The 67,638-nt window shown below is 51.0% G+C and overlaps 5 protein-coding genes across 12 annotated transcripts; 4 read left to right on the top strand and 1 right to left on the bottom strand.

Annotated features, from left to right (window-relative positions):
* The first annotated feature begins 13,744 nt into the window (after positions 1 to 13,744).
* LOC119252127 (hereditary hemochromatosis protein homolog) lies at positions 13,745 to 24,226 on the top strand. Of its 4 annotated transcripts, none has more exons than XM_037519352.2 (7): positions 13,745 to 13,853; positions 19,679 to 19,939; positions 21,580 to 21,846; positions 22,846 to 22,968; positions 23,351 to 23,383; positions 23,635 to 23,667; positions 23,864 to 24,226. In XM_037519352.2, the coding sequence occupies exons 1-6, from the start codon at positions 13,757 to 13,759 to the stop codon at positions 23,643 to 23,645; spliced, it is 792 nt and encodes a 263-aa protein (XP_037375249.1). In that variant the 5' UTR covers positions 13,745 to 13,756; the 3' UTR covers positions 23,646 to 23,667; positions 23,864 to 24,226. The 4 variants fall into 4 exon arrangements, with proteins under 4 accessions (XP_037375249.1, XP_037375250.1, XP_054554549.1 ...); XM_037519354.2 differs by lacking the exon at positions 13,745 to 13,853 and adding an exon at positions 13,936 to 14,148; XM_037519353.2 differs by lacking the exon at positions 23,635 to 23,667.
* A 3,189-nt stretch (positions 24,227 to 27,415) lies between these two features.
* On the top strand, positions 27,416 to 33,304 carry POU5F1 (POU class 5 homeobox 1). The gene is made up of 5 exons (XM_037519351.2): positions 27,416 to 27,895; positions 31,611 to 31,731; positions 32,050 to 32,180; positions 32,503 to 32,661; positions 32,795 to 33,304. The coding sequence occupies exons 1-5, from the start codon at positions 27,491 to 27,493 to the stop codon at positions 33,059 to 33,061; spliced, it is 1,083 nt and encodes a 360-aa protein (XP_037375248.1). The 5' UTR covers positions 27,416 to 27,490; the 3' UTR covers positions 33,062 to 33,304.
* An 861-nt stretch (positions 33,305 to 34,165) lies between these two features.
* Positions 34,166 to 38,177, bottom strand: TCF19 (transcription factor 19). Of its 2 annotated transcripts, none has more exons than XM_037519350.2 (4): positions 38,054 to 38,176; positions 37,098 to 37,654; positions 35,537 to 36,089; positions 34,166 to 34,930 (listed from the first exon to the last, which is right to left on the bottom strand). In XM_037519350.2, the coding sequence occupies exons 2-4, from the start codon at positions 37,333 to 37,335 to the stop codon at positions 34,921 to 34,923; spliced, it is 801 nt and encodes a 266-aa protein (XP_037375247.1). In that variant the 5' UTR covers positions 37,336 to 37,654; positions 38,054 to 38,176; the 3' UTR covers positions 34,166 to 34,920. The 2 variants fall into 2 exon arrangements, with proteins under 2 accessions (XP_037375247.1, XP_037375246.1); XM_037519349.1 differs by lacking the exon at positions 34,166 to 34,930 and adding an exon at positions 34,937 to 35,285 and having other exon boundaries at positions 38,054 to 38,177.
* On the top strand, positions 37,812 to 52,679 carry CCHCR1 (coiled-coil alpha-helical rod protein 1). Of its 4 annotated transcripts, none has more exons than XM_037519346.2 (18): positions 37,812 to 38,005; positions 40,212 to 40,278; positions 40,357 to 40,570; positions 42,533 to 42,836; positions 44,755 to 44,918; positions 45,037 to 45,172; positions 45,351 to 45,461; positions 46,112 to 46,261; positions 46,777 to 46,887; positions 46,969 to 47,075; positions 49,375 to 49,487; positions 49,637 to 49,688; positions 49,848 to 49,984; positions 50,098 to 50,286; positions 50,377 to 50,478; positions 51,417 to 51,568; positions 51,688 to 51,859; positions 52,380 to 52,679. In XM_037519346.2, the coding sequence occupies exons 2-18, from the start codon at positions 40,263 to 40,265 to the stop codon at positions 52,490 to 52,492; spliced, it is 2,343 nt and encodes a 780-aa protein (XP_037375243.1). In that variant the 5' UTR covers positions 37,812 to 38,005; positions 40,212 to 40,262; the 3' UTR covers positions 52,493 to 52,679. The 4 variants fall into 4 exon arrangements, with proteins under 4 accessions (XP_037375243.1, XP_054554548.1, XP_037375244.1 ...); XM_037519347.2 differs by lacking the exon at positions 37,812 to 38,005 and adding an exon at positions 38,596 to 38,612; XM_054698572.1 differs by lacking the exon at positions 37,812 to 38,005 and adding an exon at positions 38,940 to 39,358.
* A 2,598-nt stretch (positions 52,680 to 55,277) lies between these two features.
* On the top strand, positions 55,278 to 56,624 carry PSORS1C2 (psoriasis susceptibility 1 candidate 2). The gene is made up of 2 exons (XM_037520816.2): positions 55,278 to 55,332; positions 55,964 to 56,624. The coding sequence occupies exons 1-2, from the start codon at positions 55,278 to 55,280 to the stop codon at positions 56,317 to 56,319; spliced, it is 411 nt and encodes a 136-aa protein (XP_037376713.1). The 3' UTR covers positions 56,320 to 56,624.
* Positions 56,625 to 67,638: the final 11,014 nt, after the last annotated feature.

The following is a 67,638-nucleotide window of genomic DNA, read 5'->3' as shown; positions in this document are numbered from 1 at the left end:
TTAACCCCTTGAGCCACCAGGGAGGCCAAGAGTCTTAAGATATTTTAAGGCAATAAAATCCATGGCTGGGTAAACACTAAAGTCTCCATTTCTGCAAATGATTCAGATTTCCAACTTGCCTAGCTTCACCCTAGTCTTTCCATTTTGAAAGTGAGTGTCATTTCCTACTGTCTCTAGGTGTCATTCCTCCACCTGTCTCCTTCCAGGTCCCCTGCCAGGGAGGAGAGACAGGGTGCAAGCCAGGCAGTGGGAACAAGACCTGTCTCTTTCCATCCTCATTTTCCTCCTAGCTCACCTGCCTGCCCTGCAGTACAGCCTCCCCTGGGCACTCAGCTCCCCCCAGTTCCCAGTGGCCAGTCCAAGGCAGCTGCACATGTGGGGGCAGGGAACATGATCCCTCCACCTTTATGGAGATGCCGCTGCTACAGGCTCCAGCTTTCTGCTTCTATACTGTCTAGAATTGTCTGAGATTGAGCAGGTTTACCCTCCCCCTATTGGAAGAAATGAATTCTTCTTTATCATCTGTGTTGTAGGAGTCGGCTGACCAATAAAGGCAACACTAAGAAAAACATCCACTTATAGATTACTGATTATCATCTACTTGTGCCTCCACCACTCCTGACAGAGTGGGGTGCATTCTTTCAGAGTCACACCCTGAGAGGCAGTCCCTGGGATTCTGAGCTCCTGCCCTGGATTCTCTAAAAATGTTGGCCTTCACACTTAAAGGACACTCAACCTCTGGGAAACCCTCTGGGTAAAATCTCCACACCAGGGTGCAAACCACAGGGCCACTCACACCCAGCACAGCAGGGGACTGAGGTGAGAACCAGCTTGTCCCTCTAGCTGTGGGTGACAGTCGGGCTGGTCAGTGAGCCCTACGAATGGCCCTCGCATTCCCGAGCTACCTGTGGCTCTTCTTCGAAGACCCTGAACCTGCCAAGATTATACTGGGATCTGGGGTTGATGGACCCATCTCTCCTCACCCTCCAGATGGGCTGGGCCTGAGTCAGGCATTGATGCCAAAGGATGTGAACACATGTGAAGTGGGCACGCTCTAGGCTTTGTGGGCTGTACATGGATGTACATGGAGATCATCCACGCTGACAAAAATGTCACCGAAATCTCATGAAAGAGACAGCACTGGAGCTACATTTTGAGGTAAAAGTAGTTGCCAGTGGGCACCCAGGATAAGAGAATATGGCCAGAATCCAAGAAGTGAATTTCTCTGCCTGTACCAGGCCAGGGTTCAGACTAAGTTGACTGAGAAGCCAGGTGCCTCTTAACAAAAAGTGTGGCCCAGCATCTGACTATTCAGAATCACAGATGCTATATGCCCATTAGAGAGAGACTGAGAGACAGAGAGAGGGAGAGAGTCCACTGATTTGCAAAGCAAAATTCTGCTGAAGGGATTGTGAAAATGCAGAGTCCTGGGCCCCACCCTGGAGTTTCTCACTCAGTAGGGCGGGACTGGGGTCTGGAAATTATATTTCTAATACGTTCCCTGGTTGTGGCCTCTTTTCCACGCAGGGCCTCTGCACCTGTGTACACATGGCCTCTCTATACATCTGTGTGTGTGTGAAAGAATTGGATAAGGCAGCCCTGCATGCCTGCCCTGAGGCAATGGCCCACATCACAGGTGGCTGGGGACACCTTGGTAGCTGTTGACTGTGTGATCCGGGTTCAAGATGGTCTGGGAGTAGCTTGAAAATTAGACCATGTGTCTGCACAGGAAGTGCTCCCTGTATAGGTGGTCAACATGTCCTCCCTGTTCCCAATAAAGTTGATCACCCTTTGTTTCCCCTGGACCCTGTTTCTCCTGCCATTATCACAGTATCAATCATGTTTGTATGTTACTGCTAATAAAAAGCAAGGGGGCTGGGCCTCCCCGGTGGCGCAGCGGTTGAGCGCTGGGTTGCGACGCTGCCCGCGGCCTCTGCGGTGCTGGTTCGATCCCCGGCTGCTCCCCGGCCACCTGAGGAGGGTCCCACATGGCGCACAGACCTCTCCTGCCGCCCGCTGCTCCCCTCACCAGTGACTTCGGTCCTTCTGCCTGCTCTGCTCCCCGCTCTGGCTCTGGCTCTGGTGAATTCTCTCACCCTCCCGTGCTTCTGACTGTACCCAGTGCATGTATAAACAAAACAAACAAACAAACAAATAAATAAATAAAACATGCCTCTATTTAAAAAAAAAAAAAAAAAAGCAAGGGGGCTGCTCTCTAAGCAGCAGAGTCTTGGCTTGCAAACCTGCTCCATGACTTGTCCCTCAAACATGTTTTTGGAGCGTCCTAACATCCTCCTGACCACAGACCTGGTGGTGCCAGTGCAGCATTTGAGACTCACCACCCTGAGTCTGCCTGGCTTGGTTTCTAATATCAGCAAAGGGCTGCAAGGGAGAAAGATGGCCAGAAAAAGCAGACCACACCTGGCCCTTCTCAGAACCCCACTCCACAATGAGCCAGTGTTTGATTTCCTTGGGGGTCCCATGAATGGCAGCGATCCAAGCAGGGGCCAGGGGTGAAATCAGGCAGAGCCTTCCGCAGCTCCTGGGCGGCCTGCAGGTCCACGGGCTGCTCCTACACTTTCAGATGCTCCCTACCCATCTACATGGACCTCTGGGCCTTGTTCTACTGCATCTTGGCTTTTGGGCCAATGATGTGGCCTGCAGAACTCTGGGTCTGTGTCTCATCCAAAGATGGGGCAACATAGTCTGACAAGCACGAGCAAACACAGGAATAAAACAATAGGCACATACCAGGGCCCTAAATTTTGGTAAATGGCTTCATTCAAATGCCCCCATACCAGACCTACCAAAGTGATTAATTTTCTATTGTTAGGACCTGTGTCCACCTGGACACTAGAGGGCGCTCTCAGCTCCTGCAAACATTAGGCTCCTTTCTAATCCCTCCTCCCCACCCCCCAACCCCCCCACCCCCGCCCCCGCCACTGCAAAAATACCTTGGATGTTGGGCTTTCCAGTTACACCAGATTTGGCTGATTTCCTTCACCAAACAAATTGGCAATTGTTCATTTATCATGTCTCATGTTACATTTTTAAAAAAGATTTATTTATTTATGCATACAAGAACTGGGGTACAGGCCATAGGTGTGGGGGGATTGGATTTGGATTCACCATACACAGAGTGGGGAACAGAACAGTCAGGGGCTGACTGAAACACACTGCTGAGGGGAGAAGTGGGCCAGACAGGAGACATCTGTTGTGCCATGTGGGTAGCTCCCTGACTGGCTGGGGATCAAATGAGCTGCAGAGGCTGTGAATAGGTTCACAGTGCTGTGCTTAACTCCTTGAGCCACCAGGTCGGCCCAGTGCAACATATAAATTATTTGTCTTGGGGCAGCTATTTTTCCAACTGTGAAGATATGTACTGAGGAACTAGCCCTGTTCAGAGGAGACAATCTTAAATCCCGGCACTAAATGAAAAGACAGCCTGGAAGAGGCTACAGAGCATGTAGCCCAGGTGGGGCCCAAACCCCACGGACATTTCGAGCAAAAGGAGATTAAGAAGGAGCAGTCAGTGTGGTAGGAAGAAAACCAGAGCTGTAGTTTGTCACCAAAGCTTTAAAGGGGCAAAGGAGTTAAGGAAATTATCACCTCCATCGGCATCAGGTACCATCACATGGTCAAAACAGGTATAATCCCACTCCTGTATGTACACCCTGAAAGAGTTCACAGGGGGGACCCCAGTACACGCACTGCAGCAATGTCTGTGACAGAAACAACCTAAAGTTCTCTGAAGAGAAGAGACAATTATAGCGCATCCTACACTGGATATTGTTATGCAATGAAAAACAATGAACTGGGCCTCCCCTGGTGGCACAGGTGGTTGAGCACCGTGCTGTGAAGCTGTCTGCAGCCTCTGCAGCACTGATTCAATCCTGGCCGGCCAGCGAGGGTTCCACATGGCACAGCAGACCTCTCCTCTCTGGCCCGCTGCTCCCCTCAGCAGTCTGCCTGTTCTGTTCCCCGCTCTGTCTCTGCTGAATACTCTCACTCTCCTGTGCATCTGGCCTGTGGCCCTGTTCTTGTATAAATAAATAAATAAATCTTTAAAAAAAGAAAAAAAGAAAAACAATGAGCTGTTTGTATAAACAAGGAATCATCTCATACATGCCTGGAAAAGCAAGGTGCAGAATTGTTAGGGGGAAAAGAATGTCCTAAAGCTATTTCTATACAAGCTTTGTGGACTCCACCCCCCACTCCAAATCCCATCACCACCAAAGGGAAGGTGGCTGGGACCTGAGGGTGGGGTTAAGCAGCCAGGTTGGTATAAAGCCAGACACGTGGGCTTTGGAGGGGTCCCCCCATTTTGGCTCTCCACCAGCTCGCAGCATCCAGCCAGCTCTGAGAGTGCCTTTGGGTTTCCAGGTCGGCGGATCGGGTAGGACGCACTAAAGACTCTATTTCCCTATTTTCTCCCTGAGTTGTACATTTTCCTTATTTCCTTTTCCCTTGTAAAGAAACCTTTTATTAACCTTTTGTGTGTGCCTGCAGTGGAGTATTAATAAGTCCCTTTTAAGCACGCGGGTGAGGACCCACAGCCAGGCAACCCGTTTTATATTGGGGCTGCTCTATAACAGAATGACATGTTGATTACGTGCTTTTCATTGCATGGTGTGTACTATGGTACTGCTTTACATATCTGTGGGATGGATTCCGTTTGTATATTTTATCCAAGTGTATAATGCTGGGTTTTCATAACAGGATATACACATTTTGTAAATCTGTACTTTTTTCAAATATTGAATGACTTATTTTCAAATTTTTAGATTTTTAAATTGAGGGCTTCCCTGGTGGCACAAGGGGTTAAGAGTTATCACTATGAAGTGATCCACAGCCACTGCAGCACAAGTTCCATCCCCGGCCAGGGAGGTGACCCACATGGTGCAGCAGACCTCTCCTGTCTCGCCTGCTTGCTCCCCTCAGAAGTGCATTTCAGTAGATTTGCTGTTCTGCTCCTCACTCACTCAGTCTCTGGTGAATCCTCTCACGCCCCACATCTCAGGCCTGCACCTCACCTCTTGTATGCATAAATAAATAAATCTTAAAAAAAAGATTTTAAATTGAAGAAAAGCATGTAGTGGTTTTATATATGAATATTACATATAAACCTATTAAAATACATAACTGCAGTACAAAGAGGGTCTCCCCTGGTGGCGCAGTGGTTGAGCACTGGGCTGCGAGGCTGCCCGAAGCTTCTGCAGCGCCAGTTTGTTCCCGGCCGCCGGCGAGGGTCCCACAAAAAAAAAACAAAAAAAAACTGCAGTACAAAGAAAAATAATCTTTACACTTTGAAGTCCCTCCCATAGGGGAAACTTAGAAAAGTATACAGGGAGGCACAAAATTCTAGACCCCTCCCCAGCAGTCCCTACCTGTCCAAGTGTTGGCCGAAACACAAACATCAGAACAGAATCTGAGCACGGTCTGGGGCCTGCTCTGTCCCCTATGCGCAGCAAACACTATCACATGTGCCAAGTATCACTCCTGGTGCTGCTCCATCGAGTTCTCTGTTCAGTTTTCCTTTCTTCCAGTAGATCTACTTCTAGTGAAATGTGTAAAGGAAATCCAAGGGACTGAGCAAAATGAATAAGAGGAGAGAACAGGGTGGCATGTGGGGAAGCTGCTGAAAGGTGGAGAGAAATGACACAGACGTTTCCGTCTCCGGTGATGACACAGAGCATGTTAGTGACCTTGACCAGGACAGACTGACAGCTCTTTGTCAGAATCTTTGTCATACGTTTATCTGACAAAGGATTTCTATCCAGAGTACATACACACCTCCCATGACTTCATAATAAGAAGAATGTAACATACAGCAAAGAATAAGAAAAGATTTAGATAGACATTTTACAAAGGAAGATATATGAATGATCAACGTGTATATGAAAAAATTCTCAGCATTATCACATGGGGGCTGAGTGGGCAATGCAAGGTAGAACCACAGTGAGAAGTCACTGCACACCCATTAGAATGGCTAAAAGTGAAAAGATGAGTTAAAATCAGGTTGGCAAGGGCGTGAAACAAGCTGAATCTCATCCATCCCCCTAACCATACAAAACACTCACTTTGGGGGCCTCCCCGGTGGCGCAGCAGTTGAGTGCTGGGTTGCGAAGCTGCCCACGGCCTCCACCAGAGGAGGGTCCCACATGGCGCGCAGACCTCTCCTGCCGCCCGCTGCTCCCCTCAGCAGTGTGCTTCGGTCCTTCTGCCTGCTCTGCTCCCCGCTCTGGCTCTGGTGAATTCTCTCACCCTCCCCCGCTTCTGACTGTACCCAGTGCTTATACAAATAAATAAATAAATATCAAAAAAAAAAAAAAAAAAAAAGAAAGAAAGAAATACACTCTGAGAGGAACAGTGGGGAAGACAAGAGGTATGCTGGGCCATGTGGGTCAGATCCGTGGCCAGGGATCAAACCAGTGCTGCAGTAGCTGCGGATTCCTTAGCAGCGTACTTCTATAAAATCTGCCTGTTCTGCTCCCCATTCTGTCACTGGGGAACCCTTCACCCCCATCCCCACACCTCTGGCCTACACCCCAGTTCTTCTATGCAAAAAAAAAAAAAGGAAAGACCTATGTTCATATATCCATATAAACCATGTATGAGAATTTTCTTAGCTTTATAATGGCTAAAAAGCAGGAATACCCAAATTGTGGTACAAACTACAGTGGAGAACTACTCAGCCATACAATGAAGAACTACTGATAGCATGCAAAAACCTGTATGCGTGGGTCACAGAGATAATTATGACAAATGCAGAAGGCCAGTACAACGAAAGCCAGACACAAAAAGCCCAGAGACAAGATTGATGGAGACATTTAGTGATGCGTTGTTAGGACAAAAGCTACATTCAGGGACCTCCCTGGTGGCACAGCAGTTAAAGACAGTGCTATCAAGCTATGGCCAGCCACTGCAGCACAGAGTTCGAACCCTGGCCTGTCAGGGAGCTAACCCATGGGGCAGCAGACCTCTGCTCTCTCATCCACTGCTCCCCTCAGCTGTGTATTTCAATAGATGCACCTGTTCTGCTCCCCACTCTCTCTGGTGAATCCTCTCACCACCCCCACCTAGCACCTCTGGCTTACACCCCATTCTTGTATGCATACATAAATAAATCTTTTAGGGCCTCCCTGGTGGGGCAACAGGTTAAGACACAGCACTGTGAGTCTACCTGTAGCCACTGCAGCACAAGTTCGATCCCCAGTCAGAGAGCAACTCACATGGCGCTGCAGACTTATCCTGGCTTGCTTGCTTCTCCCCTCAGGAGTGTGTTTCAGTCACTCTGCCTGTTCTGTTCCTCACTCTATCTCTGGTGAATCTTCTCACCACCACCCCCACCCCCCCGCACACACACAAACATCACTGGCCTGTATCCCAGTTCTTGTATGTATAAATAAATAAATCTTTAAAAAAATAATCTTTTAAAAAATACTGCATTCAACCAAAGTCCATCAATATAGCACTGATTGAGTAAATAAGAATACAATGGAATTCTCATTTTGTCATGTCTTTTTTAGAATAGAACCCCCCATTTTTGTGTAATTTTTCAAAAATGTATATTTTCTTTTTGTGGACTCTTTGAAGGTAAGGACCACCCCCAAGTTTTTATGGTCTGAAAGTCAAATATTCTGCCCTGTTAATTGCTAAAGCATACGAATCTTTTTTTAAGCTTTCAAACTTCTTTGGATCTCCCTTTCAGTCTATCAGATGCCATCTGCTTGGGGCTGACTTGGGGAAGAGAGTAAGGATATTGTACAAGTAGCTTTTGCAGGGTGGACTCAGAACCAGAGACAGAGCGGAGAGCAAGACAGGCAGATCTACTGAAATACACTCTGAGGGGAGCAGCAGAGAGACAGGAGAGGTCTAATGCACCATATGGGCAGCTCCCTGGCCAGGGATCAAACTCATGCTGCAGAGGCTGTGGATTGCTTCATAGTGTGCTGCAGGAGGCCTTGATACCTCAGCCAGATAAGACAATGGCAAGCAGCGAAGCTCAAAGAGCCTCACACTGTGGGGCTGAAGCTAAAGGGCCTCACACCGTGGAGCCGGAGCCGAAGATTCCTTGTGCCTCACACCATGGGGCTGAAGATTTAACATCCCTTTATTTTTTGCTCTTTGTCTTAGAAAGAGAAAAATTTATCAGAAAAGTACATTAGGCAATAAATTATATATATCAGTAGATTGCAAGTAAATGGCACGGAAAATCATCTGTTTAGAAATTAGTTATTAAACAATTTGGCCCACTTGACAATGGGAGACAATTTATTGTACATATCTGACAAGCAAACCAGCGCAACAATTATAGTAAGTCCTTCTTTTGCTTTTTCAGAAGTTTCTTAGGAAAGTTTTAAATGAAGTTAACTGTGTTAAGGAGTTTCTAGGTAGAAAAAATTTCTGATAGCTGAGAAGCAGTTGGTCTTCAGCTGAAGGCTATATGAATAGAGGAGTCTTTTGATGCTTAGGCTTTAGCTGATAGGGATGCACTGGCAGCTATCCACTGTCCTAGGTAATTGTCTAGCTGAAATAATAAGTTTTAGTGTAAGGTTTGGTTTTTCATCTATTAACCTTGAAGGCTACCGTCTAGCTGAAACCTGTAGGAGCCAGTAGTGCATGGGAATTAGAATACTCTGATTGTCTCTGCTTTACACATGATAATGCATTGTTTTCTTATTACTAAAAATGAATAAAGACCTGCTGAGTCTCTCGGCAGAAGATACTTGCACCTCATCCAGTGTCAGTGTCTCCTCACTGCCTCATCCTCTTCCCCTTAGCCCTTAAGTTTCAGCCCCTTACAGGTCGCCTAGGGTCTCATTCTTTCAGGAACCCCTGACAGGACATTTTGCTGGAGGCTGGTTGTAGGGGCAGGAAGACCACAGTGCAGGTTTTCTGATCCAGCAGACCGGGTTAAGGAGGAGTCCTGGAGCCCTCAGTGGTTTTTTTGCAGGTCTTTTATTGGGGTTCACTAGGCATATGACAGGCAGGTGTGCTGGCTGGTGGGGCTGGGAGGCTGGCAGGCTTCCCAGCGCCCCCAGCAAGTCTTCACTCTATCTGGGTTCTCTGGCGTTCGTTCTGCTGCTTCTTGGCTTCTCTTTCGGCTTCTGCTTCGGCTTCTCCTGGTGTCCCCGTGACGCCGCCCTTAAAAGCAGTCTTAGCCCAGGTGTACCCACTCCAGGTGCCCACCATCAGGCATGCATTCAGGATCACAGGGTTCCCTCATCTATCCTGATGGCGGGAGGGCAGAAAAGCCTGATATTTTTCCTTACCCCACATTCCACCCCCTCAGGGTTTTCTGCCATATAGTCTTTATCAGTCTCTATATACAAATCATAAACACATGTCTCTTGGCAATATGAACACTGCAGCCATGGCCCACAAAAGTAAATGAAATACATCACAATATAACAAAATACAATGGAACACAAATAAGTCCAGGTAGGGCCCCAACCTAGTGCAAAAGACAATTATTGGTACCAGCAGATGAGCCACCAAATCTGTTGCCGAAGGCACTGCTCATACAAGGGAGGGGAATCACTCACGGCATCTACTGTAACACCAGGAGCCGTCAGGCTTCCTGGCCTTCTCTGGCTGTAGTCTCGGCTACAAGCCACACACAGCATCCACCCCCAGGATGCACTAGCTCTGGGATTGGCGATTCTATTCTGTTGGGGGTAATCGCCAACCCTCAGGGTTTCTGTCTGCAGTCGCTCCAACACTCGGATTTCATAGCCACCAATGCGACTCGCAGACCCTGCACTCAGGCCAACCCACTGCACAAGCACATGGGTCGGAGATCCAAACTCTACATTTGGCTTGGGCTCCACCCCAAGCTACGTTCCCCACCCATCCCCCAAGAACGGGTTCCTCAGCTCCTCACCCTCACTCGACAACACGCAGGGCATCACCCACAGGTGATTTTATGAGACTCACAGGTCTTCAGCATACTCAGGCTGCTTATCAGCTACTCAGGGCTTCCCAAACTTAGCATCAGTACCAGCTTTTGCCTTCTCAGTTGGCTTTTCTCCTCTGTCTAGATGCTGGGCATACACAGGTTGCCTTTGGCCATCAAGGCCCACTGGCCTCCCCCAGATTCCCATCTTCTGGGGTTTACAAACAAAACTGTTCCACCCTCAGGGTCCCAAAACATATCAACCTGCAAGGTCCTCCACCTTCTGGCGGGATTGTCAGTCCAAGTTCATCAGCCCATGTCCATCAGTCGAAGTCCGTTGGCCTCTCCCTGCATCAGGACTGGCGAGCTCCAAATCGTGGTCCTTTCCTCCCCGACGATTCTGCTGCCTCAGGGGTCGTTGGCTGGTCCTTTCAGGTGTTGTTGGCTGGTTCTCTCGGGCGTCTCCTTCATGCCAGGTCTTGTTCTGTAGCTCCTGGATCTTGTCCCTCTCCTGTTCTGCCATGATGCCTCCAGCGTCGTCACAGGAATAGTCTATTACTCCTTAGTCCCTCCAGGTCTTCAGAGGGCTCCATACCCGTCTGCATGGATCATCCTGCCAACTACACCAATTGTAGGGGCAGGAAGACCACAGTGCAGATATTCTGATCCAGCAGACTAGGTTAAGGAGGAGTCCTGGAGCCCTCAGTGGTTTTTTGCAGGTCTTTTATTCGGGTTCACCAGGCATAAGGCAGGCAGGTGTGCTGGCTGGGGGGGGGGGGGGGGGCTGGCCTCCCAGCCCCCAGCAAGTCTTCACTCTATCTGGGCTCTCTAGCATTTGTTCTGCTGCTTCTCGACTTCTCTTTCGGCTTCTGCTTCGGCTTTTCCTGGCGTCCCCGTGACACCGCCCTTAAAAGCAGTCTTAGCCCAGGTGTACCCACTCCAGGTGCCCACCATCAGGCATGCATTCAGGATCACAGGGTTCCCTCATCTATCCTGATGGCGGGAGAAAAGCCTGATATTTTTCCTTACCCTACACTGGTCCCTGGCAATAGTGCAGTGCTTAACCTCTTGCACTACCAGAGAGGCCATAAATAATGTCTTTTTGACTGAATTCCTTCAGGTCCTCCTGAGGAATGAGCAAACTTATTCTAGAACAAGGAAGACAAGTGGGTGAAAGGACCAGTCCCCCAGGACACTGGACTAGGTCATCTGGAGTCTATCATTGTCCACCCCACTTCTCCTAGGTTGAGCCTCTTCCAAACCTCTCACGGCCTTGGTGACAGCCGAGGGTGCTCACCATGCATGCCATGGCCACCGACAGGCCCCAGAAAATGATGGATGCTGGCTGAGTTAACAGGGGAGAGGAAACCTCCTGGAGGCAAAGAGAAACTTACCACTTCAACCTCATTAAATGGTCTATTTACAAATCCAAATTGACCTGCCAACCCTTTGAAAAGTCACTCAACTGAGTAGCTGGAACATCTACCGCTCATAAAGACACCGGGAAAAGGACACTCCCGAGAATGGCACTTGTGGAGAGTGGGAGCTGCTTCCACTGTGAACATAATCTGACAATTCAACAAAAATACCACCCCCTCCCCCACCCGACCAACCCAGCAGTGCAGGTGGGATACCTCTAGAGAAATAAACTTGGAGTTAAGATACATAAGGATGTTTGTTTTTGGCTTTATTTGTAATTTTGAACTAGAAACCACCCAAATGCCCATCAAGAGTAAAAATTAGGGCCTCCCGGTGGCACAGTGGGTTGAGTGCAGCACTATGAAGCTGTCTGCAGCCTCTGTAGCGCAGGTTCGATTCCCGGCTGGCCAGGGAGCTACCCACATGGCGCAGCAGATCTCTCCTGTCTCTCCTGTTGCTCCCCTCAGCAGTGTATTTCAGTCAATCTGCCTGTTCTGTTCCCCACTCTGTCTCTAGTGGGTCCTTTCTCACCCCATGCCTTTGGCTTGTACCCCAGTTCTTGTATGCATAAATAAATAAACCTTAAAAAAAAAAAGTGACAACTAGTGCCTCCCTGCTTGTGGAGGGATTAAGTCTCAGCAACATCACCCTGAAGGCCTGAGTTCCATCCCAGGCCAGGGAGCTAACCCACATATGGCAGCAGACCTCTCCTGTCTTACCCACTGCTCCCCTCAGCAGTGTATTTCAATCAGTCTGCCTGTTCTGCTCCCCACTCTGTCTCTGGTGAATCCTCTCACGCCCTTACCCCCAGACCCCAGGTCTTGTATGCATAAATAAATCTTTTTAGGGCCTCCCTGGTGGCCCAAGGGGTTGCTCTAAGAGGGAATCTGCATCCCCTGCGGCAGGAGTTTGATCCCTGGCCAGTCAGGGAGCAGCCCACATAAATGCAGCAGACCTCTCCTGTATGGCCCACTGCTTCCCTCAGCAGTGTATTTCATCAGTCTGCCTGTTTGTTACCCACTCTGTCTCTGGTGAATCCTCTCACACACACCCTCTCCCAGCACCTCTGGCCTGTACCCCCAGCTCTTGTATGCATAAATAAATAAATCTTTAAAAAAAAGAAAAAAAATTTTTTTAAAGTGGGGCCTCCCTGGTGGTACAGGGGTTAAAGACAGCATGGTGCTATCAAGATATCTCCAGCCACTGCAGGAGGAGTTAAATCCCAGATCCCTGCCAACAAGGGAACAACCCACATGGCGCAGGAGACGGCTCCTGTCTCACCCACTGCTCCCCTCAGCAGTGTATTTCAGTATATCTGTCTGTTCTGCTTCTCACTCTCTCTGGTGAATCCTTTGACCACTCCCTCCCCTGCACCTCTAGCTTACACCTCAGTTCCTGAATGCATAAATAAATAAATCTTAAAAAAAAAAAATTAAAAAAAGCGAAGACTAGACACATGCTGATACATCCACAGTATGGACTACTTGCATTATCAGGAACGAGTTTAACCTGCATTTAGAAAGAGAAGTGCATGCGCTGCAGAATACTGCGAATAGTATTAGTCTATCCGTGAGAGAGCACAAAACAAAATGGAGCACAAAACAAAATGCTTAGGCATTTGAATATGGGCACGTATCAAAGACACAGTGGAGGGCACGAAGCAGACAGTCCCTCGCACGGTCGCCTCCTGACGGTGAGAGCAGCCACTTGTTAACTTTTATGGCAGTTCGAGTTGTTCACCTGTAACAAGAAGCCCGGATGACTTTAGTAATTTAAATTGCATACACAGGGCCTCCCCGGTGGCGCAGCGGTTGAGCGCTGGGTTGCGAAGCTGCCCGCGGCCTCTGCGGCGCCGGTTCGATCCCAGCTGCTCCCGGCCACCGGAGGAGGATCCCACATGGCGCACAGACCTCTCCTGCCGCCCGCTGCTCCCCTCAGCAGTGTACTTCAGTCCTTCTGCCTGCTCTGCTCCCCGCTCTGGCTCTGGTGAATTCTCTCACCCTCCCGCCCTTCTGACTGTACCCAGTGCATGTATAAATAAATAAATAAAATCTTTAAAAAAAAAAAAAAAAAAAGACAGTCTTGCAATGACCCTGATTTGTAAGCTGGGCTACTCAGAGCTAGGAAATCAGACACGAGAGCAGATTTTGAAAACATAATACTGAACTGGCGTGGTGAGGCCTGAACATGAGAAGGGCCCTAATCTGAAAGCGACGCAGGAAGAACTCAAGCCCAGAGGCCCGAAGTCAAGTTTGGACCAAAACGGCGCTTCCAGTCTGCGGTGGCCAGACCCGCCCCTGTAGATTTAGCCCAATGGGGTTCAAGGGGAGGGAAAGGCCGCCTCCCCAGCGGCTCCCGCCCAATGGGAGCCTCTCCGGACGCGCGGCCGGCGAGGCCCGGGGCGCTCTGCCTGCGCGGTCGGGGTGCGGCCTGTGGCTGATGCGGGGCCCGGGCGACATGCTGGGCCCCTGGCCCGAGGGCCCGCTCGTCCTGCTGCTGAGTTTCTTCGGGGCGGCTGGTTCGGGAAACCAGGCCAGTGAGTGCGGGGCGACGGGTGTGCGGGGTCCCGCTCCACCTTCCAGGCCTGCTGATCGCCACGCCACCCCCCTGCAGCCCCTCAGCCCTACAGCCAGAGACTTGCCCTCCCTGCCTCCAGCCAGGCGCCCATCCCCACCGCCAGAGGCCAGTGGTGCCTCTGGGCCCTCTACTCGTGGGGGCCTGCTTGTGCAGACCCCTCCACGATACCCCAACTGTGGCCTTTATGAGGGAGCCAAACCAGGGAGGACCAGGGAGAGGAGGCTGCCAAGGCTGAGAGATGAGGCTGGTGAGGGGTGAGTTTGCACGGAGACCTGTTGCCTTTCAGAATAGCATGATAGGAAGGAACAGAGAAAGTTAATTTTTTATCAGTTTGGTTTTTACACCCCACCCAACTCACCCCACAACCCCTCCCTGATTAGCTACTTCCTGCTTAGGATGTGAGGGATGAAAGATGAATAGGATCAGATCTTTTACCAGTATTGGGCTGGTAAACAACAACAAATTTTATCGTGCAGATCAGTGCATAGAATGTTACAAATGCTGTCACAGCAGAATGTATAGGGTCTTAGGGTTCCCAAAGAAGAGTGGGTTCTATCTCTGGAGGCGCAGAAAGACTGGAGAGGAGGTGGCTGACATTCAGTGATGGGAGGACAGGTGGGAAGACACAGCTGACTCAGAACTTACCTGAGCTGGAGTGCCATCTCTTTTTTTTTTAAAGATTTATTTATTTATGCATACAAGAACTGGGGCACAGGCCAGAGGGGGGGGGGGGGGGGAGGGGGAGTGGTGAGAGGATTCACCAGAGACAGAGTGAGGAACAGAACAGGTGGATCCACTGAAATACACTGTTGAGGGGAGCAACAGGTGAGATAGGAGAGGTCTGCTGCACCATGTGGGTAGCTCCCTGGTGGGCCAGGGATCCAACTGTGTTTCAGTGGCTGCGGATAGCTTCACAGTGCTGTGCTTTAACCCTCTGCGCCACCAGGGAGGCCCTCTCCAGGTGTATATATATATATATTTTTTTTTTAAAAAAAAAAGATTTATTTATTTATAACAGCACTGGGTACAGTCAGAAGCACGGGAGGGTGAGAGAATTCACCAGAGCCAGAGCAGGGAGCAGAACAGGCAGACGGACGAAACACACTGCTGAGGGGAGCAGCGGGAGAGACAGGAGAGGTCTGTTGCTCCATGTGGGACCCTCGCGAGTGGCCGGGGATCGAACGGGCGCTGCAGAGGCTGTGGGCAGCTTCGCAGCCCAGCGCTCAACCGCTGCGCCACCAGGGGAGGCCCAGGTATATATATATTTAATATTTATTTATTTATGCATGCAAGAAGTGGGCCAGAGATGTGGGGGGTGAGAAGATTCACCAGAGACAGAGTGGGGAGCAGAAAAGGCAGACTGACTGAAATACATTGCTGAGGGTAGCAGCAGGTGAGACAGGAGAGGTCTGCTGCACCATGTGGGTCAGTTCCCTGGCCGGGGATCAAACTCATGCTGCAGTGCCTGCTGATAGTTCCACAATGCTTTGCTTAACCACTTGTGCCACCAGGGAGGCCCCCTCTCCAGGTATAACATAAACTCCTGAATCCCAGCCATCTCCATCCATGGTAGATCTCATTTACCCAGGTTAAGGATGGAGAGGGAGGCGTAGAAGTCATGTAATGTCCCTAACTTAATGTTCCTGCTATGTCAGTAAGTGAGGGATGTCAAACCAGGTCTGAATCCTGGGCAAGGACCTGTCACACAGGAGCAGGCCTAGAAATTGGGTGTTTCTGAAGGCAATGGGGAGAGGCTTATGGAAGGATCTCAGACAGAGCAGTAAAACAATGGCACTTGTGTTTGGAAAAGCCCCCTTGAGGATCAGTGTGGAGGAGAGAAGGTGGGAGCTGCAAGCACAAGGTGAGTAGAGGTTCAGGGGTGACGGGTTTTCTCCAGCCAGAACTTGTAAAATGAGCAGAAGACAGGGCTTGAGGGCCTCCCCAGTGGCCCAGCGGTTGAGCGCTGGGTTGCGAAGCTGCCTGCAGCCTCTGCAGCGCCGGTTCAATCCTCAGCTGCTCCCTGGCCACTGGAGGAGGGTCCCACATGGTGCGCAGACCTCTCCTGCCACCCGCTGCTCCCCTCAGCAGTGTACTTCAGTCTGCCTGCTCTGCTCCCCCGCTCTGGCTCTGGTGAATTCTCTCACCCTCCCGTGCTTCTGACTGTACCCAGTGCTTGTATCAATAAATAAAAATAAATCTTTAAAAAAAAAAAAAAAAAAAAAAAGACAGGGCTTGAGCAAGTGACCCAGAAAATTATAGGAGTGGAGCTAGGTAGGGAGGCTTGAGGAGAGGAGTCAGCTCCAAACTGAACAGTGACAGGAGGGAAAGAAACCCAGGGTCACAGGCTGCTGAGAGCCCAGGCCAGGAAAGGGTGGGTGGATTTAACATTTAGAGGTGGCTGGTGACCTGTCAGATCAGCATCATGCTGAGGCCAAGACCATAGTAAGATCTGAGGAAACATAACAGTAGAAGCTCATCTTTTGTTTAAAAAGCAGGGTAGCAAGGGCCTCCCCGGTGGCGCAGCGGTTGAGCGCTGGGTTGCGAAGCTGCCCGCGGCCTCTGCGGCGCTGGTTCGATCCCCGGCTGCTCCCCGGCCACCACAGGAGGGTCCCACATGGCGCGCAGACCTCTCCTGCCGCCCGCTGCTCCCCTCAGCAGTGTACTTCGGTCCTTCTGCCTGCTCTGCTCCCCGCTCTGGCTCTGGTGAATTCTCTCACCCTCCCGCGCTTCTGACTGTACCCAATGCATGTATAAACAAACAAATAAATAAATAAATACATAAATAAAAATACATGCCTCTTATAAAAAAAAAATAATAAAAAAAAAATAAAAAGCAGGGTAGCCACCTGACAGTACTATTTATGGGGAAGGGTGTTGGAGGGCCTTAGCTCTCTTTGTGATGCTATTCTGAATGATTGGTCTTACTGTTTACTTAAAGAAAAAAAAAAATCAGGCCTCTTTGGTGGCACAAGTGGTTAAGACGAAACCTATGAAGCTGTCTGCAGCCGCTGCAGTGCGAGTTTGATCTCCCGCCAGGGAGCTACCCATATGGCACAGCAGACATTTCCTGACTAACCCGCTGCTCCCTTCAGCAGTGTATTTCAGTCAAATCTTTAAAAAAAAAAATCAATCCAGGGGCCTCCCTGGTGGTGTAGGGCTTAAGTCTCAGACCTATCAAGCTATCACCAGCCACTGCAGCAGGAGTTTAATCCCAGGCCAGGGAGCTAACTCACATGGCCCAGCAGACCTCTCCTTGTCTAGCCCTCTGCTCCCCTCAGCAGTATATTTCAGTAGATCCGCCTGTTCTGCTCCTCACTCTATTTTTGGTGAATCTTCTCATACTCATATTAACCCCCATCCACTCCGACACCCAGCACCTTGGCCTTTACCCCAGTTCTTTTATGCATAAGTAAATAAAGTAAATCTTTTTTTTTTTTTTAGAAGGAACCATTTATGAGGTGCTTGCTCAATGCAGATTCTTCTTCTTTTTTTTTTAGATTTTATTCATTTATTTTTGCATAGAAAAACTGGGGTGCATGCTGGGGTGGAGTGGTGGTGGTAAGAATGGGGAGCAGAATAGGCAGATCTGCTGAAATACACTGCTGAGGGGAGCAGTGAGTGAGGCAGGAGAGGTCTGCTGTATCTTGTGGGTTAGCTCCCTGGCAGGGGATCAAATTCAGGCCACCAGCAGTGGTAGTGCAGACTTAACCCCTAGGCTAAAAGGGAGGCTCCCAAAATGCAGATTCTTGGGCCCCACTCAACCCTCCTGAGATCAACTCTGGAGAGGAAATTCCTGGAAACAACCCAGGTGACCCTTGGCTCTGCAAGCTTGGGGCACTCTGCATTTTACCCTCCTACAGCTCTGAGGGACTGGCACTGAGGAAAGGGTTTCTTTGCTGGCTGAAGGAGAACAACCAAGGGATCAAGTGAGACCCAGGCATTCAATTTCTTTTTTTTTTTTTTTTTTTAAGATTTACTCATTTATGCATATAAGAGCTGGGGTGCAGGCCAGAGGTGTGGGGGTTGAGAGGACCCACCAGAGACAGAGTGGGAAACAGAACAGGCAGACCAACCAAAGCACATCGCTGAGGGGAGCATTGGGCAAGCCATGTGGCTGCTTCCCTGCTGGCTGCTAGGGAATGAACTCGTGCTGCAGAGGCTGCGGACAGCTGCATAGGTTGCCCCCATGCGCCACCTGGGAGGCCCCCCAGGAATTCAATTTCAACAAGAAAAGGGGCAGCCTGTTAGGGACATACAGAGGTAGGTATGGGGGGATAGGGGAGTTGTGAATTAGCCACAATTCTTAGGGTCAGAGATATCTCTGAAATAAAGGGGTACAGCAGCTGGTAGATGGTTTGAGGCCAGGATAAGGGTTTACAGGAGAAGGGAGAAGAGAGCGAGTGGAAGCCTCAGGAAAGCACAGGGAGATGGAACAGCAGCCAGGATCACAGTTGCTCAGACATTCCTGTTCCCCCAGGGCTGAGAAGGCAGGGAGTGGCCGTAGATGAGGGTGGAGAAGTCAGCCTGTCAGGGGCTGGGACGTCCTCCTGGGACAAAGGTCAACCTTGAAGGAGCAGCAGAGTGCTGTGCAGACAGATGTGTTTCTGAATACATCACTCTGATGATATCAAAGAGGATAGTTTTTAAGTGGTTAAAACTGAAGGGCGAGAAATCTGATGGGAAGACTGAGTATAATCCAAGCAACCCATGCTATAGGTTGCCTGGTGGAGGCAGAGAAAAATGTGCAGGACAGAGAAATGGGGCGGGGGGTGGGGGGTTTGGGGGGGTTAGTGGAGGACCTGGCTTGGTAATTGAAACTGGGAGGTGCAGAGGGAGGCAGCAGTCTAGGGTAACACCTGTGGCAAGCTCTTTGCTGATTGTTTGGAAATAGCCAGTTGTGCTAGAAAGAAAACAAATGGGCTAGAAGGAGCACATGCGTTACTTATAGATAAGTAAGTTAGCCTCTGCGAGACATGTTCCACATAGATAAGTGGCACATGGTTGTGTGACCTGAGATTGAAAGGGATCAAGTGGGCACTGAATATTCATGATGCCCTGAATAAGTGGGGCTTGCCATTCAGGAGGGTCAGTTGGAGAGGACAGAGGCATATCACATACCCGAGAATTCAGGCTGTATGATCCAGCTTGCCCCGACATGTGAGCCTACCCCATCGTACTCCTTTTGTTCATCACTGTGCAGATTATATTTGACCACCATATTTGTGGTCTGTGACCCATTTTGTGCCGTGGCTACTAGGAAAGCTTCCTGGTGCTGCTCCAGAAGCTCCCAGGCATCAGGGTCGTCTTCCCACCACTCCTCAGCCCTTGCTCAAGTAAGCAGGTGGATTGGACAGTGTTGCCTTCCAGGAATGTAGGATAAGGGCAAGGTTGGCCGACGGTGGGGACTACGAGCATATGCTCAGCTGGCCTGTGTTGAATTTGAGGTAGGACATCGGTGGATGCAGCCGCCAGCCACTGCGACACAAATTCAATCCCTGGCAAATTCAATCCCTGGCTGGCCAGGGAGCTACCCTCATGGTGCAGCAGACCTCTCCTGCCTCGCCTGCTCCTCCCCTCAGCAGTGAGGTGAGGTGTGGGCGTCTCATACTGGAGCCGCTACTATTGAAAACTGTGAGATCCCACGGGGAAACCTGAGTTTCCCTCCCCATTCCCCTGACCCACCCTTTGGGTGTCCAAAAAACAGTCCTTGCCTTCTTGCAGAAATCTGGTGGGATCATCTCCCTTGACGGAGGAGATAACCCTGCCATCTTTTTCTCCCCTCAGCAACCCATTCTATGCGCTATGACTTCATTGCTCTTTCACAGCCCAGCCCTGGGCAAGCCCCTTATGAATTCTCAGGCTACTTGGATGACCAGCCTTTCCTGTGGTGCTGCAAAAGGGGCAGATGGGCAGAGCCCCGGGTACCCTGGGCCCAGTCCAAGAACCCGGAAGCTTGGGAGAAGCTCGTTCTCAGACTAAAGGCCCGAGCCCAGTACCTTGTCATCATTCTCAGGAGCATCATGGAGCAGCACAACCAGAGCCAAGGTGATGGGCGAGGCGGGGTAGGGAGCCAGGCGTTCCTCATAGGCCGGCCAGTGTTCCTTAGGCCCAGAGCCAGGCTTTATGCTGGGGACTCTGAAAGTGCCCCCTTGCACTGAGAATCTGACTTCTTTCCCTCCTTCTGTCTGGGGGATTTCATCCCTGACTCCAACCCTGTTTTATACCCAGTTGCCAAAAAGACTGGATGTTGGTTATTGGGTATTGAAAAGGGTAGGACACAAGTATAAGTCTCCCCCTCACAGGCCTCCCTGGTGGTGCAGAGGTTAAAGTCTCAGCATTATCAAGCTATCGCCAGCCACTGCAGCACCAGTTCAATGCCTGGTGAGTTCAATCCCTGCCTGGCCAGGGAGCTGGCCCACATGGCACAGCAGATCTCTCCTGTCTTGCCCTCTGCTCCCCTAAGCAGTGTATTTCTGTAGATCCACCTGTTCTGCTCCCCACTCTGTCTCTGGTGAATCTTCTTACCCCCTATACATATGGCTCACACCCCAGTTCTTGTATGCATAAACAAATAAAAATAAATCTTTTTTTTAAAAAAAGACCCCCCACCCCCCACTCAGGATATCGGGCTAGAGCATTCCCTGTTGTGTCTGGGCTTTCAAGCCATCTCATCAGTTGAAAAAAAATCATAGTCAATGTTTTCAAATCTGGGGTCTGGGAAATAACTAGTTTTTTTATATTTTAAAAAATATTTATTTTTGTGTAGAAGAACTAGGCCAGAGGTGCTGGGGGTGGTGGCAAGAGGATTGACCAGAGACAGAGTGGGGAGCAGAACAGGCGGACTGACTGAAATACATTGCTGAGGGGAGCAGTGGGCGAGACAGGAGAGGTCTGCTGCGCCATGTGGGTCACCTCCCTGATAGAGTATCGAACTCAGGTCCTGAACTCAGGCCCTCAGAGTGGGCCTTTGTGATGGTAGCTCTGAGACTTAACCTGCAGGCCATCAGGGAGGCCCCTAACTAGTCTTTTTCTGACACAGTGCCTCCCTGGTGGTACTTATAGGAACCCAGAAAACCCTGTCAGGATTCCAAGTGGAGTATATTTCTCACCTACATTATTTTTTTTCTTGCTCATTTAGCAGACATCTGAGGGTCTTGTAAGCACTGTTTGTTGTGTCAATAAGAGACATACAATAGCAATAAGAGACATACAATAGCAGCTATGAGTTCTTGAATTCTTATGGGCAGGTTTTACATTGACACTGGCATGTGTTATCACCTGTGATCTTTATCTTAAAGCTGAGGACTATTATTATCTGTAAAACTCAGAAAAGTGAGGCTTAGAGAGGTTCAACTATACAACAGTGGCCTTGGCTCAGGCATTCCAACAGGATGCTATGTTGGAACCTGTGCCTTCGAGAGGCTCATTGTGGTGCAGAATATAGCTAACCATGAGCCATACATGCTGGGAGTGCAGGAGGGAGCCACTTTCTGCAGGGGCTGGAGGGTGGGGTGCAGCATGACTTTGCTGGGGATGTGCATGAGGGAGAAGAGAGGTCTTGGAGAATGAGTGAGGCTTTATCAGTGGAGAAGGGAATTCCAGGCATTTGGGGAAGTGGGGTGGAGGTGGGGAAGGCAGCTGTTTTGCCCTCCTCTAACTGGAGTTCTGATGCTCTGGCATTTCAGAGTCTCACACCCTGAAGGCCAAGGTGGTCTGCGAGTTGCCGGGGAACCAGAGCAGCCTGGGACACTGGCAGTACAGCTATGATGGCCAGGACTTCCTTCTCAGCACACTGGAGTCTTTCAATTCCAGCAAAAGCGGCCCAGGACAAGGCCGAACTGCAGAGGGGGAGACAGCAAAGGAGCAGTCATTTCTGAGCAAGAGCTGCCTCTACCCTCTCCGGAAATACCTAGAAGCTGGGGCAGGACTCCGGCCTGAGATAGCAGTGATAGGTGTGTGGGACTGAGCAGTGGGGAAGGTAGAGAGACTGAGGGCATCATGGGACAGTGGGAGGGCAGGCCTCAGCCAGCCTCAGAATCTCCATGGCGTTACCTGTATCCATTGCCAGCACATTCCTTCTCTGATTGGCCTAACCTTCTGCTACTTCTTTCTTTCTTTCTTTTTTTTTTTTTTTTTAAGATTTATTTGATTTATTTATGCATACAAAAACTGGGGGGTAGTCGAGAGGCATGGGGGTGTGTGAGAGGATTCACCAGAGATAGAGTGGGGGGCAGAACAGATGGATCCACTGAAACACACTGCTGAGGGGAGCAGCAGGCGAGACAGGAGAGGTCTGCTGTGCCATGTGGGTCAGCTCCCTGGCCGGGGATCAAACTCATGCCAATAGCTGGCAATAGCTTGATAGCGCTGAGACTTTAACCCTGCACCACCAGGGTTGCCCCCTTCTGCTTCTTTCACACAAATTTGGTTAGCCCTTTCTCAACTTGGTGTTCAAGTTCTGACCCAGGCGTGGCACTCAAGGGCATGGAGATGTGTGACTAAGTCACCAAGACTGCAGTGTAAATAGCACCTGTGTGGCATCTGGGCCTGGTGTGGAGGGTCATGGCAGTTTGGCAAGACTGGAGGCGGCAAGTCTCCTCTGGTCTGGAAGGTCTTTAGGGTCTCTGTCCCATTAGCGACCCTCTACAGAGCCTAGTAAGGAGCCCCTTCCAATATATGGGCTTTGGCTTCTATCCCTCAGCTTGTTGAAAGATGGACTGCCTTTGAACCTGAATCCCTGGGGGGTGCTCCCGGGGTGGGGGGTGAGAATACTCAGAACAAGGAGCCCACTGAGTTGCCCTTTGACGTGAGCAGAAGCTGATTGGCCTGGCTGAGCTCCTGGTCCAAGTGGGGGCTCTGCGGGGGGGCCTGAGATGAGCAGCCAGGGTGGCCCAGGGAAAGGGAGGGGCATCCACTGGTCTGTCAGCCACTCACATATCCTTATCTTTCAGAGCCTTCCAGTTCAAAGCAGATCCCGCTCTGGATCCTCTGTGGGCTCGTGGCTTCTGTAGTGGTCACTGTGGGAGCTGCAGTCACCTTCCTCTGGAAGAAGTGGAAGCAGGGCAGGATGGCAGGTATGACTCCCGCCTGAGCAGCTTCTGGTCCCAGAGATTTAAAAAGCAACCGAGGGAATGTGAAGGGTAAGGACAGGTTAGGGTTTCCGCTTCCTCTCTAGCCTTTGGCCTGGGTTGTCTCCTTCACACCTCTCTCTCTCATCTGTTTTTCATGATTAGTTTTACTTCCTGGAGTGTATTTCCTATAAGCTCCCAAGCATTGAGCACAAGTCAAAACTGGCCCCAAACTCCTCCTGCGTGTCTTGATTACACCTTAGGGGAAAACCCACCCGATTTCCCAGGAAGGCTGCTTAGAGGTGGGAGGTGGGTTTGGAAAAGCCTGGGCCAGCATCTCACTGTGTGCCTCCTTCCCCACCCTCCCAACCCCAATTTCTCCTCACAGGTGCACAGGGGGAAATCTATATTCCTATGTCAAGTAAGTGCAAGGGTAGATAGGAGGGTGGATGGGGTGGGGTAGCAAGTTCATGTCCAGTTTGGAAGGAAATTAAGAATTCGTTTAGTCCAATACCTCTTTGTTAAGTGAGAAAACCGAGGCATGGGGGGCAGTGCCAGCAGCTGGGGAGTTGGATTCAGGGCCAGAACCTGCCCTGTCTGCTGTACAGACTTGGTTTGTTCAGGCTCCTCCCTGCTTCCCCAACTCAAACTCTCACCTCTGTCTCCCCACAGACTACAATTAGATGCCAGACTCCTCCATTTGAGGTAAGGATGTCTGGACTGGGGAGAAGTACAGTTTGCAGACTGCGGGAGAGATCTGGGTCTTTTGTCTAGCAGGGGTGCGGGGTTACAGTGAGCACTAGAACGCAGTGAGATTAAGGAAGATAATTTCCCAATCTGGGCCAAACCTAAACCCTCCTCTCCTCGGCCGTCTCCATTCTTTCCCTTTCTTTGCCTTCAGATTGACAGAACCCGAAGTCAGAAGTGGCCTGATTCCCTGCTGTGGAGGGAGCGTCCCTTGGTCCCATGGAGCCCTTTCAGCTGGCTTTCCAGCCACACAGCGTGCCCAGGCCCCGTGAGGACAGCAGCAAGGCCCCCATTGCACTTCTTTGAGCTGGGGGTGGGGGTGGGGCGGGGCGGAGTGGAGTGTGAGCTCTCCTGCTCTCGTGGATCTCAGGCCTGCTTTGTAACCAGTCACTAGCACTTTTCTTTGTGAATGGCCTTGATATTGCACTATAATAAAGATGTATATTGGGGGGGGGAATGTTGTTTAAAAATGAACAATGATGTAAAAAATAAATAAACATTTATATGGCAAATTTGTGAGCTCAATCCTAAACTGGTTTTGGGGTCTTGAGGTTTTTTAGTGACTCTCTAAGACCCAGGAGATCATAGAAGATTCGAGGAGCCAGGTCTGAGGACTCAACCATGCTTCCACTGTCCAGGTGGCCAACAACATGGGCTGGGTCAAAACTGGCTTGGGCAGAAGTGAAGCTGCCTACCTTTCAGGCCCAAGAGGAGCAAGAGAAGGGGAAGGGGAGCAGGTCTCAGCCATTGCCAGCCCAGAGCTGCTCTCCATGTTATGGGGTGGAGTCCACAAAGCCTGTATGGAATAGCTTTAGGACATCATTTTCCCCCTAACATCCACACTTGCCATTAAGGTTTGGGGTCGGGGGCCTCCCTGGTGGTGCAAGGGGTTAAGACACAACCTATGATGCAGTCTGCAGCCACTGTAGCACGAGTTCGATCCCCACCGAGGGAGCTACCCACATGGCGCAGCAGACCTCTCCTGACTAGCCCACTGCTCCCCTCAGCAATGTACTTTGGTCAATCTGCCTTTTCTGTTCCCCACTCTGTCTCTGGTGAATCCTCTCATGCCCCACACCTCTGGTGTGTACCCCAGCTCTTGTGTACATAAATAAATAAGTGTTGGGTCTCCCCGGTGGCGCGGCGGTTGAGCACTGGGTTGCGAGGCTGCCCGCAGGCTCTGCAGCGCTGGTTCGATCCCCGGCTGCTCCCCGGCCACAGGAGGAGGGTCCCACATGGCGCGCAGACCTCTCCTGCCGCCCGCTGCTCCCCTCGGCAGTATACCTCGGTCCTTCTGCCTGCTCTGCTCCTCGCTCTGGCTCTGGTGAATTCTCTCACCCTCCCGCGCTCCTCACTGTTCCCAGTGCTTGCATAAATAAATAAATAAAAATAAATCTTTAAAAAAAAATAAGTGTTAAAAAAAATAAAGTTCTGGGACACAGGCAAGCACAGGACTGACCTGGCTCAGAGGTCTCACTGGGGACCCCAGCGCCCACCCCTCCTTTGGCTCTCTCCGCAAAGGGCCTCTTGCTTACACCAAAAACATATTACTTAGTGCAACTAGAAATTGTAGTCCAAAAAACAAAAGGCTGATGTTGGGTGGGGAAATTGGTAAAGATGTCCTCGGAGCCACTGGGAAGACAGGGGCAGCAGGTTCTCTGGACTGGCACGGAGAAGGGTTTCTGGGAGCCTGGAGGATAGCAAGCCAGAGCTCTGGGGTTAGAGATTTCCTAGGTCTGCCCCTCCCCCACTCCGGAGGCTGTCTTCATGGCAGACAGCAGATAGATGCATGACAAAGGTGCCCTGATGGCTCTGTCCTGGGTGGGGGCATGGCTGGGGAGGGGCTCCTACTGTCCAGAGCACAGCTCCCCACCCCCACCAGGCCCCTTCATCTATTGACCTTTGGGAAATGAGTGGCTTAGAGGTGAATCCAGCTCTCCTATCCCTTGGATTTGAACAGACCTCTGTCAAGTGCTGAAATGCAAGCTTAGTGGACACGGAGGGGGAAGCAGGAAAAGAAATGCTTGTTTCGAGTTAGTTACCCACAAAAAACCCACAGATGGGCACAGAAACGGGCTGTGTGATAGGTTCAAAGGGGAAAGCAACGGGCTCCAGACTCACAGGTACAGGCAAGGTGAAGCAGCCGGCACAGTCAGAAGGGCCCAAACCCGAGCATCACAGGTTCAGGACTCAGGTCAAGAGCCCCCCAGGAGCTCCCCAGAAGCTCCTATTTAGGGCAAGTTGTGGGAGCAGACAAACATCACCCCTTGCAGGCCAGCACTCTGAGAGCTATTCTTTTGCAAAGTGTAGAGAGTTAAGCCAGCAGTGTGAGCTGAGCCCTGAGGACACTCAGGATAGGCCCAGAAAAATAGGCTTGGTGGGAGAGCTTAGGGCAGGCTTCCTGCACCCCCTCTCCAAACCCTTCTGTACCTCCTCTGCTTCTTTCTGCCAGCCCCCCCAAACAAGTGCATCCTTTTGGCCAGGGGGTGCTGGGGGAGGGGTGGATGGTAAGGCTGGACGCCAAGTCCTCCAGAGGAAGGGGAGCGGGATACCTGATTCCCAGCGGGGGCCCTGTCTGAGGCCCAGTCTTTGAGGGGGACTTAAGAGGGGGAGGTGTTGCTGGAGCTCTTTTAGCCACACTGAGGGGGATTCTGTGTGAGGGGATTGGGTTGGGGTGGAGGGTGTTGAGGGGCAGGAAGCTGTCCCCAGGGGAGCCATCCAGGCCCATTCAAGGGTTGAGCACTTGTTTAGGGTTAGAGCTGCCCCCTCTGGGGACTGGGATTGTCCAGCCAAGGCCATTGTCCTGCCCCTTCCCCCAGTCCCTCCCAATCCTCTTTGAACCTGAAGTCAGATATTTTTTTTCTCCTTCCTAGACTTTCTCCACCTGGGGGCTAGAGATCCCGGCAGGGGAGGTGGGGGAGGGAGAAAAGGCCTACGAGGTACTAGATATACTGGTCCCTGAAGTGGGGGGCTAGGAACCTGAAATGCAGGTCCACAGTGGGGGGCGCTGATTCCTCTGTCTGGCAATGCTTGAAGAAGTCGGGCTCAGTCTGTCCAGCTCCTGGCTCCTGTAAGGGGGAAGTTAGCAATCTGGTAGGTGAGGGGGCTCCAAAGAGCAAGGCCTTCAAGGATATGGAAGAGAAACCTTGTCTGGCAATCTGCCCCTGGAGATGGGGTAGAGTTTACTTGGCTGGGAGATGGGTGCTGGGCCTCTGCTGCTTTGGGGTAACTGAATCTGGCCAGTAACCAGTTGTAAATATCTAGGTTCCTGTCTTGGAGGCACAAAGGGTGGTTGTTAAGGAAGCTAGCCCAGCTGTACTTGGCACAGACACAATATGAATTTGAGGAGCTGTGGGGTGGTAGGGTCTTTGGAGAGGGGTCAAACACCCGGGATCCTGCAGAACCTACAGGAGCTGTCCCAGACTGCCCAGACAGCTCTGAGGTGTGCAGAGCCAGGAAGAGGGCCAGGCAACTTGTTGGAAGTTGGAAGAGAAGGACCAGGGGCACTTGTGACAAGGGCCTTAGGGGCTGAGGCCTGGCCCCAGAGAGGAGCCCAGTTGAGCTCCAGGCCTTCCCCTTCCACAGATAAAACTTCCACCACTAGGCAAACACCCTTCGCCTCAGTTTCTCCCACCCCCACCGCCCTCTCCTCCACCCATCCAGAGGGCGGGGCCTGAGGTCAAGGCTAGTGGGTGGGATTGGGGAGGGAGAGAGGTGTTGAGCAGTCCCTTGGAGAGCCCTCCTTTTACCGGGCCCCCGGCTTGGGGCGCCTTCCTTCCCCATGGCGGGACACCTAACCTCTGACTTCGCCTTCTCGCCCCCGCCGGGTGGTGGAGGCGATGGGCCAGGAGGGCCTGAGCAAGGCTGGGTTGACCCTCGGGCCTGGCTGAGCTTCCAAGGCCCTCCTGGTGGGTCAGGAATTGGGCCGGGGGTTGGGCCAGGCGCTGAGGTGTGGGGGATTCCCCCGTGCCCCACTCCCTACGACTTCTGCGGAGGGATGGCGTATTGCGGACCTCAGGTTGGAGTGGGGCTGGTGCCCCAAGGCAGCCTGGAGACCCCTCAGCCCGAGGTTGAGGCAGGAGCCGGAGTGGAGAGCAACTCCGAGGGGGCCTCCCCGGAGCCCGGTGCTGCCCCCTCCGTTGCTGTGAAGCTGGAGAAGGAGAAGCTGGAGCAAAACTCAGAGGAGGCAAGTGCACCTCAAGGGGCGCAGGGGGTGGCGGGCTGGCAGGAGGGGGATGGGAGGCTGGGGAAGTGGTCGCCTGCAGCCGCCTAGACCTAGAACCTGGGAAGGGAGCAGCACAGGGACACCCCAGGTAAAAAGGAGCGTGTGGCAACCGAAAAAACCCAAGGCAGTCCTGAGGGCAGGGGTAAGGTGGGAACCGGAGAAACACAGGCGTGGGCAGGGCCGCCTGGGGCAATAGGAAGGTGACTGGGGCTAAACTTGCTTTCCACCCGTCCTTGTAAAGTAGGTCCCCTTCGCTCCCTAGGCCTGACCAAGGGTCCCCTCATTCAGTATCAGCCCATTACCAGGCCCAGTTTGGGGTCTGAACCCCTTCCACCCCGACCCTCATTGAAAATTTGATCTTTATCAGCTATGATCTTGGCCTTAGGGTGAAGCATGGCCTCAGGGTAAAAACAGTGCTTATCCCAACTTATTGTTCCTGAAAGTCCAGGGTGTGACTGTTTCTTTTTTTTTTTAAATGTGACTGATTTCTAATAGTTACTTTTTGGGCGCCTGTGGAGTTGGGTTTATCTGCTGACAAGTTTAGGGCTTGTCTTCCCTTGACCTCTGCCTTGGTGCCAGTGAATCTCCCCAGTGTTCAGTGCACACCCTTGGCACCCCTTGTCAAGAGCCGGGGTACCGATTTCAGCCATATTTCCTTAGGTTGTGAACGGGTTGGGGGGTGGGGAAGAAGGATGGAAAAAGTCGGGTCCAGGCCATTCCCCAAGGTGGCCTCTGCTAAGGGATCGACTTGAGTCCACTAGGGCTGGGGACTTTTAAGGATGTGTCTTTCAGTCCTCCTAGAGACAAGTGCAAGCAATTAGAGATCAAGTACTAAGACTTTAGACTTCACAGAAGGAGGTGTGAGTGGTTTTGGCTGACCAAGTAGCCCTTGACTCTTCCTAGGAGGTGATGGCTGAGTCTTGAATAATAATGGCTGCCAATTGTGGTCCATTTCCTAAGTGCCTGACTGTGTGTTGGGTTTCTACATCATTACCTCATTAACCTGCACAAAATCTCCTAGGGAGGTATTGTTGGCCTATTTCATGGGTCTTAACTGCTTAATGATGAAGCTAAGATTTGAACTGGGGTTTACCTTGTTTATATCCCCAAATCGGAATTTGGTAATGCCGAGTGGGGGACAACCGAGGAATTTATTTATAGGTTTGAGACATTGGTTGAGCAGAAATTGGGAATGGAAATTAGCCTCTTGGAATTTGATGTGATCGATCACACTTTGCAGTACCCCTTTAAGGTTTGCAGGATGGCACCAAGGCCGGGCTGCCTTTTCTGTGCCCTTGGTCTCTGGCCTTCCTTGTCGTGCCCCGGGGCTCTGACAACAAGTGCCCTATCTATCTGTCTTCCCCTCTTACACCCAGGAGTTTAAAAGACCCATAGACGTGACTGACACTATATACTATCACATTTTCTACCTCCTTAGATAGCTCCCTGAGCGGCTCCACCCCATCCATCACCCAGTAGCTCAAGTCCCAAAGCAGTCACCCTCATTCCTTTCAAATCCTACATCCAATCCTTTGGAAAGTGTTATCTTTACCTTGGAAACATAGCCTTATTTGATCATTTACAAATGCTGCCTGGTCCCAGCCTACATCATTTAGGCCTGGATTATTCCAGTTGGCTCCCTAAATTGTGGTCAACATGTCAGCTGAAGTGAACATTTTAAAATGTGTGAATCCAGATCATTGCATTCCACAAAATCCCTCAGCAACTCCCCGTTTCACTGAGTAAGAAAATCACTGCAACATCTACAGGAGCTCCTTGCTCAGCTCCTGCCTCACCAGCTCCTCCTGCTCCCCTTTCCCCAGCCTACTCCCCCTGCTCCAGCAGAGCTGGCCTTGCTCTTACTGGGGACCCGCCAAGACCTTTCCATACTCTTCCCTTTGCTCAAACATCACCTCTAACTTTATTCAAAATTATCACTAATTTGGTGTATAAGTTGTAACATACCGAAGTGTAACTCGCTGATTTCCTTAGATAGATAACCCTTTAGGGGATAAATTTGCAAAATGTTGCCTTCATTTTCTGTATTGAAATTTTAAATACAAATCACCCCATTCCCTGTTATCACTACCTTGCTTCACTTTTCCCATAGCTCTTAAACCTACTAGCATACTGGATAATTCCATGTCTGAACGAAAACTCCACAAGCCTTTTTGTCTACTGTGTGTAGCTGTCTGTGCACAGGGAGGCACAGTGACTGATGAGGATGTAAATATCCTCAGTGGTTAACAGTGAAAATCAGGGATAATCAGTTTTAAGCATTGCACCAACTATATGCAAAGCACTTTATTGCCACCTCTTATGACCCTTTTTTTTATAAAAAGATTTATTTATCTATGCATAAAAGAGCTGGGGTGTAGGTCAGAGGTGCAGGGAGAGTGAAGAGGATTCACTAGATAGAGTGGGGAGAACAGGTGGATTCACGGAAATACACTGCTGAGGGGAGCAGCAGGCGAGACAGGAGAGGACAGGAGAGGTCTGCTGTGCCATGTGGGTCAGCTCCCTGGCTGAGGATTGCTTTATAGTGCTGAGACTTAATCCCTTGTGCCACCAGGGAGGCCTTGACCCTACCTCTGTAGACTATTTGTATATATATTTGCATGCTAGGGCAGTGTGAGGCCATGACCCTATCTCTGTAGACTATTTGTATATATATTTGCATGCTGGGGCACAAGCAAGCTGGGGAGGACAGTATTGAATTGAGCAAATTTAGAGTGACTAGTATTGTTGGTTCTCTAGCTTCAAAACTCCCTCACACTTTGGGTAATATTTGAAATGAAAAAGCTTTTTGCTGTTAATTGATAAATATACTTCTTTTTTGCAACTTGGTAAATGCCCTTTTTTGGTGAATGAACAGATGGGCTGGAGCACCCTTCTTTTCCTGACTGGAGTTCTCATGGGACAGGGTCTGCCCACCTGGCACAGCGCTCTGCCGATCCCCATGGGCTCATTTCTGGGGTGATATTTGGATATAGGTTCTTTTTTTTTTTTTTTTTTAAGATTTATTTATTTATTTATACAAGCACTGGGTACAGTCAGAAGCGCGGAGGGTGAGAGAATTCATCAGAGTGGAGAACAGAACAGGCAGACTGACAAAGCACACTGCTGAGGGGAGCAGCGGGCAGACAGGAGAGGTCTGCGCGCCATGTGGGACCCTCGCCGCGGCCGGGGATGGAACAGGCGCTGCAGAGGCTGCGGGCAGCTTTGCAGCCCAGCACTTAACTGCTGCGCCACCAGAGAGGCCCTCTTTTTTTTTTTTTTTTTAAAGATTTATTTTATGCATATAAGAGCTGGGAAGCAGGCCAGAGATGTGCGGGGTGAGAGGATCCACTAGAGACATCGGGGAGCAGAATAGGCAGATCACTGGAAACACTGCTGAGGGGAGCAGCGGGAGAGACAGGAGAGGTCTTCTGTGCCATGTGGGTAGCTCCCTGGTCAGGGATCAAGCTTGTGCTGCGATGGCTGCATAGTGCTCATGCTTAACTGCTTGCGCCACCAGGGAGGCCCCTAGGTTACTTCTGGGTGTTAGGTAGGCAGCCTGGAGATGGATATTCCCACTGACCATCGCTTGGGGTCACAAGTCAGGTGCTCCCAAATGGGAAACACGCCATTCCAGTGTGTTTACGTTCTTACACGGCCTCTGTCATTTTCACTGCAGTCCCAGGACATCAAAGCTCTACAGAAAGAACTTGAGCAATTTGCCAAGCTGCTGAAACAGAAGAGGATCACCCTGGGATACACCCAGGCCGATGTGGGGCTTACCCTGGGGGTTCTCTTTGGTGGGTCCCCCTTAGCATGTTCCAACTTATCGAACGCAACCACCACATTTCCCCTGGAAGGAACAGTCCTGACCTTGGGCCTACCTTCCTCAGGGAGGGAACAGGGGGAGGGGATTCATGGGAAGACCCTGCCCTCACCCATAAAGAGGGTAGAGAGGGAGGGAGACAAGTACTTGGGCCTTGAGTTCCCCTTGGGAAGAAGTGGGACCCTGGTGTGGGATCTTGTGAGCAGAAGAGTGGTGAGGTCCTGGGACTTGGGGTTACCAGGACCCTGTCTGCTGCCTTACCTGCTTCTCTTTAACACCCGCAACACCCCAGGGAAGGTGTTCAGCCAAACAACCATCTGCCGCTTTGAGGCTCTGCAGCTTAGTTTCAAGAACATGTGTAAGCTGCGGCCCCTGCTACAGAAGTGGGTGGAGGAAGCTGACAACAATGAAAACCTACAAGAGGTGAGGAGGGAGGGGTGCACCGGTCCACTGAGTCCCCCTACACCCCAGTTCCCACTGCTTCCATCCTGGCTTTCAGCTCCCCCATTTGAAGGCAGTAGTGCATCATTCCTCAGTTCTATGGAAGAGGGTTCAGAGGCACTGGTCTTAGCACCTACCCTTCTGGATCCTTCTTTCTTATCTCCTGGCTCTGATACTTTAGTTAAAGCCCTCTTGCATACTTCCCCTTGAGTCACTGGTCCCTAGTGCTGTTGCTCAGCATGTTCGAAGCCTGCCTTCCCATGTCCTGCCTTGTCGCCCCCCCACCCTTTCCCCACTCACCTAGATATGCAAGGCAGAGACCCTCGTGCAGGCCCGGAAGAGGAAGCGCACTAGTATTGAGAACCGAGTGAGAGGCAACCTGGAGAGTATGTTCCTGCAGTGCCCGAAACCCACGCTGCAGCAGATCAGCCACATCGCCCAGCAGCTCGGACTCGAGAAGGATGTGAGTGCCCCGTCTCCTTCCCAGCCCCCACATCCATTTCCCTAGCATTGGGTGAAATGGCCAAGCCAGGCCAGACCCACCGCCCAGAGCTTCTGTGCAAAAGCGCCCCTCTCCCTTGCATCCCTCATTCCAGGTGGTCCGAGTGTGGTTCTGCAACCGTCGCCAGAAGGGAAAGCGATCAAGCAGTGACTATTCGCAACGAGAGGATTTTGAGGCTACTGGGTCTCCTTTCTCAGGAGGACCAGTAGCCTTTCCTCTGGCACCAGGGCCCCATTTTGGTACCCCAGGCTATGGGAGCCCTCACATCACTACACTGTATTCCTCAGTCCCTTTCCCTGAGGGTGAAGCCTTTCCCTCTGTGTCTGTCACCACTCTGGGCTCTCCCATGCATTCAAATTGAGGTGCCTGCCCCTTCCCAAGAATGTGAGGGGCAGAGAAAGGGGAGAGCTAGAGAAAAGAAACCCTGGGGTTTATACCAGGGCTCTGGGGATAACGTTTTCATTCACTAAAAAAAGGAATTGGGAACACAAAGGGTGTGGGGCAGGGAGTTTGGGGGACCTTGTTGGAGGGAAGGTGAAGTTCTTGATTTTAATCCCCACATCACTATCACTTTGTTCTTAAATAAAGAAGTCTGGGACACAGTGGGTGGATATTTTTGACTGGTTTATCCTTTGGTTACTGAAGGTAAGGGGGAGACTGAGTGACCCAGAAATCCTGCTCAAAATCACAGTGTCAGAGGGAGATCTGGGACTGGAACCCCTTTCTTTGTCAAAGATCCTTATAGATGTGAGCTAGTTAATAGGGTCTGTAACGTGAGGTTCTGGGGAAATTTGAGTTCAACGCCCACAGGTGCAGTTACTGTATGTATGGCCCATGCCCTATGAGGAGCTGGTCTTTGTTTTCCCCTATTTCCACTGGAAGCCCTCTGGCTTTGTTAAGAAATCAAGTCTTTAAATACTCGTTTGGTTTTTTTTGGAAAGCACTAATGCCAGCAACTCCACCTTCTGCTTTCTTGATACCAGGGCCCGTTTGGTTTCTGATTTTGCCTTCCTTGTCCATGATTGACTCAGCAAACCCCCATATTCTAGTCCTGGCTCTGGAGTTGTGTCTGGATGTGAAAAAAAGACTTGGGTTGGGTAAGTCTAGGTAGGGGTGGGAGGGGGTTGGTGATCATGTAGCTTGTAATAGGTCTAGATAGGGGCCTCCCTGGTGGCGCAAGGGGTTAAGACCCAGCACTATGAAGCTGCCTGTAGCCTCTGTAGCATGAGTTCGATCCCCGGCCAGGGAGCTATGCACATGGTGCAGCAGGCCTGTCCTGCCTCGCCTGCTGCTCCCCTCAGCAGTGTATTTCAGTAGATCCACCTGTTCTGTTCCCAACTCTGTCTCTGGCTAATCTTCTCATCCCCTGGATACACCTCTGGCCTGTATCCCAATTCTGGTATGTATAAATAACTTCAAAAAAAAACCAAAAACAGGTCTAGATAAGACTTTCTTAATAAGGGACAGTGGTGTACGATTTGTGACTGGAGAGGTGAGGTTCAAGGATGGGCTAGGTTGACCCACACTGGGCTGGGTCAGCATCTGTTTTAGTTGGTTGACCAGATTTTCTCCTGGCTGGTAGTACTAGTACAATTAGTTTTTTCATCCTCATAAACGTGACCCAAGTCTCAGCTGCTTTATTTTAATGGCAGTGGGTGTGTTTTCCTCCATTACCCAATCTATTTTCCGGTCTCCCACCTCTGGCTCACTCCATATATGTGTACAATGAGTTGTTGCGTGTTTCTCTGCCTTGTCTGCTTCATCTCCCGATTTCCTTACTAATAGTTATACACACCTCACCAAGTCCATTCTCTCTCGAGAGAGTATCAGGCCCACAGAAAGTAAATACCTAGGTGTGAATAAAGCTGCTGGCTCTTTATTTGGAAACAAAAGCAAAGCTAGAAAAGCCAGGTTGTAGTCATAGTTGAGGGCAGGATTTCCCCAGGGCAGTTTTGATGCTGTGTCCAGGTTTTCTGTGTTCATAAGGGGCTTACATCCTCCCAGGTGTGGCCTCTGCATTGATGGTGCTCTGGCCAGACATTGTAGTGTCCAAATGACAACAAGGACCTACAGCTTGTAACTAGGAATTTCCAGCTCAGTGGCAACCTCCTGGGAACAGCAATGTCTTTGGCAGGAAACCATTTCTTCTGTCGCAGTGCCCATGAGTGCCTTCCCTAGGCCTTGAGTCGACGTCCATAGCAATGGGTCTTTCCCTTGTAGTCATTCCCTCCTGGGGAGGCAAGGGAAGAAGAGGGCATTTCTTAGGACTCATTGGCATCCCATGGTTCACCTTCACCCGTGGCCTGGAGGTCACTAGCTCTGTCCTCTGACTTGGTAGTGGGCCTTAGGTTTGGATGCCAACGTGACACCCTGGGCACTGGAAGTCAGCCTCCCTGGCAGCTTGGATACTGCAGCCAACACAGGCCACATGGAACCAGGCATCACAACCATCACACTGAACCCAGGCTACTGTCTCTTCTTGGGGTAAGCAGCAATAAGGGGCTGCACAGGGCTCCCCAACCCCAACTGCTGGGGAAGCCATGGGGATGCTCACTGGGTGCTTCCGAGGACGCCCACGTCGATTTCTGAAGAAAGTGACACAAAAACCAGGGTCACTGGAAACTTACAGAAGCCTAGAACCTGCCCCTGAACAATCAGTGAAACAACACCAGACTGCTGGTGAGGCAGGCTAGCAGAGCTATCCCAGGCCTCGTCATTCTAGCACCTCCTGTCCTACCTCTGTCCGTCTCACATCCTTATCCCCTCAAGACAGCCACCTCCCAGCCAGTCTCTAAAAACAGAAGGCAGTGAGATACAGAGATGAAGCTCTACTTACCCACCAGATATCAGTGGGGCTTTCTCTAAACGGAGTTTCTTCCTTGGCTCTACAAGGACTGGTGGGGGGCTCTCTGGAGCCTCTCTCTCATCATCCAGTTCTGGTAACACTCGGTGAACTGATTTCCTCCGATTCCTTGGGGGTGGGGCAGAAGGAGTGGTCCCAGTGTCCCCAGGAGGAGTGGGAACAGGCTGGCTCTGTGGCCCACTTCCACTCCGGGAGAAGGTGAGGGGCTGGGGCTGGAGCTTGCTTAGGCTGCCAATGGAGTTGAGGATCAGTGAGGCTTTGGGGGCAAGGGAGAGAGTGCTGAGGGGCCTTTGTGGAGCCCCCTGGGGTGGTAGCATGGGCTGGAAACAAGCCCCAGTTCCTTCCCTAGACCGTGGGATGGTAATGGCAGCAAAATCTTGCGGTTTGACTCGAACTTGCTGAAACATGAAGTAGAACTCTGAGGGGCTGGTTGCTGGGGGTCCTTCAGGGCCAAAGGTCAGAAGGTCACCATCACTCAACTCTAGCCTGTGACCTTTTGGGAGTCGAACATTATTGACCAAGGTCCCTGTTGATGGCGGGACCAGAAAGAAAAAAAGATTAACAAGTTAGGAGAAAAGCAATATGAACCCACTTGAATTTCTGGGGGAAATGGGAAAGAACTTCACTCCTGTTACCAATTTCTCACATTCAAAGCCCCTCAGCAGGTGACATATCCCAAGCTCCTTGCAGAGTTAAGAACACTTTAGTTTTCTTATGCCCCCAGCCCCTAGGGCACTTTGGCAGGAAATCATTTCTTCTGTTACCTTGGACCCTGCTGAGGTCCAATTTTTTGACATTCTTCACCTGGATCCAACTCAAAGAACAGCCAGCAGCATAGCTCAGATTATCTGGGTTCACATTGTAGTTCTACCACTTAACCCCAGACAAGATAACCACTTTGTGCCTAATTTATCTTGTCTGTAAAATGGGGATCATGCTCATGTTCGCCAATACTCAAAGTACTTTAAATCAGTGGCTGGTTCATTATAGCAAGCACCAAATGGATGCTGGATACTCCAGTTATCACAACAATCCCCAAACAGACTTTACAAAGCCTTAGATTTTATCTGGTGAAGTGATAGGCCTGAGGTTTCACCTGGGGCCTGTGGCAAACCTCTGATGTGAACACAGGTCTTCTGAGGCTGACTGTTAACTGTCCTAGTCAGGGAGTGAGATACTTGCCCAGACCATGAAACACAATTCCACATATAACTGCCTGCAGACAGGAACAAGGTCCCTCAGCAAAGCTGGAAACTGAGTCAAGTCTGAGTTTGGTTCCCAAGGGCTCTAGAACTCTTCTCCACCCCAGCCTCCATACTTACCCGATGATACCCCAGGCCCTGTATGAGATAAACAGGGACCATTAAACATCAGCCCAAGTACAGAGGTCACACGGCGCTTTGGGTAGGGAGATGGAGATCTGCGTTACAATTGTACACCCAAGCTGCTAGGGAGTCTAGGGCCCTGTGGAGCCCCTTAATCATTTTCAGAACTGCAGCTATCCGGGCGCAAGGCTGCTCTGCTCACTGCTCACCTTGGCTGCTATGGTCCTCCACGCTGACCCTCCAGTCATCGCCCCTTCGCTCAGCATGCAGCTCCGCATGGACTCCGGAGATGAGACCAGACTCCCGCTGGGGCCGCAGGACCACATCGCACAGGTCTGCCCTGCAGCCCAAGCGATAGGTGCACCCAGCTCTGTTTGGCGGGTGGAAGGTGTAGAGATCACCGCCCTTGCCGCCCCCTATGCGCAGCAGCTGGAAGCAGGGCAGCATGGGCGGTGGCCGTGACGCACCACCTCTTCCACTTCACTGGTCCATCACTTTTCCCACTCCAGCACCATGCACTGTGGCTTAAGTTCACTTTCCATCCGATGCAAACTTGAGTTGTGCTTTGTGCAATTTCAGCTTTGAGCACACTCCCTCAGTAGTGAGAATTCAGAGTGCAAGGAGCCAAACCACACGACGCAAAATTGGTGTCAAGCAGCTTTACAACGGAAAAATAAATTCGGGGAAGGCCCAGGGGCGCAGTGCAAAAACGAACACCTTAAACGAACCGGGTCCTCAGAACGCCATATACTCGGGAGCCTTCAATCTGTGCAAGACAGCAACACATTAGGCAGCTTCTGGGTAAGTATAAACTGTAGGGGTGGGTAGAGGGCTCTGCTTCTGTGCAATACTAACTTGTCACGCAGTGTAATTTGGAAAAAAGACGCTTCTTCCTGTCAAATCTGCTTATCCAACTAGTGTAACCTTCCGGTCTTTTCCGGCCAATCCCTCACTCATAACTAGTCAGCTTGAATCGCGGGAAGCGAATCCACTGTCACCCCTCCAAAGGCAATGCAAACGAGTCCCTACGTTCTCCAACAAAGCGAATCTAAGCTCCTGCTTCCTGACTTCTACGTGGGATAAAACCAGGAGAAAGAGCTCCCGGGCATCATGCGAGGTAAACCCAGCCTTTTCCCTCCCGACCCCGGCCCAGCCCCGGATCTACCGCGCAGTGAAGTCTCGGAGTGGTCTCCTCGGCCAGCAGTGCCAACCGGGGCGGCGGCCCGGACCGCTCGGACTCAGGCCGGGCCGGCGCTCCCGCGTCTGTTTGACAGCAAGGCAGCCGGACCAGCAGGGGCGCAGCCTCAGCGCGCGGGCAGCCTCGACCCCGCCTTCGAAATGCCCGGGTCGAACTTGGCGCGGAGCGAGCCCGCCCCCCGTGCCGTACCTGATTGGTCACATCAGTTGCTCGCCGCCGTCCCATTGGGCGACGCGCTGGGGTGGGAACTTCCGCCTTTTCTGATTAGCTCACAATTTTTCCCGGGTTCCCGGAGTTGGGCGGAGCCGCCAGGGCGCGGAGATGCTGCCAGGCCTTAATTGGTCCGGGACGTTAGGCGCTACTGCGCCTGCGTGCACTCCTTCCCCACCTCCTTCCGGTGTGAAACGGCCCTGGAGCTGCCCGCCAACCTGTGCACCTTGCGCAGGCGCGGTCAGGGGCGGAGGGCGGGCGCTGAGGGAAGTGTAGGGGGTGTGGCCAAAGGGCTGAGGGGGGGCTCTCGAGCTGGGTAAGGGGCGTTCGGGAAAAATCGGTTGGGGGCGGGAAGTGACCTAGACGGGGGGTGCGGGGGTGGCTCCAGGGATTCTTAGGGGGAGAGGGGTGCAGCGGCGAGATGAAGTGGTAGATGACGGGGTCAGAATAGAACTCGGGGTGGAGACCGGGTGTCTGGGGTGACGAGGGGCGGGAGACGCGAGAACGGGCTGGAGAGCAGGGAGGCGCGGGCAGGCTGTTGAGCTGAGAATGAGGACCGGGATAATTCCTTCAGGAGAAGAGTTGGTTAGGTTGGAGGGCGGGCGGTAGGAATCCCTGTTTGGGGCGGGGGGAGTTCCTAAAGAACCTCTGTGTGCTCTAATTTGGTCTCTGGGGTTCTGAAGAGGGGAGGCCGGGCAACGGAACTGGAAGCTGAGGGCATGGTGGGGAGAAACTGAGAGGAAAGCTGCTGGGAGTGTTTGGATATAATGTCAGGAAACGGGCGTTTCTGCCCAGGGTTCTAGGCTGCTTAGAGTCCCAGAGGCCCTGGGAGGTGGCTTGCGGATCATGTAGCCACATTCCTCTGGAGCCAGGCCTTGGGCCAGCGCGTTGATAGAGAAGGGCCCAGGAGTCATGGCTTGGTGGTATCTGGATGGGCTTCCCCAGGGCCTGGCTGAGCCATGGAGAGAACTCTGGAGATGGGGCTCACAGCCTCTGCACTACTTCCCTCCTTACTCACCCCGGACCAGGAACTGCAGAGACTATAGAAACTTGAGGAGGAGGGTAAAGGCAATGTCCAGAATCCTAAAATATGAGTAAAGCCAAAGAGCTCCCTATCGTGTCCCCCATCTCATGATTATTGGAATATTCCTTCCCCCCATCTCATGGTTATTGAAATATTCAGTAGTTATCAGAGACCAGGTTAGGTCAAGCAAGTAGGTACTTAGGATTTTTTTTTTTTTTAAAGATTTATTTATTTATTTATACAAGCACTGGGTACAGTCAGAAGCGCGGGAGGGTGAGAAAATTCACCAGAGCCAGAGCTGGGAGGAGAACAGCCAGACAGATGGAGGGCACTGCTGAGGGGAGCAGTGGGTGCGGCAGGAGAGGTCTGTCGCGCCACGTGGGACCCTCTCCCAGTGGCCGCGGATCGAACTGGCGCTGCAGAGGCTGCAGGCAGCTTCACAGCCCAGCGCTCAACCACTGCGCCACCAGGGAGGCCCATTTTAGGATTTCTTTTTAAAAAAATATTTATTTATGCATACAAGAGCTGGGGTGCAGGCCAGAGGTGCTGAGTGTGAGAGGATTCACCAGAGACAGAGTGGGGAGCAGAACAGGCGCATCTACTGAAATACACTGTGACAGGAGCAGTGGGTGAGACAGGAGAGGTCTGCACCTTCCGGGCTGGGGATCGAACTCAAGCAGTGGGTAGCTTCACAGTGCTGAGACTTAACCCTTTGCACCACCTGGGAGGTCCAGTATTTTGGATTTCTTTCAGGAAGTAGGATAGGAAGATCTAAGAGCCAGTGGATCTGAATGTAATTTAAGGATGACAACTTTGTTATTGTAGGGCCTTTCTCTTTGGAAGGTGGCCTGAAAATTGAACTGGAGTGTCCTTGTTTCTCCTATTGTCCAGGGGAACATAGATGACTGGACACAGAATCTAGATACTTCAAATAATGTGGAGATGTTTCGACCTTCAGGTCAGTGGGACCTGGCAAGGGGACTCGTGATTGTCTTTCTTTGGGAAACTGACCAATTTTGTCCTTGCGATACCTCAGGTTCCACTGGGCTGATTCCCCCATCCCACTTCCAAGCTCGGCCCCATCCGACTCTGTCAAGAATGGCTCCCAACTGGGTCTCAGACATTCCCCTGGTCCAACCCCCAGCCCATCAAGAGTTCTCAGAAAGGCGGGCAGACAGCCAAAGACCTCCAGTGATGGCATGGGAACGGGATGGTCCTGGCAATGGGCAGGAGCCAGTCCGGAGAGGCAGGTAGGCTTCTCCATTGTTGCCATTTTCTTGGACTTATTTGCCAACGGCCCTTCTGCACAAATAGATTCCTTATCCTATTTTAGCCCCTTATTCCATAATTTGTTCATAGGCGGTTATTGATGCCTACAATACATAAATAAGACAGTGTGCTAGATGCCAGGGATGGGGTAACAGAAATGAATGAGAGACCCTGATATCTAAGAGTTAAAAATCCTAATGGTAGCAATCACCAACTGATCATGATCAGCATAATATGAGGCAAGATGAAGATGCTTGAGGAGTACAGACAGCTGTGCTAGTGTGAATTCATCTGACGCACACACCATTGGAACTGGTAATACTACAGTAAAGACCCTTATTCTTTATTTTAAAATTTTTTTACAACATTATTCATTTTTAAACAATATTTACTTCCCGTCCCCCCTCAGGTGTAGTCCCCATAGAATTTCCTTCACCAAATGCACCCATGCACCATCACCACAGTCCCCTGTGCTCCTCCCTCCCTCCTTCAGATCCCTCTCTCCTCCTCCCCTGCAGGATGTCTCTGATTTATAATTGTCTGTTTTTGTTTTGTTGTGTTTTATATTATTATTTTTTTACTCTGATGTCTTACTTGGCTCCCCTATATTCCTGCTGTAAGTAAAACCATCTGATATTTTTCTTGTTCCTTCTGACTTATTTCACTGAGCATAATTCCTTCTAGCTTCATCCACGTTGCTGTGAATGGCATGAGTTTATCTTTTTTGATTGCTGAGTAATATTCCATTGTGTATATGTACCGCATCTTCTTGATCCATTCATCTGTTTTTGGGCATTTGGGTTGTTTCCAGGCTTTACCTATTGTAAATAGTGTTGCAATAAACATAGGGGTACTGGTGTTTAAAGACCCTTATTCTTGATTTTTCCCAAATGTGCTGGAAGGTCATTCTGCTATTTTATGCTAGAGTGGGATTGCAGGTGGGTCTGCGTTGGACCCCCATCAGAAAGGAAGGGTGTTAGATTGGGTGTTGGGAGATGGAGAATCTGTTGCTAGTTTGGCTACAAGCTAGGGCTCCCTTAGCCAATCACTTAAATTCTTTAGGCTACAGATCCCTGCCACATGAAAAAAAAAAAAAATCTCAGTGGGGAAGCAGTTATAAGCTGGTTTAAGCTTTACATGACATTAGTAGATTTGAATTATCCAAAGGTAGGCACTCTATAATGATAGACTGTCCTTTCAGATTTTTCACACTCTAAAAACGCCTTTAACTAGCTCTTGGCCTCACCTGGAAGCCATGACCTCTTTCTACATCTTCAAACTTTTGCTTGCCCTTAAATTAGCATTCAGAAGTCTGTGTTCTTCCACCTTCTCCAGTGCAAAATAATGGGTTCGGGCCTCCTGGTGTTGCAGTGGGTTGAGCACAGTGCTGTGAAGCTGTCCACAGCCTCTGTAGTGCAGGTTTGATTCCTGGCCAGCCAGGGAGATGATGCTCACATGGCGCGGCAGACCTCTCCTGTCTCGCCCGCTGCTCCCCTCAGCAGTATTTTCAGTCCATCTGCCTGTACTGCTCCCTGCTCTGTCTCTGGTGAATTGGTGAATCCTCTCACTCTCCTGCACCTCTGGCCTATACCCCAGTTCTTGTATAAATAAATACATCTTTAAAAAAAAAAAACAAAATCATGGGCTCATTTGATATTTAATATGTTCTACCTGTATACAGCTGTCTCTTGAGATCGCGTTCCTTGATCTCAACTCACCTCTAGACCCTATGTGCCCAGACAGCGGACCATATGTACCTAGCAGAGCCTCAGTGAATGATGATGGTGATGGAAATGCAGAAATCCCCATGGCCCAGCTTCATGTTCCCATCTCCCCACGAGAAGCAGAGGGATCCAGTTCCCCTTCTCCTGTCTCCAGTTGTGCTCCTGGCCACCCTTCCATCTACAGAGATTGACTTTACCTCTGCAAACCTCTCTTTGAAGGTCTGTGGCGCTGGAGGGATCACAGGCCCTGAGCCAGCAGGCTGAGCTGATTTCTCGGCAGCTGCGAGAGCTGCGGCGGCTTGAGGACGAGGTCCAGGCCCTGCGGGAGACTTCACTGCAGCAGAAGATGAAGCTGGAGACCCAGGCCATGGAGCTGGAGGCTCTGGCACAGGCGGAGAAGGCTGGCCGAGCTGAAGCTGAGGGCCTGCGTGCTGCCTTGGCTGGGGCCGAGGTAATCCGGAAGAATCTGGAGGAGGGGAGCCAGCGGGAGCTGGAGGAGGTTCAGCGGCTACACCAAGAACAGGTGACGAGAGATGGGAACGGTTAAGCTTTACAGGGATGGACTTATCTTGCAGTATCTCAGCAAAGAGCAGGTATTGCAGTAAAGGCCCCCATGAGCAGTTCGGTGATGAGGTGTTTGGTGTAGGGGGAAAAACAGGTGACTTGGAAAGATGGAGAACTTGTGTGTTTTGGTCTTAGTCAGATTGTACTTTTTGCCAGAACTCAGGGGACCTCCCACCTTCATAGTGTGGTGCTTAACCCCTTGTGCCACCAGGGAGGCCCCAATAAATAAATCTTTAAAAAAAAAGGATTCTAAAGGAAAACATTCCTTGGAATGGGGAAGCCTTTCTACCTGCGAATCAGAGTCCAGAGATACTCAAGATCGTACAATGAAGTTATAATAATAAATTTAGGAATGACAAGATAAAGGAAAATTTAAGGATAAGTGATAAACTTGGGAAGAACACAATGGCTCAGATCACAGGTAAGGGCTAGTATCCCTAATAGCATGTACGTGGGTAATCCTAAGGGAAAGCCAGCAATCCAGGAATGGGACACAGGTGATAGTTCATGGGAAAATATATTTATTTATTTATTTTTTTTTAATTTTTTTTTTTATAGAGGCATGTTTATTTATTTGTTTGTTTGTTTTCTTTATACAAGCACTGGGTACACTCAGAAGTGCGGGAGGGTGAGAGAATTCACCAGAGCCAGAGCGGGGAGCAGAGCAGGCAGAAGGACCGAAGTACACTGCTGAGGGGAGCAGCGGGCGGCAGGAGAGGTCTGCGCGCCATGTGGGACCCTCCTCCGGTGGCCGGGGAGCAGCCAGGGATCGAACCGGCGCCGCAGAGGCTGCGGGCAGGTTCGCAACCCAGCGCTCAACCGCTGCGCCACCGGGGAGGCCCCTCATGGGAAAATATAAATGGCCTTTAGAGTCATGAGAGATGCTTGATGATAAAGTTGACATTTATGCTCGCGGAGCTGGCTGTGAGGTCACTCAAGGTGGCAATGGGAGCTGTGGGACTTGTGGGATGCAGGATGCCAGAGGGGCCTGAGCATGGCACATGAGGGGCTCTGTGTTGTGCGCATGTGCGAGGCCTCAGGCTGTCCAGAACTTTTACTTCACCTGAAGAGCAATAGTAAAAGGGTTTACACAGGGAAATGACAGGTTCAGATTTGTTGTTTATGTCTAAAAGCACTTTTGTGATTTATGTCCAAAAAGATCACTCTGACTGTGGACTGGCAGTAGGGCTAGAGGTGCAGCCAGAAATGGTAGCTGCCACTTTCCTCATTGGTCACCCCCAGGTCTTCCAGTATCTTCAACATCCTTCCCACTGTTTGAGGTATAATGAGAAAAGGACAGGCTACCTGCTTTCCAAAGCTGCCTTTCACATGGGGTTTGGCAGATAGTGTGTGCAGATGTACGATTATGTGAGATGACAGTAAGTGCCAGAAGGACACCAACAGCGGTAGGACTGAGCAGTGGTGGGTAGAGGCTGGAGGGCCCACAGAGGTTTCCCTGAGGAGGCTATGCCACCTGACTTCTGAGTTGCTAGGAGGGGGGAAGCCAGGCTTTCAGTAGACTCCCCGGTGAAGAGCTGGTTTTGGGGGGTGAAGGGAGGGCACTGGGCCGGAGCAGAGTGGGCAGTGGGAGTGCAGTAGAACATGGACTCAGAGAAGTGGGTAATGGCAGTGGAGATGGAGACAACTGAAGATGTCTTGGGGAGAGACCTGACAACGACTGCTGATGAGCTGAAAGGTGATGGGAGGGGTGAGGCAGCAAGGCCATGCTCCATTTTGACACATGCAGTTGGGTGATACATTGGGCTGCTGTCAAGGTCACAGATCCGGAATGAAGGGGCAAGGCCAGAGTGGGCATGTGTGGAAGGCCCAAGCATGGAGTGTGCTGGCCCTTGCCAAGCCCTTTCTTCTCTCCACAGCTCTCCTCCTTGACACAGGCTCACCAAGAGGCTCTTTCCAGTTTGACCAATAAAGCTGAGAGCTTGGAGAGGTCTCTGAATAGTCTAGAAGCCAGACGAGCTATAGAAGCCAAGGAACTAAATGTGGCCCAGAGGGAGGCAGAGCTGCTGCAGAAGCAGCTGAGGTAAATGGGGTATAGGGGTGTAGCTGAGGGGGCCCCAGCAGTTGGTAGGTGGGGCATGTGTCCAGGGTGCCTCCCTGCTCCATCTCCCATGACTCCTCTGTTTCCACTCCAACCTTAGCAAGACCCAAGAAGACTTGGAGGCTCAGGTGACCTTGGTTGAGAAACTAAGGAGATATGTGGGGGAGCAAGTGCCTCCTGAGGCCCATAGCCAGATGTGGGAACCAGAGCGACAGGACCTTCTAGAAACTGTGCAGGTGAGAGTGTGCAGGGTGATCCATGTGGGGCTGGGGGATGGGGTGGGGCATGAGCGCTCAGGCTCTGGGTTGGGAGGGGCCCTGGCGGAGAGCACAGTTGAGGGGAGAGGGGGCAGTGCTGTGGGGGGGGCTCAGACTGGCTGCCTGACAGGTGCTGCTCTCCCTCTCCCAACCACAGCGCTTGCAGGAGGACCGGGAAGGCCTGCATACCACGGCCGAGCTGCTGCAGGTGCGCGTGCAGAGCCTCATGCACATCCTCTCCATACAGGAGGAGGAGCTGGCCAGGAAGGTATGTCCAGTCCCAAGCTCCCACCCCGGGCACCTCCCTGTAGGTGGTGGGAGTGGGAGGTGGGGGAGGAGGTTTGGATGCTCTGCGGAGCCCAGATCTTTCCCCCAGAACATCTTTTTTTGCTGTGGCTTCTCATGCTTGGAGTGTGTAGCGCCAGCAAGGCACAGGGCAGGTCCTCTATGGGCCCAGGCAGATGGGTAAAGAAGAGTCCAGAGCCCTCAGTGGCTTTTTCAGGCTTTAATGATCTTTATGCGCCAGTTGTAGTGAGGCAGCCAGGCGCAGGGCAGGCAGCCGAATCTTTACTAGTTCTTTGGGCTCTCTCTGGTGTTCTCTCGTCTAGCAGCCATTCTCCACCACTGTCTGCTGCACACCGTCCTCTCTGTGACTCTGCCCTTACAGCCTCAGCCTCCAGGCTCAGGTGTGCACACATACCCCACACCGTACTCCAGGTGTCCACCATTAGGCATGTGTACCCCGAGCCCAAGTGCCTCCTGCATTCAAGGCCTCAGGTGATAGCCACAGAGGCCAGCGGTGTAAAAGCCTGACCATCACTTACCCCACAGAAGGGTACAGAGGGCAGACCAAGACATCAGCTCTTTCCTCTTCACCCCCAGGAATCCACAGTCTCCCCACCTTTCTCCGCCCTGCAGGTTCAATCTTCAGAGTGCCTGGAGCCTGAGTTCACCAGGAAGTGCCGGTCTCTGCTGAAGGGCTGGCGGGAGAAGGTGTTTGCCCTCATGGTGCAGCTGAAGACCCAGGAGCTGGAGCATAAAACACATGTGGAGCAACTGAAGGGACAGGTCACTTGATGCTCTTCCCATCTCCTCCCCACAACTCCCGCTGCTTATGTAGGGGTGGTGTTTCTTTACCAAATAGTTCTTGAGTGGTTACTGTGTGCTGGGAATGTGCCCTGGGCCAAGACCAGGACCTGCTGTCATGGAGCTTATGCTCTGGAGCAGAGACATACAGGAAGCCTGCATAATAGTGTCAGGTACATGAGATGCCCTTAAAGATGCGCAAAAGATAATGTGACAGAGAGACTGAGGGTGGGCCAGCCTGAGGAAGATGGCCAGGAGGAGGTGACAGTTTCTGGGGATGGGTGATGTGGCCAGGAGTGTGAGGTCCAGTAAGGTATTGGACATGGTATATGCTTCTGGATGGAAATCTGGATGCAGACTCCATTCCAGGAACCCCAGCTTCTTGCCTCCCTGCATGGACTTCTAGAGACTTCTCTACCTATCCCTCCATTGCAGTACCCTTCCACTGCTTCTCCCCAGCTCTAGGCCTGCCCTGTCCAGCCCTCTCTCCTCCCCAGGTGGCAGAGCTCCAGGAAAGAGCTGCATCTCAGAGCCAGGAGCAGGCCATCCTGCAGCGCTCCCTGCAGGACAAAGCCGCAGAGGTGAAGGTGGAGCGGATGAGCGCCAAGGTCAGTGCCTGAGATAGATGAGAGGGGGAGGCCTTGGAAACCCTTGGGAGGGGATACTTTTCTTCATCACATCCTTCCCAGGCTTTGCAAATGGAGCTAAACCGAGCTCAGGAAGCCAGACACAGGCGAAAGCAGCAGAAAGCTGAGGCGGAGGAACAGCTGAAGTTTGTGGCCGATGCTGTCAGTAGGTGGGTGGAGTAGTATTTCTGCTTTCCCAGCTTCAGCCTAGGAGTTGATGTGCCTCAGGCAAGAGGTACTGTAAAGCTGGCAGCTGGAAGGTGCAGTGCTAGAAGTGATTAACCTTGTAAAGTTCTGTGTATATTTTTTCCTGGTTCCCCTTCGCATCTACATCAGGGTCACCTGGCTGGAGGTGAGGCAACACTTCCTCCTGTAGTTTGGTTCACAGCACTTGAAGTAAAAGCACCTGGGAGATCTCCAGCTCCAGAGTTATTCCTGGACCGGGAAGTGTAGCTACTTGGTCTGTCTTTCTTTACAAATTTACAGGCACACCCTGTATTTTATTTTATTAAATTTATTTTAAATTCAGTGTATTTATTTAAAGCTGTGCTGGCTTACTAGATATCTAAAATGTATGTCAGTTTCTTTTTTGATCAGTTGCAAACCCATGTCTCTCATTTCAAATGTCTGAGTGTTTCCTCCCCGACTACTGTTACATCACCTTTAAAAAGAGCTGTAAGAGCCTCCCTGGGGGCGCAGGGGTTAAGAGTCAGCGCTGTCAAGCTAGCACCAGCCACTGCAGCATGAGTTCAATCCTGGCCAGCGAGCTAACCCACATGGTGCTGCAGACCTCTCTTGACTCGCCCGCTGCTGCCCTCAGCAGTGTAGTTCAGTCAATCTGCCTGTTCTGCTTCCCACTCTGTCTCTGGTGAATCCTCTCCCCCACCCCACACCTCTGGCCTACACTGCAGTTCTTGTATACATAAATAAATAAAATCTTAAAAAAAAAAAGATCCACAGTAGGTTCTGGAGGCACCTACACATTCAGCCTGCAGACAGAAGTGATCTTTGCTGTGCCGCTGGGGAAGCGTTTTCCAGCCAGCCTTCTGTGCTCTGTTAATGCACACCTGGACCCTCCTGGGGCATTCCAGCCCCGCCCCCCATGTTCCCCGAGCCTCCTCGCAGGGCCTGTTAGGCTTCTGAGCTTTTGTAAGCTATGGTGGGGCTGCTTGACAGAGGACCTGGCCTTCACTGATGTCAGGGAATTGTTAGGGTAACTTTGATCTCTGGTGAATAGGGAAGGAAAAAACAAGTCATGAGAAGCCAGCTTTTTGGGTTGACTGAAGAGTTGCACAGTCATTTAATGCCTTGGAAAACTGATGGAAGCTTTGAGCTTGTTCCTTCGAAAAATACGTATAAGTTCTTATGTTCTGGGCCTCCCTGGTGGCACAAGGGGTTAAGCACTGCACTATGAAGCAATCCACAGCCTCTGCAGCACCAGTTCGATCCCCACCCACCAGGGAGCAACCCACATGGCGCAGCAGACCTCTCCTGACTCGCCCACTGCTTCCTTTAGCAGTGTACTTCGGTAAATCTGCCTGTTCTGCTTCCTGCTTTGTCTCTGGTGAATCCTCTCACCTCCCGCATCTCTGGCCTGTACCCCAGCTCTTGTATGCATAAAAATAAATAAATAAATAAATAAATAAATAAATAAATAAAAAGTTCTTATGTTCTAAACATGGTGTCTGGGATTGGGATTGGGAGTCTCCAAACCTGGAGATATGTCCAGGGGCCTGCAGGTGAAAAAGGCTGATTCAGCTGGAGATTGCCCAGCTTTCCAGTGTTTGTTTTAGCAGAAAAGAGTTATTTTTCTGAGCACTTTGCTGTGTTGTGGCATCTGGGACTGGAGATGTGAAATCCCAAAGTGGTTCACTGTTGCTTTTACTGCAGGGCTGGATGAGACACTCACTGCTATGACCCAAATGACCCTTACTGTAAGTTTTGGGACCAGAAATAGCTGTTTTTCTTAAATTTTTTCTTTAAAGATTTATTTATTTATGCATACAAGGACTGGGATATAGGCCAGAGGTACAGGGGGTGAGAGGATTCACCAGAGACAGAGTGGGGAGCAGAACAGGCAGACTGACAAATACACTGCTGAGGGGAGCAGCAGGCCAGGCTGGAGAGGTCTGCTGCACCATGCGAGTAGTTCCTTGGCCAGGCCGGAGATTAAACTAGTGCTACAGTGGCTGGTAATAGCTTGATAGCACTGTCTTCAACCCCTGCGCCACCAGGGAGGGCCAGGCCCTGTTTTTCTTAAGATTTTTTTAAGCTGTGCTTTTCTTGTGAGAAGTTGGATTGCTTTTATCTGACAATCACTAAAGGGCTTAAATTCTCAGTTTTCTTCTTTCATCAGCTGTGACTTGGACACGACTGACAAAGTTGGGGACCCTACTCTTAGCTTCAGCTTCTTTTTGCACCCCAATTTCCACTTCCTTGCTTTCTCCAGTGACCTTGTGCCTTCTCCAGCTTTCAGACCTGGCTCCAGAACACCATGGCCAAAGTGGAACTGGCCACCTCACGGCTGCCCAGCCTCAACAACCGAGTCAGCTATGCCGTCCGCAAGGTCCACACCATTCAGGGTGGGTAGGGTGACTGCCAGACTGCCTGGCCCACTGGCCTGCTCTCATCTGTCCTCCTGTCTTCTCAGCAGTCCACACACCTTTTCTTTGTTTCCCCTTTTCTCCTCCACTAATTCAACTCTGTCACTGTCTACCTTTTCTCCCCCCAGGACTGATGGCTCGAAAACTGACCCTTGCTCAACTGCGCCAAGAGAGGGAGAGGTGACATTGGGGGCTCTTTGAGGTGGATCGGGAGAGAGGGGTGGGCTTTAAGGTGTTGGTTGCTGGGACCCCAAACAGCGATGACCGAGGAGGGATGGGGCCTTAGGGGTCAGGCCCCTGGGTGGTTTCCTCTGACCTTGTTTCCCTTCTCTGTCTCAGCTGCCCCACACCACCACCCACTTCAGATGTGAGCCTTGAGTTGGAGCAGTTGCGGGAAGAACGAAACCGCCTGGATGCAGAACTGCAGCTGAGTGCCCATATCATCCAGCAAGAGGTGGGCCGGGCCCGGGAGCAAGGTGCGTCTAACAGGCAGCCAGGGAAGCAAGTTGAAGCAGGGCGGCCCAAGTGATGAAGAAGAGCAGGAGGAACTGGGGGGAGAGGAGGCCTGGTGAGCATTATCTCTTCCTAGGGGAGGCTGAGCGGCTAAAGCTGAGTGAGGTGGCCAAGCAGCTGGAGCAGGAACTGCAGCAGACCCAGGAGTCCCTTGCCAATGTGGGGCTGCAATTGGAAGCAGCTCGCCAGGGCCAGCAGGAGAGCACAGAGGAGGCTGCCAGTCTCCGGCAGGAGCTGACCCAGCAGCAGGAAATCTACGGGCAAGGTGCACAGGAGGGGACTGGGGCCTATCCTGGAAGGGGTGGGAACTGCCAGCCAGGTCTCTGAGACATGCAGTATCTGCACTTCACCCCAGCTCTGCAAGAGAAGGTGACCGAAGTGGAAAATCGGCTACGGGAACAGCTCTCAGAAACAGAAAGGAGGCTGAATGATGCTCGGAGGGAGCACGCCAAGGCTGGTGAGGTTTGCCAGGGTAGACATGGGCTTCTAGGAAGTGTTTCAGAAACTTTTTAATAGCTTTTTTGGGAGTGTACAGGTAATAAAGTTACCAAGGAATGAACACAGGTGAATTCTCAGGTGGAGAACCACCTGCATAGCCAGCACCCAGAACCAGCAACCCCATGGTCAGCTCCTCCCACTCACCCTCCCACAGAGGCCTCCACCATCCATCCTGACATCTCATGCCAACCAGTACCCCACCAACTTTATTAGGAGAAATTCCAAACACCTAGACAAGTTACACCCTCTGTAACTAGAGGTAGCAGTTAATAACTTTTGCCACCTTTCTGTGTCTCTATATACATATACGATATATACATTTTTTTTGAATCAGTTAAGGCTGTAAATATGTTTAGCTCTGTCTCCTACAAAGGGGAAATATTCTTTTATGGATATAACCTCAATACCATTATCAGAAAGAAATGAACGTTGGGCCTAGGGATTAAGTCTCAGCGCTGCCATCTCAGTCCAGGGAGCTGACCCACACATGGTGCAGCAGACCTCTCACCTGCTGCTCCCCTTAGCAGTGGATTTCAGTAGATCTGCATGTTCTGCTCCCCTCTCTCTCTGGTGAATCCTCTCACCCCCCCCCCCACACACCTCTGGCCTACACCCCAGTTCTACTTTGCATAAATAAATAACATAAATCTTTAGAAAGAAAGAAAATGAACATTAATTACAGGAAACCTAATGTCCAGTGCATATTCAGATTTCCCCCGAGAGATTCCAGGAAGGCCCAGGGATGGGGAAGGTACTTGGGTTTTGGGTTCGCTGACTTAGGATCCTGGAACATCAGCCTCCACCCACACCCATGCACCCCCACATACAAGAGACTGAGAGTCACAGGGTATAAGTGGCTCCCACACCAGTCCCCTCTGTGCCTTGGCTTCCCCATAGTGGTCTCCCTGCGCCAGATGCAGCGCCAAGCCACCCGGGAGAAGGAGCGGAACCAGGAGCTCAGGCGCCTGCAGGAGGAGGCCCGGAAGGAGGAGGTGCTGCGGCTGACCCAGCGAGTGCAGGAGTTAGAGAAGGACAAGAACATCATGCTGGTAGGGGATGCCTGACCAGAGGCCAGAGCCCTCTTGACTGGCTAGGGAGGGAAGGTGTGGAAGGAGAAGGGGGAGGAGGCTCTGCCCGGCTAGGTGGCGTTTAACCCTCTCCTTCCCAGGCCACCTTGCAGCAGGAGGGTCTCCTCTCCCGTTACAAGCAGCAGCGGCTGTTGGCAGTTATTCCTTCCCTGCTGGATAAGGGGACACCAGTGGAGTCCAGCCCCAAGCCCCCAAGGTCATCAGCACCTGGACCTCCAGCAGCGGTTTTCTCTACCAGGGAGTCCATAAAAGGTAAAGGAGGGGACTTTAGAGACCTCTGTCCCAGATACTCCTGAACTCGGGAGTGTTGTCCTGGTGACTCCCAGGAGGCGCATGGCCTCCTAGCCACACCCACCTGGGACTGGAGAACCTGCTCTTTTTTTTTTAAGATTTATTTATGCATACAAGAGCTGGGGTATAGAGGGGCGGGCAAGGGGTGGGGGGCGGATGGGGCGTGAGAGGATTCACCAGAGACAGAGTGGGGAACAGAACAGATAGACAGACTGAGATACACTACTCAGGGGAGCAGTGGGTGAGACAAAAGAGGTCTGCTGCGCCATGTGGGTAGCTCCCTGGCCGGCTGGGGATCGAACTCGTGCTGTAGAAGCTGCAGATAGCTTTGTAGTATGGTGCTTAACCCCTTGTGCCACAAAGGAGGCCCTGAAGAACTTGCTTTTATAACTTCCACCTCCAAGGGCAACCCTGTTCCTCTCATGGTAGCTGTGACAGCCTTCTCTTGTCTGGATCCTATCTGTTGGGTCTTCTCTCCCAGGGTCCCTCTCTGTCCTGCTTGATGACCTACAGGGCCTGAGTGAGGTCATTTCCAAAGAGGAAGCCATTTCTCAAGGAGACAACCAGAACTCTCTGGCTCCTGTCTACGGCTGAGCAGGTTGCTCAAGGGTGGCCCAAGCTGGGGCAAGAGGATCATGGAGAAGTGGGGTTGGGGGTTAGGGAGTCAGCATGGACCTCTTCCCCATCTGGCTGCCTTCCAGGACAGCAGCCATCAAGATGTGTGTGAACTCTGTGGCTCAATAAAGAGGATACAGAAGCAGTCACTGTTTGGCCTCCTTTTCTCTGGGTATAATATGAGGGAATTCTCCCTGTAGCCATCTCTTTCTGGAAGTGGTCTCACACAAAGCTCTTTCTCCAAATGGTTCATTTTCCAAACCCCATACCTGGGCTGTTTAGGAAATTTTTTAAAGTGTATTTTTTTTTATTTTTTAAAGATTTATGCATAAAACTACTGGGGTATAGGCCAGAGGTGTCAGGGGTGAGAGGATTCACCAGAGACAGAGTGGGGAACAGAACAGGCAGACTGACTGAAATATACTGCTGAGGGGAGCAGAGAGAGGTCTGCTGCACCATGTGGGTAGCTCCCTGGCTGGGGATTGAACTCGTGCTGCAGTGTCTGCAGACAGTTTCATTAACCCCTTGCACCACCAGAGAGGCCCCTGCTTAGGAAATTTTTTTTTAAAAGCTTCAGGCTTGGACCTCCCTGTTGGTGCAGTGGTTGAGTGCTGGGCTGCGAAGCTGCCCACAGCCTCTGCAGTGCCGGTTCAATCCCCGGCTGCTGGCGAGGGTCCCACATGGCGTGCAGACCTCTCCTGCCACGCCCGCTGCTCCCCTCAGCAGTGTATTTCATCAGTCTGCCTGTTCTGCTCCCCTCTCTGGCTCTGGTGAATTCTCTCACCCTCCCGCGCTTCTGACTGTACCCAGTGCTTGTGTAAATAAATAAATAAATCTTAAAAAAAAAACCTTCAAGCTTCTCATTTTTTTTTTTTTTTAAAGATTTATTTATTTATACAAGCACTGGGTACTGTCAGAAGCGTGGGAGGGTGAGAGAATTCACCAGAGCCAGAGCGGGGAGCAGAGCGACGAAGTACACTGCTGAGGGGAACAGCGGGCGGCAGGAGAGGTCTGCGCTCCATGTGGGACTTGGCTGGGGAGCAGCCGGGGATTGAACCGGCGCTACAGAGGCTGCCGGCATCTTCGCAACCCAGCGCTTAACCGCTGCGCCACCAGGGAGGCCCCTTTCTTCTCAATTTTTATCTTAAAACTCTTTCTCTGGAAGATGATCAGTGCTGGGAGTGAGGAAAGTAAGTTGCTCAGCCAAGGGGAGTGGGGAGTGAGAGCAGGCAGGCCCCTGCTTCCAGGCACATCCTTGTGGGAGAGAGCCCGTGTCAAGTATGTAAGTGAACAAGCAAGAGCATTTCAAACAAGTGCTATGAAGAGAAAATAAATGACCATGATGGCATAGAAAAGACTCTGATGTGGGCCAGCATTATATGGTGGGGGGGCGGGGTGGTGGTGAAGGGGTGGGGAAGTACTCTCAGGAGGGGACATTGTTCTAGATCTGAGTGAGATGAGGAACAAAATGGGCGCCCACCCAGAGTGGAGGCCTGTGCCAAGTTAGAGGGGGAGAGGGAGGAGGCTGCAGAGAGGCCAAAGCTGGTCAAGTTTGGATTTAATTCTAAGTTAATAGAAAGCCCTTGGAGTACTTACTAATAACAGGGAGTAGCCACACAACTGGGTTTACATTTTTAAGGCATGTGTTGGCTTCTGGGAAGGAGGGTTTGGGTGTGGGGGAGGGATGAAGAGCGGGAGAATGGAGGCCTATTAAGGCGGAGGACCAAGAGGGACAGTCAGAAGCAGACCAGCAGGGAACAGCCTGGGCAGGAAGTGAGTTCTGCTTTGCACACATCTGAGAGATTCAGACAGAGGAGTCCTTCCTGAGGAAGAAGTTCTGGGAGTATCCCTGAGGACTTGGCCAAAAGATGACCCCTGAAGGGTGAGGGGAGGCTGGTGGTGGCAAATCCAGGAGCAGGGTAGGAGGGGCATGAGGAAGATTCCAGAGGAAGAAGGAAGAACTTAACAGCATGGGTTGCTGAGGCAGCTTCTTCCTGAGCCTCTGGGCAGGATCGAGTCATCCCTGAGGAGAAGGAACCAAAATGTCTACATGTTTCCTTCCTCATCTGCAATCACTCCAGATGGCACTTGGATGAAATTCCTGGGACATCACTGTTTGGGAGGCCCCTGCATACCTGGAGCTGCTGTGCAGGACAGTGGCCTGCTGGGTTCTGGGGGCACTATCCAGGGAAAGAACTTAGCCTAGTGGAGGGTTCAAGGTGTGGGGGGAGGTTGGGGTACAACCTGAGACCATCCTAGCTGCATCCCAGCTGTTTAAAGGAAGCAACCCTTCCTCCCCATTCACCCCTTTCCCCAGCGTCCTGTGTCCTGGTCCCTGTAATTACACGGCTTCCCCACGCAAGTCCTGCTCCCATTCCTTGGCTCCTAATGGCTTCAAGGGATAAAAGGTGGGAATCCCTGTGATTACAGAGATGACACGTGGGTATTGATTGCTGCAGGGTGTGTGTGGACGGGAACAGGAAAACAAGTATGGGTGACCAAGTTCTAGGTCATTCACAGAGGTAGGAGCCTGGGTCCTGGGCTGACTGACTAAAATAAGGGACGCCACCAGCAGATGTTACACATCAGCATGGCCTTCCAAACGAGTTGGACCAGTTATGTCCTGATGGAAATCCTTGTGTCACTGGGCTGGCCCCTCCCCAGAGATTGGCCTCCTCCTCTCCTTCTCCCCCTATAAAGCCTCCTGGAGCTCCCAGGCACCCAGACTCAGCCCACCCCCGACTTTGGGGGCCAAGAGACAGCCATGACGCTCAACTGGAAGCTGCTGGGGATCCTGGTCCTTTGCCTGTGCACGGGAGGTGAGCTGGAAACGGAGGCCAAGAGTGCAATTTGGGGTCATAAGGGGTGGTCAAGATGAGGTGAAGCTGAGGGTAAACTGGATGCACAGGGATGGAGGAGAGCCTGGGGATTCACATGCAGGGAAGAGTTAAGGGGCTGCTAAGAGTTAAGAGTTAAGAGTTAAGGTTATGTGGGAAAGTGCACTTTAGCTCAGACTAAACCCGTGCTGATTGGGTGTGCTCCACATGGACATTTAGATCAGAACTTAGCTGTGCAGGCGAGTATTCATCAGAACCACATTGAGGAGAGTGGAGCTCCTTGTAGAGGTGGGGCCGGGGGCCACTTGGGGTCCATGTGTAGACCACTTTAGGTGCCATGCCAGTGGGGAGTCCCAACCAAGGTTGGGTGGAACTTTTTTGGGGGGTTCCTACCAATTTAAAGTTGATCCAGCTAATTGTTCAGGACTAGTTTTTCAAGCTTTAAAATGATTTAGGTATTTTGTAAGTGCTTGGAGAGGTCTTTGAGAGGTGAGTTTGTGGGATCAGTTTGGGCTGTGGCCAATCGCAGGAAGGGTATCCTCTGGGTCTGTAGCTGAAGTGGAGGGGGGAGTTGGAATGGCCACCTCTTACTTTTCTCTTTCCTCCTCTACAGGCATCTCAGCCAGTGGAGACCACCCCTCTCCCCCACCCACAGAGGCCAGTGAGGAGGAGGCCTCCCCAACATTGCCTCAGGGCCCCCCAATCCCTGGTGACCCCTGGCCAGGGGCACCCCCTCTCTTTGAGGATCCTCCATCTCCAGGCCTCAATCGCCCCTGGAGAGACCTGCCTGAGCCTGCAGTCTGGCCTCCTGAGCCCCCCACAACCAATCCTCCTCAACCTCCCCGGCCTGATGACCCCTGGCCTGCAGGACCCCAGCCTCCAGAAAAACCCTGGCCGCCAGCCCCTGAGGTGGACCACAGATCTCAGGAGGAGCCAGACCTTGACCCACCCCAGGAAGAGTACAGATAACAGGGCCCTCCACCCCCACCCCAGGCATCCTGGTGTCCAGGCAGAGAGCACCTGAGCCCATTCTGCTCTTCTGATTCCCCTTGAGTCTTCCCAGTTTGGCCTCTTTAATTCCCTTTCTTGTTCTTTCCATTTTATTCTGACCCTGAAGGGATCGTTCTCAATATCTTCTGTCACCTCTTGAGATCTGTATTTAGCCCCCTCATTTTCCCTCCTGTTTTCTCTGACAGCATAAACTACATCCCTACCTCATGTCCAGTCCGCTCCCCTCGCACCTCTTCTTCCCCATCCCTGGCAGTGTTGGAGCTGGAGACACTGTGTTCTCTGCTGCCACCTGGTGGCCATCGGCTGGGAAGTGTCAGGAAACTATGGTGCTTCCATCAAATGGAAAAATAAAAACCATGTTTTCTTAATTTTGTTTTTTTTAAAGATTTATTTTATTTTATTTATGCATAGAAGAACTGGGGTGTAGGCCAGAGGTGCAGGGGGTGAGAGGATTCACCAGAAACAGGCAGATCTACTGAAATACACTGATGAGGGGAGCAGTGGGTGAGTCCAGTGAGGTCTGCTGCGCCATGTGGGTCAGTTCCCTGGCCGGGGATTGAACTCATGTTGTAGTGACTAGCTTGATAGAGCTGAGACTTTAACTCCTATGCCCTGGGGTCTTTTTTTTTTAACTATTATACATTGAATTTATTTGTACTCTAAAATATTTAATTATCAACATGCACCTTTTTGTAAGTGACTTCTCGGGCTGTGGCCAACATAGAACTTGGACAAAAAATCTTTGGCCTTGGTACTTTTGCTTCACAGAAGAACTAATATGGGCAAAACCCAGGAGTGCCTAGGGACCCCAAACTGCTAAAAGGGAAAAACCCAGGTTGCCTGTTCTAAGGATTGGTACCCAACCTGTAAGCATCAAAGCAAAGTGTTCAAACTCTAGTGTGCTTAATGATTTTTAATCAGTGAGAGGTTCAAAGAGACTAGAGGGAGAAGAGAAGTAGGGGAGAGAAGGATTTCAAAATACAGACTCCCAATTAAACTCCAAAATTAACCATCCCCCCGCCATGGACCAATTAGGCAGGACCCAAAGCAAAGCAACCAAGTTCTGAGATTAGGAGAATGAATAATCCCAGGTATCTGCCAGCAGGAAACACAAGGCAGAGTTTGTGCAGAGTTCAAAGGGTTGGGAGAAGAGAGAACCAAAGTTCAAAATGTACCACCCCAAGCTGAATCCACCAGGCGGAAATGGTGGCTGCGCTAGTTTCTCAGAGAGTCACATTGTGCCACCTGCCAAGGCCCCCATCCTCCCATCCTGGCTTCAGTCCTTTTCCCTGTGCAGTCTTCCTCCTACTCAGAAGCCCCCCATAAGGAAGTCTGGTTCACGGCCTGCTGGGAGTTGTAGTGCTAAGTGCCTGAGATGTCTGCAGTTTGGAGTTGGGGATGGAGTCCTGAGCGGAAATTGTTCCTGCAGAGCCTGCCTGCCTGCTGGCCCACCTCTGTGTGGCTTCCGCTAACAGAATCACATACATGTTTATGCTTCTTCCGTATTTTAATCGTTTCCTCTGGTTCCATCTTTCCCTTAATGACCAGAAGATCAACCCTGAGGTCTATGATGTGGACATTCGTCACAAACATTGCCCAGATCTTTCTCTCGTGTCTGTTCCACAAGATGTCTAACTGGAATCAATGCACCTCCACTTGGCCCCATTCATGCCCTGACTGAAAATGGGTGCCACAGAGGCGCTGGCCAAGGTGCTGGCTGCAGTAGCCCCAATGCTGGAAGCTGCTCACGGCCATCTTGATTTTTTTTTTTAAGATTTATTTATTTATACAAGCACTGGGTACAGTCAGAAGCGCAGGAGGGTGAGAGAATTCACCAGAGCCAGAGCAGGGAATGGAACAGAACAGTCAGACTGACAAAACACTGCTGAGGGGAGCAGTGGGCGCCACAGGAGAGGTCTGCGTGCCATGTGGGATCCTCGCTGGCGGCCGGGGATGGAACCGGTGCTGCAGAGGCTGCGGGCAGCTTCACAGCCCAGAGCTCAACCGCTGCACCACCCGGGAGGCCCCCATCTTGATCTTCTTAATTTTGAATCTAGGCTGCTTCTTTGACAATGATTAGGTCAAATTGATGACTAGGACAACATTCACATACCCCCTCCCCTCAAGCCTCTATCACAAAAAGCCACAGAGATCTGGAAGTAATCTGAGTTCCTGTCTTAACCATATGCACAAAAGTGTGGAACAGCAATGGGAGGGACATTCAGGCTCAGCGCTCTCCCGTGTTGGGACCCTTATTTTGAGAACAGGAAACCCCATTGAGCTTTTAATAGCTACCCCTGAGTTTGCATAGCCCTGGTTGACCATGAAAACTTTCTCAGGGGTGTGGGCAGGACGAAATTTTAAGGGGATCCATTTTCAGAAGGATATGTGCCCTCCCTAAAATAAATCTGCTGAGGACAGTTTCTTCTTTTCCACCTCCCTCCACTAACAAGCCATCCTTTCCCACTAGACAGAGAAAGGCTGAGTGCTCTCTAGCACCCTGACCAGGGTATACTTCCTGGTGCTGCAAAGGAAAGGCAATAAGAAATAGAAATCTGTCCTGTCTATCTCATTAATGAACCATGGTGGTCTTTCCTGTTTCTATGTATCTTGCAAGTACAGCAGGGTGAACTTCAAAAAGGGAAAATACCCAAATCCATTTTAAACAAACAAACAAACAAAAAAAGATTTTTTGTAAGATGGGAAATTGTGTTTCAAAGCACAGGGCCAGAAGAGCATTTGCTGTCCTTAGGGTGACCCCTCTTTGCCCCGAGTGAGAAAAAAACAGGGAAATGGAACAGAAAAGCCTGGCTCATGGTGAGACAGCATTTGGAAGCAAGAGGTACTCAGTTTTGTTGCAGTTCTTGACTCAGATTCTAGTTACACCAAATTCAGCAAAAAGCAACCAGACTCTACCAAGTTATAAATTTTTAATACTTTTTTTCTTCCCCAACTACTTAAATATTGCCCAAAGTCCTGCCCTTGGTGAGGTAATTTGAGGTTTTCCTCTTGCCTCTTTGCCAGTCCCTTGTTTTGTTTTAAAGATTTATTTATCTATGGATACAAAAACTAGGGTACAGGCCAGAAGTGTGGGGAGTGAGAGGACTCACCAGAGACAGAGTGGGAAACAGAACAGGCAGAATGACTGAAATACACTGCTGAGGGGAGCAGCGGGAGAGTCAGGAGAGGTCTGCTGAGCCATGCGGGTGGGCAGTTCCCTGGTGGGGGCTCGAACTCATGCTACAGAGGCTGCGGATAGCTTCATAGTGCTGTGCTTAACCCCTTGCGCCATCAGAGAGGCCCTTTGCCAGTCCCTTGTTAATAAAGCTATTTATTTTCTCAAACTCTGGGCTCATAATAATAATTGATTCTATGCACACTGGGCAGTGAGCTTGTTGATTTATTTCAAATAATATTTGTTTTCTGTTTAATCATTGTGGATATTTGTTGCCTTGATCAATTGTGTTTTGTGATCATTGTAATTATAAACCCACTGCAGAATAACTGTTTTTAACACTTAAAAGTCTTAATGGACACAGAAAGTAAATTTATATATATATATGTATATATAGTTACAGAGATATACAATAAAAGAATTTCCAAAAAATACAATAAAATACAAAAAAAGTGGTGCAGTGAAAAAGTATTTTATTGAAATGAAACTTGTGGAAATTAATATACAAAAATCTCATCCAAGGGCCTCCCTGGTGGCGCAAGGGTTTAAGACACAATCTATGAAGCTGTCTGCAGCCTCTGCAGCACAAGTTCGAATCTCTGGCAGGCCAGGGAGCTACCCACATGGCACAGCAGACCTCTCCTGACTCGCCCACTGCTCCCCTCAGCAGTGCACTTTGGTCAATCTGCCTGTTCTGTTCCCCACTCTGTCTCTGGTGGATCTATACCTCTGGCCTGTACCCCAGCTTTTGTATGCATAAATAAATATATCTTAAAAATCACATTCAAATGAGTTCAGAATGGTAGGAGAGAGCCCACACATTTGTAACCATCAAACTGGAGGACCCACTATGCCTTGCATCCCCTACAGGAAGTGATGCTACTTCCCAGTCCCAGGGGAAGGAGGAAGGATGCATCTCAGCTCCCTCAGGCTTTATAAAGGGCTGGTGGCTTTAATCCTAGGCAATGCACTTGTGTCTCTCCATGGCATTGCATTTTCCAAACAGCCTTTTTTTTTGTTGTTGTTGTTCTCAAATAAACCCATTTTGTTGCTTTTTTGTTTGAAGACAACAAACTACAGTGAAAGTAGACTAAATGAAAGAAAAAAAAAAAAACCCTAAAAAGTAATCAGGTAAATTTACTGACTGGTTAAAGGTATTGTTGTTCATTTACTAAATGGGTTAATGAATCTGAAAGGCTATATGATAATAAGTTCCCTCTGTTACATGTAAAAGAGTGATGTGACTCTATGAAAGTATTTGCAATTCCCTGAAAAGTACACTCATTGCAATATTAAAACTTATGATTAGAAATTTTTGGTGTTGACTCAGTAGTATGTAAGGGGAATATATAGTTTTTCATAGTTCCTTAAGGGAGCATTTGAGCAGAAAAGTTGAAAGAGCAGATCTGAGATCTCAGGGACTGGGTCTGAATATGGAGTAAAAGAGGGGGTAAAAATTGAGGGTGCGTGACCTTACAAATACACCTCTTAGGGCCCATCAAAACCTATCTGTATGTGGGGCCTCCCTGGCAGTGCAGGGGTTAAAGTCTCAATTCTATGAAGCTACTGGCAGCCACTGCAGCATGAGTTCTGCCATGGAGCTGACCCACATGGTACAGCAGACCTCTCCTGTCTTGCCCCAGGGCTTTCCTCAGCAGTGTATTTCAGTAGATCCACCTGTTCTGCTCCCCACTCTGTCTCTGATGAATACTTTTACCCACCACCCCCACACCTCTGGCTTACACCTCAGTTCTTGTATGCATAAATAAATCTAAAAAATAAACAAACAAGCAGAAGAAAACAAAAACACCTTATCTGTGACTAGTTTGTACATACACAACCCCCCCCCCCCCGCCTCCCTCCGCCCCAAAGTTCAGGCTAGAATTGTAGAAGTGAGCCTGGATTTTAATAGGCCCCAAACTGAAGACATTCACTCATTCATTAATAAATCATTTCTTATACCTTTAATATGTCAGCTGCCATAAGAAACTAAAAAGAATAAAAATGTACAGTTCCCACTCTCAGGAAACTAAAAATTAATTCTGGGAAACAGAATTTACATTCAAAGTTACATAACCACGTGACAGACAATAGGATGCATGCAATTAAATAATTTCATGCGTAAGTGCCCAATTAATAGTCTTGGCAGTAAATGGCTTGAGTTCAGAAGACTCTTGGGGCACTGGAACAGGTCTGGAAGGCTTCCCGGAGGAGGCACTGGCGTGCGGGGGTGGGGTGGAGCGGGGAGGAGCTCTCCGGGAGCGGCGGAACCGGGTCCTCCCGCCGGGGCGCAGGCGTCTTGGGTCCCGTCACCGCCCCTCGCTCGGTGGTGCTGGGCGGCGATGCTTGTGCGCGCGCGGTGTGCAGCTCCCGCCCCTGGAATGGCCTTCCTCTCCCATCCGGCTGTATTTGTCTTTAGAGACGCCTGTCCACACCCCGCTCTCCCCTCTCCCGCCCCGCGCCCCCCTGTTATGGGGCTAGCAGTACTCGGAACAAAACCCTCGCCTCCTGGATCCCGAGCCTCGCGGGGGCAGAGACAGTTCTTCTCGAATCCCTTCACCTTTCTGTTCCTGCTGACCCCGCTAGCCCACCTATACATGCTGCCGGGGCTTTGCCAGGTGCCAGAGTGTTGCAAGCGCCTGGAAATGTTTCTCCCTCTCAGGCAGAAGAGACCACCCCCTCCCCCACCCACAGACGCTGTGAGGAGGAGGACTCCCCCACATTGCCTCAGGGACCCCAATCCCTGGTGATACCTGGCCGGGGCCATCCGCTCTCTTTGAAGACCCTCCACCTTCAGGCCCTAGTCGCCCCCGGAGAGACCCACCTGATTCTGGGTCTGGCCTTGAGGTGTGTTTGTGGGGTCAGTTTAGACTGGGATCTGTCCCAGAAACTTTATGTCCCCTAAGTCAATAGCTGGGGGCAAGTGGGTGTGGCCCTCTCCACCTCTCACCTTTCTCCTTCTCCCTCTAAAGTCATCTCAGATATTGGGCCTCCGAGCACCCCACAACCAATTCCCCTCACTCTCCCCATTCTGATGACCCCCAGCCTCGAGGACCCCAGCCTCCAGAAAATCCCTGGCCACCTGACCCTGAGATGGACACAGATCTCAGAAGCCAGACCATGGCCCACTAGAGGAAGAGTAGAAATAACATGACCCCCAAGAGGCACCCCAGCATCTCTGACGTAGGAGAAAGTGAGGGAAAGAAACACTAGTCCCCGATGCAACAAAGAAAGATCTAGGCCTCTTTATGTCATGCTTATTTAATTTCCACATTACGTTGGTGTCCTTGTCTTTCTCCCCTTATAAAGTATGAACTTCCGTGGGCAGGGACTGGACCTGTATGTCTTTATGTCCTACTTGTCTCTGTCCTCCCCAAAAGGTGTCCAATAAAGCAAATTACCTGCCCCAGTTCACAGATGAAGAAACAACTGCTGAGAGACGTAACACCTGTCTGAGGCATGGCACGTGCCCACGTCAAGGCGGCATGCAGGACGGCTTGGCTCCAGGCCAGTTCTTCCCAGTTTTATAAGTCGGTGGGTGAATGGGAGAGAGAAGGGGGAGGCAGGAGATAAGCGGAGAGTTTACTACCTATTAATAGACAGCGGGGACTGGCTCCCAGGCGCAGCGTGTTTATTATCTGGGAGGAGACTGAGTGGGCTCGCATGGTTATTAATCGTATGGTTATTAATACAGGGGACCCATTGTGCCGGCTTATCCGTTCAGATTAGACAGTGCTGGTCCTCCCCATCTTCCGTGGCTGACCTCACCCGGGAATGAATGTGGTGGGAACATGGTTATGTTTTGTGACAACTTGGAGTCCAGAATTAAGTAACACTCAGGATCACAGCTCTGGAGAACAATACATCAGTACCTTGGAGACGGCAGGTAGTCGGCAAATGCTTGGCCAATGAAAGAAAGAAGCCACAACTAGTATCATGGTATAAGCTAATTATAGAAGCCAAGTTACCCTGAAAAAGCCCCGGGCACAACCTTCAGGTTTGGGGCAGGCAGGTGATGCTTTGGACTAGACAGAGGAGATGGTTGTCTGCTTTTCTTTGAAGCTCTCTAGGCAGGAAACCAAGCCACTCATTTGTTCATTCATCGTCCATACTCTGATCATTTTTTTTTTAAGATTTATTTATTTATGAATACAAGAACTGGGGTACAGGCCAGAGGTGCGGGGGGTGAGAGAAGTCACCAGAGACAGAGTAGGGAACAGAACAGGCGAATTGACTGGAAAGCACTGCTGAGGGGAGCAGCAGGCGAGTCAGGAGAGGTCTGCTGTGCCATGTGCTCCCTGGCCGGGGTTAAAACTTGTGCTGCAGAGGCTGGGGACAGCTTCATAAGTTGCGTCTTAACCCCTTGCACCACCAGAGAGGCCCATACTCTGATCATTTATTGAGCATCTACTGTGTAGGGTACCAGGGGATGGTGACAGTCCTGGGGAGTAGTTTCAGTCCTACCTGCCTTCCAAGAGCTCTGTGTGCAGGGAGAAAACAAACTTGTAAATCCTGGCAATAAAATGTGATAAAAGTTAAATCAGAGAGGGGCACACCCTGAGGTAGGAGCCAGGGAGGGAAGTGCTAACTCATGTTTCAAGTCCATTTGCCTAAAGACTGGCTTCGGTATAGATTTCCACCCTCTTACTGTACATTTTCTTTCCTAATCTTTAATCAAGTGCCCACTGTGTGCCTGGAACGGGCTCAAAAGCATATTGAATTAAACCAAATCTACCTCCTAAGGCTTTTCTTCCTAGTATCCTCAAAGCATATCACCCTCAGCCCCCTTTGGAGCATAATCTCAGCCTCATCAGGGGATAGGCAGGAGAGCATAGTGTTGAAAGCATCGCACTGACCCACGATCTTGTCGCTTCTCTGCTACCTGTTTTTTGTATGATCTTGGAATGTCACTTTAGCGGATTTCTTTTGTAATTTTTAAAAAAAGATTTATTTATTTATGCATACAAGAACTGGAGTACAGGACAGAGGTGTTGGGGGGTGAGAGGATTCACCAGAGAGAGAGTGGGGAACAGAACAGGCAGACTGACTGAAATACACTGCTGAGGGGAGGGGCCTCCCCTGGTGGCACAGCCGTTGAGCACTGGGCTGCGAGGCTGCCCGCAGCCTCTGCAGCACGGGTTCGCTCCCCAGCTGTCGGTGAGGGTCCCACAAAAAACAAACAAACAAACAAAAAACAACAAAACACTGCTGAGGGGAGCAGCGGGCGAGACAGGAAAGGTCTGCTGTGCCATGTGGGTAGCTACCTGGCCGGCCAAGGATTGAACCTGTGCTGCAGAGCCTGCGGGTAGCTTCATAGTATAGTGCTTAACCCCTTGTGCTACCAGGGAGGCCCTTCTGTAATTTCTGAAGTCCCACTGGATGCTGAGATTCCTGTTGTGGGGTTCTCCAGGCTGCTTCACTATGGGTAGCCTGGAGACCCTGCTAAGGTGTTTCCTTGTCCTGAATCCTCCTTGTCCTGCCTCTAACATCACAACCTCCAAGCCTGCACCTGGCAGCACTAGTGCCTCTGAGACACCAAGGTGACCCCACTAAGGTGAGTGAGGCTGGCCCTGGGGCCCTCAGGAAAACACTGCCACAGGCTGCTTCATCAAGGGGTCCACATGTTCATCATCTGTTCCTTCTCTCATGGATTATTGATGATGCTTCTGCCAGGAGCCAGGCAGTGCTCTGGAGCTGTGGGCTCCAGTGAGTAGAGCAAGGGGCCCTCCCTCACAGGCTCACCTGCTGGTGGGAGGTGGGGGAGGGGGGGTGGTTGTTGAGCAAGACGCAAATAGGATGGCAGATAAGATGCCAGATACATGGCAGATAAGATGCCACAGCTGATGAGTGGTGATAAGTCAGGACGTGCCTATGGGGAGATGACAGGTGACAAATGAATGAAAGGTAGTGAGCCAGGCCATGGGAATAAGCGGGGGTGGGGGGATGCTCTGGGATTCAGATAAAGTCCCCATCTGCCCCCAGGCACCATCCTAACTCCCTAAGCTGGTCCGAAGCTGCAAAGCACACACTGAGTTTTGATTTCTGGGGTTGTTGAGAGAATCACGATCAACCCCACATATGCAGAGTCTGTGCCAGGCTGATTGTGCTCAGGGAGTCGTATTGCTGTCTGGTTCCATTCCCAGGGGCCAGGAAGGTGAAGCTGGACCCCGATGCCTGCCTCTCCAGCAGATTCCGTGTTTACGTCTGACCCCCGTGTGCCAGTGAGGCAGCAGGAGCCCTGGACACATGGGGGCCCTGGAGAAAGCTCCCTGTGTGAGGAGCTCTCCACAGGGGGATACAGACGGGACAGCAGAGGGGAGAAGGTGGCCCGTTCTGAGCCCATCTCCTGGCACGAGGGCCACACCCGCTGGCTCCTCCTGTCATAATTCTTCCAGCCTCTCCCCCTCGCACAAGCACGTTCAGACTGTGGCCTGGCCCTTCCTGCACCCACTCCTGCTCTGTCCTCCAGATCCAGGAGGGAGCCAGTTCTCTAGTTCCGGGTGAACAATAGCAATAAAAAGCATTAATAGTTACAGTGGAAAGAATGACTGTTTAATAGGCGAGCATAATTAGCAGACAAGGATCTGGGGTTTCCCTAGCGCTCACTCCACAGAACAGGAAAAATATTATTGTACTCTGAGAGTTAATCACAGCCTCGGTGTTCTTCACCTCACAAGACAGGAGGGTGGGGACAAGTCACATGGGACTTAAACAGAATCATGAAGTCTTGGCTCAAGGATCGAGACTACCCCTCAGCAGATTCCCTGCTGCTTGCAGGAAGAGGGGGGATTAGGGAAGGGTATGGAGGAGCAGAGAGACTGGAGGGCATAGACCCTCACCTGCCAAATGATTTGGCTATCCCTGGTTCCGACCCCCATGCTCAAGGCATGTCCAGGTGTGGTGCCCAGGTCCCTTGGAGGGTGGTAGCGGGGAGGTGCAGGGTGAGGACAGGGCATGGAAGAGGGAAGGTGCAGGCTGAGCAGGCTGTGTTCCAAAAGGTCGGTTCTAGAAGAGCCAAGGGAGGAAAGAGGAAGGGGGACCACACTCATGAATGCATTTTGAGAGAGGAGAATATATTTTGATGGATATAGACCACACCCCAGAGCAGTGATTCTCAGGTTGGGGTAGCACGTTATGCTGGGGTGGATTCCCTGCAAGGGTCACCTGGGAACTTTTTTTTAAAGATTAATTTTTATTTATTTATGCATACATACTGGGTGTAGGCCAGAGGTGCAGGGGGTGGTGTGAGAGGATTCACCAGAGACAGAGTGGGGAACAGAACAGGCAAATCCACTGAAATACAGTGCTGAGGGGAGCAGCAGGCGAGAAAGGAGAGGTCTGCTGCAACCCGTGGGTATCTCCCTGGCCGGGGGATCGAACTCATCCACAGTGGTAGGCCATAGCTTTATAGCACTGAGACTTTAACCCCTGCAGGGAGGCCCCACCCTAGGAATTTTTTTTAAAAAAAGATTTATTTATGCATACAAGAACTGGGGTACAGGCCAGAGGTGTGGGGGTGAGAGGACTCATCAGAGACAGAGTGGGGAGCAGAACAGGCGGATTGACTGAACTACACTGCTGAGGGGAGCAGCGGGCGAGACAGGAGAGGTCTGCTGCACCATGTAGGTAACTCTCTGGCCGGGGATTGAACTCGTGCTGCAGTGGCTGTGGATAGCTTCATAGGTTGCATCTTAACTCCTTGCGCTACCAGGGAGGCCCCTGGGAATTTATAAAGTGCACAGCACTGACCTGCCATGTACTGGCATCAGGTAAATACCTTGTGCAGGAGGGAGCCCAGCGTTTTCTAATTGCGGCCACGTGAGTGCTGCTGTTTGTTCATGGAAGTGTATTTCATCCCTCAGAGAAAAGAGATCATCCAGTGGAGAGAAGAGAGTCTCGGGGAGATGGTCACCCCTAAGGAATGAGGGCGGGACAGATGGGCACACGAGAGGGCAGGGTGACTGGCTCTGTGTCAGAGCCCAGTTCATGTGCCTGCTGCGTCCCCACCCGCCAGACCACTCCTGGAAGCCAGGCCTCAGCATGGGTGAGGGCTTGACGTGCAGTGGATGAGGTTGGGAGGGGCAGAGGGTATGGAAACCAGA

This window comes from Talpa occidentalis, unplaced genomic scaffold, assembly GCF_014898055.3.
Source record: "Talpa occidentalis isolate TD23 unplaced genomic scaffold, MPIMG_talOcc4v2.1 talOcc4.2, whole genome shotgun sequence".
In the NCBI taxonomy this organism is placed as follows: domain Eukaryota; kingdom Metazoa; phylum Chordata; class Mammalia; order Eulipotyphla; family Talpidae; genus Talpa; species Talpa occidentalis.
This window is presented reverse-complemented; position numbering and strand designations above follow the sequence as displayed.

Bases quoted from the DNA above. Each gene is read 5' to 3' on its own strand.
- LOC119252127 (XM_037519352.2), top strand. From the start codon at position 13,757: ATGCGGGGCCCGGGCGACATGCTGGGCCCCTGGCCCGAGGGCCCGCTC. The intron at 21,847-22,845 runs GTGTGTGGGACT...CTTATCTTTCAG, and splicing joins GCCTGAGATAGCAGTGATAG to AGCCTTCCAGTTCAAAGCAG. The intron at 22,969-23,350 runs GTATGACTCCCG...TTCTCCTCACAG, and splicing joins GAAGCAGGGCAGGATGGCAG to GTGCACAGGGGGAAATCTAT.
- POU5F1 (XM_037519351.2), top strand. From the start codon at position 27,491: ATGGCGGGACACCTAACCTCTGACTTCGCCTTCTCGCCCCCGCCGGGT. The intron at 31,732-32,049 runs GTGGGTCCCCCT...GCAACACCCCAG, and splicing joins TACCCTGGGGGTTCTCTTTG to GGAAGGTGTTCAGCCAAACA. The intron at 32,181-32,502 runs GTGAGGAGGGAG...CCACTCACCTAG, and splicing joins ACAATGAAAACCTACAAGAG to ATATGCAAGGCAGAGACCCT.
- TCF19 (XM_037519349.1), bottom strand. From the start codon at position 37,335: ATGCTGCCCTGCTTCCAGCTGCTGCGCATAGGGGGCGGCAAGGGCGGT. The intron at 36,090-37,097 runs GTGAGCAGTGAG...CGCCATCAACAG, and splicing joins GGAGGACCATAGCAGCCAAG to GGACCTTGGTCAATAATGTT. The intron at 35,286-35,536 runs GTAAGTAGAGCT...CACTTTCTTCAG, and splicing joins GCCCCACTGATATCTGGTGG to AAATCGACGTGGGCGTCCTC.
- CCHCR1 (XM_054698572.1), top strand. From the start codon at position 39,209: ATGGCTTGGTGGTATCTGGATGGGCTTCCCCAGGGCCTGGCTGAGCCA. The intron at 40,571-42,532 runs GTAGGCTTCTCC...CTCTCTTTGAAG, and splicing joins GAGCCAGTCCGGAGAGGCAG to GTCTGTGGCGCTGGAGGGAT. The intron at 50,287-50,376 runs GTGCACAGGAGG...ACTTCACCCCAG, and splicing joins GCAGGAAATCTACGGGCAAG to CTCTGCAAGAGAAGGTGACC.
- PSORS1C2 (XM_037520816.2), top strand. From the start codon at position 55,278: ATGACGCTCAACTGGAAGCTGCTGGGGATCCTGGTCCTTTGCCTGTGC. The intron at 55,333-55,963 runs GTGAGCTGGAAA...CCTCCTCTACAG, and splicing joins CCTTTGCCTGTGCACGGGAG to GCATCTCAGCCAGTGGAGAC.